This window comes from Hyla sarda, chromosome 1, assembly GCF_029499605.1.
Source record: "Hyla sarda isolate aHylSar1 chromosome 1, aHylSar1.hap1, whole genome shotgun sequence".
NCBI lineage: Eukaryota > Metazoa > Chordata > Amphibia > Anura > Hylidae > Hyla > Hyla sarda.
In genome coordinates, this window is record NC_079189.1 from 301,001,373 (window position 1) to 301,073,461 (window position 72,089).

The window sequence follows — 72,089 nt, forward strand, 5'->3', positions numbered from 1 at the left end:
CTACTGAAAGAAGAGGCGAGATGGATACATAGACTTAAAAGTATGGCCCCTTTGGGTCTAAATGAAGGGTTTTCCTTCGCCGCTTTTCTAGATCCGCAATAAGTTATAATGGTTTAAGGCAAATTTGAGATGACAATAAAACACGCCTCATGTACACTATGTCCACTCTGTTAATATGATGGAAGGTCCCATGGAAACAGGGACTTTGAATGAAGTAGGAGTTAGAACTCTACTCTAAAATTGTTTGCCACTGGTCATTTATCTCCCCAGCACTAAAATTCGATTGAACAACATAGATAATACTTACCTTTGTGTTTATGTATGGTCATCCCATCATTTTTAAGATCGCATGATGTCGTTAACTAACTATAGGATCATCACCTATTGATTGTGTAATTAACTATATATAGGAATATTCAATGCAGTTAGTGACTTAAAACACCAGTTGACCATATGGTGGTCTCATCCTGTGGGACAAATATCCTCCGGGAATATTTGATACATATGAGTCAGAGTAACTGTATATCTATGCTCCGGAACAGTAACATACATAGAAAATGAATGGACTGTAGATTTCTAAGTCCCAGCGCATGCGCTGTATCTGTCATTGAGTTACACACTGGAAGCGAGCGGAATATTTTCTAAGTCCCCGCGCCTGCGCACCAAATGGGAGGCGATGTTTAAGTCCGGGCGCATGCGCGGCAACATGACAAGCGATCAACCGATCATGTGACTACACACATGATCGGGACATCATAACAATGGCGCATCGTGATGATAGTAGTTCACGTCATCAGATACGAACAGGTAAACATCAACCTGGTTGGCCACATTCCACACAGGTAAGTGAGGTGGAAAGCACCCATTGGATATAAGGAAAAGAATCAGGGATTGGCCCGGTAGAGTGTCGGGGAGTGATGAGGTAATTAACCTAGGATATAAAAGACAGAGTGAGACACGTGGACGGGTGTTTGCCGCATATTCCTCCTGAGGACGGCGCAGGTGCGCCAAAACTAGTAGAGGAGGCAAATTTCTGATTTTAATCAATTTCACAGATTCCATTTGTTTGGGTACTGCAGACCCATAAGACAGGACACTACTGGGTTAATCCCAGAATTCATTATTTATCTGGAACTGTGAAATTTGGGGTTTTAATCACTTGTCATCATTTTATATGATAATACAATAAAAGTTATATTTTATTTTGGGGGGTTCACCCTAAAGGGATTTGTGCTCTGGGCTTAGGCCCCGGGTTTGTGTGATATATATTAGTGGGATCCCTAACCCACCCAGGGGTTCTTTTTGTGGTTGATGTGCAGGACGGAACATCATCCCGGAATTATGGGAGCATATTTATATTCTCTTTTTAGTAGGGTATTGCACGATGTCTACTTCTGGCAGAAGTGGGCGGAGCTTGCGTTTGGCGGGGTTTTTGGTATATATACCCCCCCCCCTCTGGTGTGGCTCAGTCTCCTGGAGCCATACTGTGCGGTATCAGTTGCTATACTGTGTGCTTAGTTTCTGCTTTTGAGATTGCTAAATCTAAAACTGTAGGTTTATATTTTTCAGGAAACCTTTTATTATTTTTCTGCATACTTGATATTGAATTTTTATTTTTCATTATTTTACATATAGATGTCCTCTATGGAATCTGGAGGGTCTGGAGGACGCAGAGAGCCTCATGGAAAAGCCTCTCATAAATGCAGGCATCTGGAATGTAGTTCCTGCAAAGTCCCCCCTTTCGGATGGATATGATTATCCCATATGTGTTTCCTGTCGTCCCAGATTACATTCTAGCCAGGAACCATCCATGCAGGACATGTTTATTTGGGTCAAAGATTTTGTATGTGACTCAATTAAAGAACTAAGGGATTCTCTAGCAGTAGCTCCTCCTCCCAGTAAGAAGCATAAATGTAGGCAAGATCCTATTATAGTCCATTCTGATGAAGAATATTGGGTCCTAGATGAGACTAAATCATCTAGCTCTGAAGAGGAGGAGGTGACGGGAAAGACTGATTTCCTTGCTGAGAAATTTCCGAAATGTATTCGTGTGGTGCAGACAGAGTATGCACAAACTAGTCAAAGAGAAGTTCCCTCTACTTCCAAGGGTCCAAGAATGTTTGCTGTAGATGACGCTATTACCGAGCTTATGAAAACTGAATGGGTTAACCCAGAGGACGCGCCAGTCATTAATAGGCACTTTAAGACCCTGTATCCCTTGATCCTGTATCCGTGATCTGAAGTTTTTAGCGGTACCATTTTTGTTCTGATCAGACTTTTTGATCACTTTTTATTCACTTTTTTGTGGTTTAAAAAGTGATCAAAAATGCGCTATTTTGGACTTTGGAATTTTTTTGCGCGTACGCCATTGAACATGCGGTTTAAAAAGTGGTATATTTTTATAATTCGGACATTTCCGCACGCAGCGATACCACATATGTTTATTTTTATTTACACTGTGTTTTTTTTATTCTTGGAAATGCCGGATGATTGAAACTTTTATTAGGGGAAGAGATAATTGAAAGGGTTAATGATTTTTTTTTTTACACTTTTCTTATGCAATTTAATATAGCTCCTATAGGGGGCTATAACATTGCATTAACTGATCTTTTACACTGATTGATTCATCTCCATAGGAATGGATCACAGTGTTTTCGGCGATTGAATGCTCAAGCCTGGATCTCAGGCTTGAAGCATTCATTCGGCGATCGGACAGAACAGGAGAAGGTAAGAAGACCTCGTCCTCTGCTACAGCTGTTCGGGATGCCGCGATTATACCGCGGCGATCCCGAACAGCTCCCTGAGCTAGCTGGGCACTTTTACTTTCGTTTTTAGCCACGCGGCTCAGCTTTGAGCGCGTGGCTAAAGGGTTAATAGCACGCGGCACCGCGATCAGTGCCACACGCTATTAGAGGCAGGTCCCGGCTTCACTATGACGCTGGGCCCGCCGCGATATGATGCGGGGTCACCGTGTGACCCCGCGTTATATCGCAGGACCGGGACCCAGGATGTACCCATACGTCCTGGGTCCTTAAGAGGTTAAAGGACCCAGAAGATAATATACAGCATCTTCTAGTCAGATTGCAGTAGGTAGTGCTTCCTTTGAGGTCCTCAGGGCCATGAAATCGTGGATTTCCAAAGTACAGGATGATATAGATTCCGGAGTCAGTAGACAAGATATCCTCCGTTCTTTCAAATATATAAATCAAGGTATGGATTATCTCCAGGACGCAAATTGTCAACAGATTAGGCTATCTGCCCGTAATATGGCATTAACTTCTGCTGCTAGGAGAGCATTTCGGCTGAGATCTTGGCCAGGGTATAGTCACTCAAAGTACATCCTCTGCAACCTGGAGTTTAATCCGACAAAGTTATTCGGTCCGGAATTAGATACCATCATAGAGGAACTTTCTAATAGAAAGGGAAAGAACCTGCCCTTGTCTGATCGGTCCTTTCGTGGGCGTTACAACCAGAGGGCCAGACAGGGTAGAAACTCGGCACGTGGCAGAGGTTCAGGCTCAGCAAGAAAGGGCTCTTCCAGAGCCAGAAGATCTAAGAAGCCAGAATTCTGACTTGGACAGTGTATCGGTGGGATACAGTCTTCAGTTTTTTTCTCCAGTCTTGGCAAGACTTAATAAAAGATGCTAGGGTGATAAATACTGTAAGGAGTGGTTATTTTCTCCCCCTTATCTCCCCTCCTCTAGGGAGGTTTCTAGTATCCTTCATTCTAAGCTCTACAAAACAGGAGGTTTTGGACCAAGCGATCTTGGATCTCATCGCAAATTCTGCTGTAGAACCTGTCCCTCTTCTAGAAGGAGGCAGGGGAGTGTATTCCCCAGTGTTTATTGTACCCAAGCCAGGAGGGAAATGGAGACTAATAATAGACCTCAGATACCTCAACCCGACCATAGTAAAGAAAATGTTCCGTATGGAAACTATAAAATCAGTCAAGACGATTCTACAACCAGGAGACTACATGGCATCACTAGACCTCAAGGACGCTTATTTTCATATTCCTATCTACCAAGAACACAGAAGGTTCTTACGGATCGCAGTTACCATCAAGGGAGTCATACACCATCTTCAGTTTCGAGTTCTTCCATTTGGAATATCGACGGCCCCTTTGTCTTTACAAAGGTGGTATCCTCTATGATGGCAACACTCAGAGTTCAGGGTATAAGAATTATTCCCTACCTGGACGATTGGCTTATATTAGCCAGGATACAAGAACTCTATCTTCACATCTCCATAACATTGGATCTTCTCCACAGACTAGGATGGTTGATAAATTTACAGAAGTCACATCTAATTCCAACCAACAGGATAACATTCCTAGGCTTCTGTATAGACTACCTGGAGATGAAGATATATCTATCTCCAGCAAGGAAGGACATGATATCCAGGTGATATCAATTCCTTTGTGTGCCTCGCAGAGTGCCACTGAGGACTCTAACGAGATTTCTAGGTCTCTTATATTCCTCGGCGGAGGCGGTTCCGTGGGCTAACAATACCTGGAGAGTGGGCCTTAAATCAGGATTTTTTCTCAGCTAGTAGACCTTTGGGGCCTTCCAGAAATAGATCTTATGGCTGCAAGAGCCAATCACAAACTGGAGAAGTTCTGTTCCCTATATCCAGTGGACAGGCCCTTTTGGATAGATGCCATGACAATTCCATGGAATTTCAATTTAGCTTACATCTTTCCACCCTCTCCCATGATACCCAGGGTATTGATGAAGATTAGACAGGACCAGGCCTCAGTGATCGCCATCATTCCTTTCTGGCCCAAGAGAGCCTGGTTCTCTTTCCTCATTCAGATGAGCAGAGGGGTTTACTGGAGACTCCCCCTCAAGGAGATCCTGGTGTCTCAGGGCACTCAGTTATGCCACAATCTCATTACACTCAGTCTGACTGCGTGGAGATTGATAGGTTCTTATTGAAAGCCCGAGGGTTTTCGGACCACATGCTTGAGACGCTATCTCACTCTAGAAGTGAGGCGACCAAGCCAGGATTAGAAAGGTCTTCGTCAGATGGGGTGTTTCTAAGAACGTGGATGCTTCTTCTCTACTCCTTCAATTCTGGAATTCTTACAGGACGGATTTGATAAAGGACTATCCCCAAATTTTAATAAGGTACAGCTGGAAGCACTATCTGCTTCCTTACAAAGAAGACTTACTCAAGACCCGGTGGTAAAATCTTTCATCAAAACCATCACTAAAATGTGTCCTAGATCTGTAAAACCGGTTGCTCCTTGGGATCTGGCCTTGGTCTTGCAACAACTTTGTGCTTAACCCTTTCAACCTTTAGAGGAAGTGCAACTTAGGTTCCTCACTCTTAAGACAGTTCTGTTACTGGCTGTTACTACTGCCAAAAGGGTTGGTGAGCTTATCTTCAGTTGAGCCATATATTACCTTTTTGCCTGACAAGGTCCTTTTGAGATTTTTTCCATCTTTTTTACCAAAAGTTCCTTCTTTTACGAACATTAACCAGGTAATTCCTCTTCCACAGTTTTCTCCTGAACCTGGGGCTTCTCAAAAGGACCTTGTCACTCTGGACCTGGTAAGATGTTTAAAGATTTATTTACAAAGAACTAAACCCTACAGAAAGTCAGAGAACCTTCTTATCTTACACCAGGGATCTAAGAAAGGTGCAAAGGCATCTAAACCTTCCATTTCCAGATGGATTTGGGAATGCATAGATCGGTTACACTTCCAAAGGCTTGACTCCACCAGAGTTCACTAAGGCACATTCGACAAGGTTTACCTATCTCTGCTTCTTGGGCAGAGAGTAACTCGGTTCCCTTGGAACACAACATGGAGCTCTCCATTAACGTTTCTAAAACATTATAGAGTTGACACTTTTTTGTGTAGCGAAACCAATTTCGCTAGAACTATACTAAATTCTGCAGTGCAGGAGAGCCCTCCCTAGGGGTTTTTCTTGCTAAATCCCCACATTGTGCCGCTGAGGGATGCTAGGGAAGACTAAATTTAAGTAGTTAATTTGTTTTCCCTTAGTCTCCCCAGCAACACAAGCTTCCCTCCCTTATATTTTTGTTTACTTTATAATTAACTCACTGTCCTTTGTGAGCTGGGCACCTTTATAGGCGATATGGGAGGTAGTTTTTACTTTATTTTCATTAAAAAATGCCACAGTCCTATTAGCTCACAGGGGCGGAGACACCCTACATTGTGCTGCTGAGGAGACTAAGGGAAAACAAATTAACTAGTTAAATTTAGTCATATTATCGTGCCACTGGCTCCGTGACCAGACGTCCTGGAGAGAGTGACTGGTGTAAGAGTTTACAGCTCCTAGCTCTGTCACTCTGCAGCTCTTGCAACAAAAGGTCATGATAATAAAAGTTAGGACCTTGTGTGCTAGTGTGAGTGAGCAGACAGGTCGGCGCCTACTTCTTGCCATGGGACGAGATTGCGTCGGGCAGCCAAGCACAGGCCGGGCTGCTGCTGACCCACTGGACAGTCAGCCTAACCGGAATGTTCCCAGTTTCCCAGTATGGCCCTGGACGGATCATCGGTAACCAGGATGGGTCAGGTCCTGTAGCTGCTGAGCTGGGAGGTAATGTCATCTGCCTTATTATTCCCCAATTAAAATATACCAGCGCTATGTGTCAGACTACTACTCCCGGTATACTATACCTCCGTCATACTAATACTACCGGCATTATACTATACCAGTGCTATGTGTCATAGCACTTATACAAAACAAATAGAGAAACATAGCCACACATCCACCATTTGTATTTTAATCTAATTCTCAGCATAATTTAAAAAAAACTAACAGGTTGATCAAAATGTACAAGCCCACTCGCCACGTCAAGGCCACCTAATCAGAGTGGGTCGCTAACCTAACACTGACATAGCACCGGGTGGCAACCACTGCCTCCGAGACACCATGCCAACAGGGGAAACGACCCAGTGGCCAGGCAGCCCCACTGCTACTCGACCAAGCCCCTGCTATATGTGTCGGTCATATTACTACTACCAACTACACTATACTATACTAGTGCTATATGTGTTGATCATACTACTAACACCAGTGTCCGTGGGGAGCACGCCCTATAGCTATGCAATGTTCTCCCTGGTACCTCCACACCCCCTATAGCTATGTCATGCTCTCCCTGGTACTTCCACACCCCCTATAGCTATTCCTTGTTCTCCCTGGTACCTTCACACCCCCTATAGCTAGTCCATGCTCTCCCTGGTACCTCCGCACCCCCTATAGCTAGTCCATGCTCTTCCTGGTACCTCCGCACCCCCTATAGCTATTCCATGTTCTCCCTGGTACCTTTGCACCCCCTATAGCTATTCCATGCTCTCCCTGGTACCTTTGCACCCCATATAGCTATTCCATGTTCTCCCTGGTACCTTTGCACCCCCTATAGCTATTCCATGCTCTCCCTGGTACCTTCGCACCCCATATAGCTATTCCATGCTCTCCCTGGTACCTCCGCACCCCTATAGCTATTCCATGTTCTCCCTGGTACCTTCGCACCCCATATAGCTATGCCATGTTCTCCCTCGTACCTCCACATCCCCTATAGTAATGCCATTTTCTCTCTGGTACCTCCACACCCCCTATAGCTATGCCATGTTCTCCCTCGTACCTCCACATCCCCTAAAGCTATGCCATGTTCTCCCTGGTACCTCCACACGCCCTATAGCTATGCCATGTTCTCCATGGTACCTCCACACCCCCTATATAGCTATGCCATGTTCTCCATGGTACCTCCACACCCCCTATATAGCTATGCCATGTTCTCCATGGTACCTCCACACACCCTATATAGCTATGCCATGTTCTCCCTCGTACCTTTGCACCCCCTATAGCTATGCCATGTTCTCCCTGGTACCTCTGCACCCCCCATAGCTATGCCATGTTCTCCCTGGTACCTCCACACCCCTATAGCTATGCCATGTTCTCCCTGGTACCTCTGCACCCCCCATAGCTATGCCATGTTCTCCCTGGTACCTCCACACCCCCTATAGCTATGCCATGTTCTCCCTGGTACCTCCGCAACCCCTATAGCTATGCCATGTTCTCCCTGGTATCTCACCACCCCCTATAGCTATGCCATGTTCTCCATGGTACCTCCGCACCCCCTATAGCTATGCCATGTTCTCCCTGGTACCTTCACACCCCCCATAGCTATGCCATGTTCTCCCTGGTACCTCCACACCCCCTATAGCTATGCCATGTTCTCCCTGGTACCTCCACACCCCCTATAGCTATGCCATGTTCTCCCTCGTACCTCTGCACCCCCTATAGCTATGCCATGTTCTCTCTGGTACCTCCACGCCCACTATAGCTATGCCATGTTCTCCCTGGTACCTCTGCATCCCCCATAGCTATGCCATGTTCTTCCTGGTACCTCCACCCACACCCCTATAGCTATGCCATGTTCTCCCTGGTACCTCTGCACCCCCCATAGCTATGCCATGTTCTCCCTGGTACCTCCACACCCCCTATAGCTATGCCATGTTCTCCCTGGTACCTCCGCAACCCCTAAAGCTATGCCATGTTCTCCCTGGTATCTCTCCACCCCCTATAGTTATGCCATGTTCTCCATGGTACCTTCGCACCCCCTATAGCTATGCCATGTTCTCCCTGGTACCTTCACACCCCCCATAGCTATGCCATGTTCTCCCTGGTACCTCCACACCCCCTATAGCTATGCCATGTTCTCCCTGGTATCTCACAACCCCCTATAGCTATGTCATGTTCTCCCTGGTACCTTCACACCCCCTATAGCCTATGCCATGTTCTCTCTGGTACCTCCACACCCCCTATAGCTATGCCATGTTCTCTCTGGTACCTCCACACCCCCTATAGCTATGCCATGTTCTCTCTGGTACCTCCACACCCCCTATAGCTATGCCATGTTCTCCCTGGTATCTCACCACCCCCTATAGCTATGCCATGCTCTCCCTGGTATCTCACCACCCCCTATAGCCTATGCCATGTTCTCCCTGGTATCTCACAACCCCCTATAGCTATGCCATGTTCTCCCTGGTACCTTCACACCCCCTATAGCCTATGCCATGTTCTCCCTGGTACCTTCACACCCCCTATAGCTATGCCATGTTCTCCCTGGTACCTTCACACCCCCTATAGCCTATGCCATGTTCTCTCTGGTACCTCCACACCCCCTATAGCTATGCCATGTTCTCTCTGGTACCTCCACACCCCCTATAGCTATGCCATGTTCTCTCTGGTACCTCCACACCCCCTATAGCTATGCCATGTTCTCCCTGGTATCTCACCACCCCCTATAGCTATGCCATGCTCTCCCTGGTATCTCACCACCCCCTATAGCCTATGCCATGTTCTCCCTGGTATCTCACAACCCCCTATAGCTATGCCATGTTCTCCCTGGTACCTTCACACCCCCTATAGCCTATGCCATGTTCTCCCTGGTACCTTCACACCCCCTATAGCTATGCCATGTTCTCCCTGGTACCTTCACACCCCCTATAGCCTATGCCATGTTCTCTCTGGTACCTCCACACCCCCTATAGCTATGCCATGTTCTCTCTGGTACCTCCACACCCCCTATAGCTATGCCATGTTCTCTCTGGTACCTCCACACCCCCTATAGCTATGCCATGTTCTCCCTGGTATCTCACCACCCCCTATAGTTAAGCCATGTTCTCCATGGTACCTCCGCACCCCCTATAGCTATGCCATGTTCTCCCTGGTATCTCACAACCCCCTATAGCTATGCCATGTTCTCTCTGGTACCTCCACACCCCCTATAGCTATGCCATGTTCTCTCCGGTACCTCCACACCCCCTATAGCTATGCCATGTTCTCTCTGGTACCTCCACACCCCCTATAGCTATGCCATGTTCTCTCTGGTACCTCCACACCCCCTATAGCTATGCCATGTTCTCTCTGGTACCTCCACACCCCCTATAGCTATGCCATGTTCTCCCTGGTATCTCACAACCCCCTATAGCTATGCCATGTTCTCTCTGGTACCTCCACACCCCCTATAGCTATGCCATGTTCTCCCTGGTATCTCACCACCCCCTATAGCTATGCCATGTTCTCCCCGGTATCTCACCACCCCACTCCACTTCACACAATGACTCATTAAGTACCCTCCGGTGTGAGGTACCAGGCACCTGTGACCTCCCGCCCGCCTTTCCCCCGCTAGCGCCCCCTCCTCCGGATGCCGGATCCCTCCTCTGCCCAGGACCCTCCCCTCGGGTGTCACATGGTAGGAGGGGCCCCCAACTCCCCGCCCTACCCGCTCCCATCGGCCGCACTCCGGACCGGGCACCGGGCATGGGGCGGACAGAGAGGCACTTGGCCGGGTACCTGCACCCCGCAGGGGGTCTCACACACTCCTGATTCGGCTCGGAGACCTTTTCTTGTCCCACAAGGCGCGGTAGGACCCCGCTCACACCTCCGGCTCGGCCACTGCCCGCAGCGCCCAACTCGCTCTGTACCCCGCACATTGTTGTCCCCCAGCGCCTAGGACAAGCTGGGCACACTCCACCAAACTTCTCCTCAGTGACTGTTCACACGGCGCTCATCTTTCCCTGACTCGCCATAGCACTGTGGTGCGGCAGCAGCTGTGTCATATCCCTCAGGGCAGCTGTATTCCATTCCATTTTGTTAGCTTCCACACAACCGGTCTGTCCTGTTCTGTCTCCCAGGCAGTCCAAACAAGGAGGGCACCGAGTGACCTCCAGCACCACTCTCCTGCTGTCAGCCTGGCATTTCACACTTGGCTCTGTGTATGCCATTATGCTTAGGACTGGCTAGGACCTCTGCCAACCTTTCTCTTCTGGTCTTTTCAGAACTTTAGTTGCTTTTGGTGCTGTTATGGCCATGGTGTCTGGGGGCTGGGGAGACCCCAATGGAGACACTAATGGGATGGGGAAAGGTTACCCCCGAAATTCAGAGGAGGATGAGGCCTCACCCCCTGGAGGTATGAGTGACCCCGAGCAGGGTGATGAGGAGCGACCTGGGATCCAGGTGGATTGTGTGGTGTGTGGGGACAAATCCAGTGGCAAGCACTATGGCGTCTTCACCTGCGAGGGCTGCAAGAGCTTCTTCAAGAGGAGCATTCGCAGAAATCTTAGTTACACATGCAGGTGAGTTGGCGATCACCGAGACATGATTGACCTGTTCACATTGGATTGTATGTCTGTGGAATGTGTGTATCCAGAATAACTTCCGGAAATAACAGCGTAGTATGATGGGTAATGCCCCTATCTCTATAATGGATGCGAAAGTGTTGTGAGAAAAGTGAAGGATCAGTATGGTCACTAATCTACTATATCTGTCTCTGCTGTTGATCGATGTATATATTACACAATAACCTATAAAACTGTGAACTGACTATACCACGTCTCGGAGTTTAGAGAGAACACGTTCACGTGTGTATTTTGCTGCAGTTTTTCTGTCGCTGAATTTCTTACTCATTAAAGTCCATGGCTAGTAAAATCAGCAGAAGATACAGTGTGAATGTACCCTCAAGCATTGGGATATGACGCAGTCAGAAGTGACAGTAGGTGTAGAAGCTGAATGCATTTGATTAAGAGCCAATAGGTTGACATGTGCTCCACTGTAGTATCAAAAGGAACAAAGCTTGACAAATTTCAGGCACCAAGGTGACTTAGAATTTCTTAATTTTTTTAATTTAAAAAAAAAATAAAAAGTTTCTTCCCCCTACGTTTCAGAGTTGCCCACCATTCTGACTTCGGCTCTCTGTGTTATGTCAGGTGACTGCTGCAGCCAATGAGCGTCCTCTGTGGTCCTACTCAGGAATACAGAGCATCAAATCACGGCTAGGCTGCTGATTGGCTTTAGCAGTCATGTGACATCCGAGCGCCAACCAATACATGAGATGAAAGCAGACTGAGTATTTGCTTTGGTTTTTCTCTTAAAATATGACAGGGACCCAGATTTATCAAAACCTGTCCAGAGGGAAAAGTTGCTGAGTTGCCCATAGCAACCAATCAGATAGCTTCTTTAATTTTGCAGAGGCCTTGTTAAAAATGAAAAGTGATCTGATTGGTTGCTATGAGCAACTTTCCCTCTGGACAGGTTTTTATAAATCTCCCCCAATGTTTTTACAAAATGCTGTGTGTGACAGCTCAAAGGATTAAGGTCCATAGAATGTTTACACAGGTACTGAGAGTAGACTGGTGTCAATATTAAGGCACCAAGAAAGTGTCCCGTTGGCATAGATTCAGATGCGTGACATTCTGAATTTCAATACAAAAGGGAGATGGGGTGTATAGTTTAAAAATCAAGTTTTAGTTATGTTAAACATTTTCAGATTTGCTCCTCTATCAAATACGTGCATGATGAATGGTGATGACTTTGATATGATTCTCTCGCTATATTGTGTCCAAATGTGAAAGCAAAAGTTAAATAGATTTTAGGGTTGTCCGGCAGCATGATGTGTTTATCTACGTTCCACTAATGCCCATTTATGTATGTCGGAGAAGATGGGCATCTAATGAATAAGGTAAGGTTGTTATTACTCTGCTATCCTGGCTAAAAACTTTCGACATGTTATACAGACTTGACAAAAGTTTTTTGATCGGCCAGAGAACACCATGATTTCTAAATATAGTTGGGAGAAGTGAAGAGTCCCCAACAGATTCAGCTGGAAGCCACTTCAAAAACAGAGTCTTTAACATTTTCAAATAGTGTAGTTTACTATGTATTTACATCAGAAAGCTAACCGAGTATAATTTGTAACAATAGAAGAGATTTGTCCTAGATATACAACACTATTGCAAATAAAAAGGCCCAAATACAGTACGATCACTTACAACAATGAATGATTCTAGGAAGGTATCATTGATGAAATGTGTGATGTACATTGTTTGATAGTTGTAATGGTCCTCTGCAGTGAGTAAAGCAAATATGTGTCTATTCACACATGTATCAGATGTCTTTTCCATCTCACAGAGGTGAGGGATAAAAAAAAACCAAGGCCCAGATTTATCAATGTACGTGAGAAAACTGGAGAGATTTGTCCTCAGTGACCAAACACAGCTCCGCTTTCCCTTTATCAGAGTTTGTGAAGATATGAGAGGTGAGCTGTAATTGGGAAAATCTCTCCAGTTTTTCTCACACAGATTTACTTAAATGGGCACTGTCAGATTCAAAAAATATTTGTATGTTTTACATCTTGCCAAAACATTACCTTACCAATATATTAACCTATTAATATACTTCATAAGAAAATGTTATTTCCTTTTTATAGAAATCATGGCTTTGTCCAAGCTGAAGCGCAGGCATGGACAAAGTCCAGTAAGTGAGGGTGGGCTAGTACTCCTGCTCTCTCCTGTCTGATAGTACAGGAGAGAGCCCAGAGGAGTTCCGTCTGTTAGTACAGGAGAGAGCCCAGAGGAGTTCCGTCTGTTAGTACAGGAGAGAGCCCAGAGGAGTGCCGTCTGATAGGACAGGAGAGAGCCCAGAGGAGTGCCGTCTGATAGGACAGGAGAGAGCCCAGAGGAGTGCCGTCTGATAGGACAGGAGAGAGCCCAGAGGAATGCCGTCTGATAGGACAGGAGAGAGCCCAGAGGAGTGCCGTCTGATAGGACAGGAGAGAGCCCAGAGGAGTGCCGTCTGATAGTACAGGAGAGAGCCCAGAGGAGTGCCGTCTGATAGTACAGGAGAGAGCCCAGAGGAGTGCCGTCAGACAGGGGAGAGAGCCCAGAGGAGTGCCGTCTGATAGTACAGGAGAGAGCCCAGAGTAGTGCCGTCAGACAGGGGAGAGAGCTCAGAGGAGTGCCGTCTGATAGTACAGGAGAGAGCCCAGAGGAGTGCCGTCTGATAGTACAGGAGAGAGCCCAGAGGAGTGCCGTCAGACAGGGGAAAGAGCCCAGAGGAGTGCCATATGATAGTACAGGAGAGAGCCCAGAGGAGTGCCGTCTGATAGTACAGGAGAGAGCCCAGAGGAGTGCCGTCAGACAGGGGAGAGAGCCCAGAGGAGTGCCGTCTGATAGGACAGGAGCGAGCCCAGAGGAGTGCTGTCTGATAGGACAGGAGAGAGCCCAGAGGAGTGCCGTCTGATAGGACAGGAGAGAGCCCAGAGGAGTGCCGTCTGATAGGACAGGAGAGAGCCCAGAGGAGTGCCGTCTGATAGTACAGGAGAGAGCCCAGAGGAGTGCCGTCAGACAGGGGAGAGAGCCCAGAGGAGTGCTAGTCCACCCTCACTTACTGGACTTACTGGACACATGCCTGTGCTTCAGCTTGGAGAAAGGCATGATTTCTATAAAAAAATTAAAAAATGTTCTTATGAGGTATATTAGAAAGCTTAATTATTTGCATAGATGTACAACATATAAAATATTTGTATCTAACAGTGCCCATTGAACCACTCTCGCCCCCGCCAACATTCTCTCTGAGCCTGTCCCATTGCACGGTGTCCCACATTAGTTGCTGATTGGCTGAACAGGCAGTACATGCACTGACCTCAAACACAGCAAACTCTGTGTAACCGGACCGGCTCTAGTCACAAATATTCTTCATAGACAGTCATGGATTATTATTTTTTTTATCATATTGATATTTGGTTGATTGTTCGTAAAGCTGTTTCCAGAAAAGTGATACTATACTTTTTAGCAGCTTTACTGGATTATACTAAACTAAATTCCCATGAGCTCCTAATTCTGTTACAGAAAAATGATGCAGCTGTTCTGACTACCTCCCCCCACAATTCACTGCTGAATTGTAAGCCAACTAAGTAGGAGGTGTCCAGTTCAAACTTCTGGCTCAGGAACGCTGTGTGTAGGACATACAGATCGATCATCCTGTTCACCCTAAGTTGTAACAAAGTAGATGGCACTGATCAGCCAATGTTACATGGTTTATACTGTTAAAAACTTGAGTCCATCAAGTTCAACCTATAACTCTACTGTGTTAATTCAGAGAAAGGCAAGAAAAAACACAAAACCCTTACGGAGGCTGAAAGCCAATTGCTCCATACTAGTGGAAAAATTCCATCTCCATTATGGAAATCAGAATTAATCACTGGATCAACGTCCTATGCCCATAAATCTACTAACCATAGCTTGTAATATTATCCAGGCCCCTCGTGAGTTCCATAGTCTCTGCTCTTAAAGTAAAGAATCCTCGTCAATGATGATGCTGAAACCTTCTTTCCTCTAGACATAGAGGATGCCCCCCTGTCTGGGTCACCAGCCAAGGGCAAAGAAATCACAGCAAATATGTCTGAACTGGCCATTTATATTTGTACGTACAGTATGTACATACAGTATCTTATGTAGGTAAGTACACTTCACATATGTAAGATTATATTTTTTCCATGTGATATAACAATGAATTGACATGAAATGACACTCTATGTAAAGTAGTGAGTGCAAAGCCAGAGTTTAACCATTTAATGACCATGGACGTAAATGTACGTCCCGCTGCGGAAGTACTTTGTGCACCAGGACGTACATTTATGTCCTGTGTATGACCGCAAGCATCGGAGCGGTGTTCGCGTCATACACTGCAGGTCCCAGCTGTAATGGCCGACATCCGCGACCCCACGGATGTCCGCCATTAACCCCTTAGATGCCGTGATCAATACAGATCACGGCATCTGCTGCAATGCGCATGTTAACACAGATGATCAGATCGCCCGCAGCGCTGCCGCGGGGATCCGATCATCAGTAATGGCGGCCGGAGATCCCCTCGCCAAGTTACTGTCCATAATGTCCTGTGCTAAAAGAGGCCTGTAGTGTAGATGCTGCAGGTTCTTGCAGGTGTGTAGACCTTGAGCAATAGCTGTACACTGGTATATACACAAACAAGAGGGGTTTTCTTACTTTATACTAATTGATGACCTATTCATTTAGTTCAATAGGAGTTGAACTGCAGGAGTTGAACACGACACCACCAATATACAATGAACAACGCATGGCTTCCGGCCCTGTTTATGGTGTATGGGGTGCCGATCAGCAACTGATGGCCTATTTTGTAGAAAGGCCATCAATCATATATAAGCCCTGAAAACCCCTTTTAACAATGGTATCCTTCATCCACACACTAATATGAGATCTGCTTTATGGATTCATGGTGAGCTTTTTCGTGCCTATGGGTGATTGGATGTCACTGTTAAGCTTCCATGTAACACATCCATCACCCATGGGCTATAATGGCATCAGTTTTGTGGATGCATGAAAAAAAAAAAAAAAAAAAAGCTCATGTATCTGTTGAGCAGATACCTTTTTGTTTCCAGTATTCTGCTCACATTATATTTTGTTTCTCTTGGAGATCTACATCAGGAGTAATTCCTAAAGTATATCTCTTGCAAAAGCCTTCTACCTATGCCACTTGTAGACTTTTAGTGGCATATGTTGGTCATTGACTCAATAACATACTACTTGAGATTTAACCTTTAAAAAAAAATAAATAAAAAAAATTGTGCCCTCTGCATAGAAAAGTTCAGTAGTCTTTGCTATCAGATACAGTGAAATTGAAGGAAACCCTTTTTTGCCAGCTCTGGGCGCATGGGTGCCAGTGGACACATACAACATGTTATATAAATAACTTAATAATATAATATAAAAGAACTTGTATTCCTCCTTCCTTCTGGATCCACTTCTGACTTTGGCTTAAAAACTGCAGTGGCAGTTTTCCAAAAAAATGCCAGAGAAAAACCTGTGTGGAAACCTAACCTTAAGGGAGCACTGATACATTGTAAAAAAAAACCTATGTATGCTGGCAGCTGAATGAAACTTCGGGTGTCTTAGTTCACTGACCTTAGAAAATGAGCGGATAAATACCTATAGTACACTGCTCAAAAAAATAAAAGGGAACACTAAGATAACACCTCCTAGATCTGAATGAATGAATCTTTACATAGTTGAATGTGCTGACAACAAAATCACAGAAAAATTATCAACGGAAATCAAATTTATCAACCCATGGAGATCTGAATATGGAGTCACACTCAAAATCAAAATGGAAAACCACACTACAGGCTGATCCAACTTTGATGTAATGTCCTTAAAACAAGTCAAAATGAGGCTCAGTAGTGTGTGGCCTCCACGCCCGTATGACCTCCGTACAACGCCTGGGCATGCTCCTGATGAGGTGGTAGATGGTCTCCTGAGGGATGTTCTCCCAGACCTGCACTAAAGCATCCACCAACTCCTGGACAATCTGTGGTGCAACGTGGCATTGGTGGATGGAGAGAGACATAATGTTCCAGATGTGCTCAATCGGATTCAGGTCTGGGGAACGGGCGGGCCAGTCCATAGCATCAATGTCTTCCTCTTGCAGAAACTGCTGACACACTCCAGCCACATGAGGTCTAGCATTGTCTTGCATCAGGAGGAACCCAGGGCCAATCGCACCTATTGGCAGTCAGGCTACCTCTGGCAAGCACATGGAGGGCTGTGTGGCCCCCCCAAAGAAATGTCACCCCAAACCATTACTGACCCACCGCCAAACCGGTCATGCTGGAGGATGTTGCAGGCAGCAGAACATTCTCCACGGCGTCTCCAGACTGACACTGAACCTGCTTTCATCTGTGAAGAGCACAGGGCGCCAGTGGTGAATTTGCCAATCTTTGTGTTCTCTGAAAAATGCCAAATGTTTGGCTGTAAGCACAACCCCCACCTATGGACATCTGGCCCACATACCACCCTCATGGAGTCTGTTTCTGACCGTTTTAGTGGACACATGCACATTTGTGGCCTGCGCGAGGTCATTTTGCAGGGCTCTGGCAGTGCTCCTCCTTGCACAAATGCGGAGGTAACGGTCCTGCTGCTGGGTTGTTGGCCTCCTCCACATCTTCTGATGTACTGGCCTGTCTCCTGGTAGCGCCTCCATGCTCTGGACACTATGCTGACAGACACAGCAAACTTTCTTGCCACAGCTCGCATTGATGTGCCATACTGGATGAGATGCACTACCTTGTGGGGTAGTCACTTGTGGGGGTTGTAGACTGTCTCATGCTACCACTAGAGTGAAAGCACCACTAGCATTCAAAAGTGAATAAAATAGCCAGGAAGCATATGAACTGAGAAGTGGTCTGTGGTCACCACCTGCATAACCACTCCTTTATTGGGGGTGTCTTGCTAATTGCCTATAATTTCCACCTGTTGTCTGTTCCATTTGCACAACAGCATGTGAAATTGATTGTCAATCAGTGTTGCTTCCTGAGTGGACAGTGTGATTTCACAGAAGTGTCATTGACTTGGAGGTACATTGTGTTTTTTTTTGTTCCCTTTATTTTTTTGAGCAGTGTATATTAGTATTCTGTGTGCCAGATTTTCACAGTATTCCATGTTCTAAAATGTTATGTAGACAGGGTAATATCATGGCATATTCTGTATCCCTGTATTCGGCACAGTATATATGGAGACAAGATTTTTTTTTTTTCTTTGGATGCCATAGTATGATATTCTCCCTTTTTAGCTATTACCGTATATACTCGAGTATAAGCCGAGACCCCTAATTTCAACCCAAAATCCCAGGAAAAGTTATTGACTCGAGTATAAGCCTAGGGTGGGAAATACCTCATCCCCCCCTGTCATCATCCAGACCCGTCATTAACATCCTCATCATCATCCCCTTGTCATCATCCCACACATCCCCCCTTCATCATCCCCTTATCATCCCACACATCCCCCTTCATCATCCCCTTGTCATCATCCCACACATCCCCCCTTCGTCATCCCCTTATCATCCCGCACATCCCCCCTTCATCATCCCCTTATCATCCCACACATCCCCCCTTCATCATCCCCTTATCATCCCACACATCCCCCCTTCATCATCCCCTTATCATCCCGCACATCCCCCCTTCATCATCCCCTTATCATCCCACACATCCCCCCTTCATCATCCCCTTGTAATCATCCCACACCCCCCCCCTTCATCATCCCCACACCCCCCTTCATCATCCTCTTCTCATCATTCGCCCTCAGTGGTCTTCAACCTGCGGACCTCCAGAGGTTTCAAAACTACAACTCCCAGCAAGCCCGGGCAGCCATCGGCTGTCCGGGCTTGCTGGGAGTTGTAGTTTTGAAACCTCCGGAGGTCCGCAGGTTGAAGACCACTGCGGCCTTCAACATCATCCAGCCCCCTCTCACCCCCTTTAGTTCTGAGTACTCACCTCCGCTCGGCGCTGGTCCGGTCCTGCAGGGCTGTCCGGTGAGGAGGTGGTCCGGTGAGGAGGTGGTCCGGGCTGCTATCTTCACCGGGGGCACCTCTTCTCCGCGCTTCCGGCCCGGAATAGAGGCGTTGCCTTGACAATGACGCAGAAGTACGTTGGCAATGAACGCACCTCTGCGTCGTTGTCACGGCAACGTGACTATTCTGAGGCAGGGCCCGAAGCGCTTAGAAGAGGCCTCCCCGGTGAAGATAGCAGCCCGGAACCACTATCCCACCGGACCACCTCCTCACCGGACAGTCCTGCAGGACCCGACCAGCGCCGAGCGGAGGTGAGTACTCAGAACTAAAGGGGGTGAGAGGGGGCTGGATGATGTTGAAGGCCGCAGTGGTCTTCAACCTGCGGACCTCCGGAGGTTTCAAAACTACAACTCCCAGCAAGCCCGGACAGCCGATGGCTGCCTGGGCTTGCTGGGAGTTGTAGTTTTGAAACCTCTGGAGGTCCGCAGGTTGAAGACCACTGCGGGTGGGGGAGTTCACTCGAGTATAAGCCGAGGGGGGTGTTTTCAGCACGAAAAATCGTGCTGAAAAACTCGGCTTATACTCGAGTATATACGGTACTTCTAGTATGGAATAACTTGTTAATACATTGCTGTATGGAGGCGCCATAGTGCAGACAGCTGTAATGAATGGCTCACCAAGTTGCCATATGTGTTTGGATAAATATTATGAGAGAAATTAGCCACTTCTAGGCTCCTTTGTTGTCACCTTATCTTCTAGGGGCAAAAGGTTTGGGCATTTTTAATTGTGTCATGCATTATCCTTTCTCTGACACTAGCTGAGGTCTTATGTATACAGTCAGTCTTACAGATGATGGGTAAGATATGTGATGGAGGTTTTTTTATTTTTTATAACAACTTTCTAACCACTGAATTTGTGGTGTAATGGTAAGATGCTGATGAGGTTCACAGTGTAAGAGAACTGATATATATATTAAGTTATAAAGTAATATTTTTACCTTAATTAATGTCCCTTTTGCATGAGGATTTTCACATAAACCCAACAGTTATCTGGTCGCCGCTAAGAGCAGCATTATTACTCTTGACCTTTGCAGTGTTTACTTAAGACATTACCCAGCCCTTCTTCCCTTTTACAGTTCTGTTTACCTTTACCCATATAGAAGAATGGATTAACCCCATCATGATGAGGCTGGAAAAATGGCTTAAACAAAACAAAAAACGCTCACCCGTGTGATGCTGCTCTGCCATTTTTTCGCCTGTTGCAAAGTCAAGCACATTGCATTACTTGTCCCATTGGTCACATGCCATAGATGCAGGAAGAGACAGCGGGGGCCAGCTACAGCATCATATGAGCCCTGGCTCAGAAAGGCATACCAAATAAGTCTTGTAATTACAGCCCAGTAATGTCTTTCTTGTTCTGTTGTTTTTAACCCCTTAAACGACCACGGATGTAAATGTACGTCCTAATGTGGCGGTACTTCGCCCACCAGGACGCACATTTACGTCCTATACATGACCTCGAGCATCGGAGCAATGCTCCGGTCATGTGCGGTAGATCCCGGCTGCTGATAGCAGCCAGGGACCCACCGGTAATGGCAGACATCCACGATCGTGCGGATGTCCACCCTTAACCCCTCAGATGCCGTGATCAATACAGATAACGGCATCTGCAGCAGTGCAGCTACAATTTTGGCTGATCTGATCGCCCTCGGCACTGCCGCGGGGATCAGACCAGCTAACATGGCGGGTGGAGGACCCCTCACCTGCCTTTACCGCCTTCCCAGCATCTTCTGCACTGATCTGCCTTCCAGCAGACCAGAGCAGAAGATAGCCGATTATACTGATCAGTGCTATGCCCTATGCATAGCACTGAATTTTATTAGTAATCAAGTGCTTGCTATAAATAGTCCCTTATAGGGACATTAAGTGTTAAAAAAAAAAAAGGGAAAAAAGTTTAAAAAAGAAGAGAAAAAAAGAGAAAACCCCTCCCCCAATGAAATGTAAATTGTCCCTTTTTCCCCATTTTACCAAAAAGTGTAAAAAATAAAATAAAAAATTAAAATGTATAAACATATTTGGTATCGCCGCGTGCGTAAATGCCCAAACTATTTAAAATATGTTAATGATCCCCTACGGTGAACATAAAAAAAAAATTAGCTTTTGTCACATTTTACTTCCACCCCCTCCCCCCCAAAAAAATGTAAATGTTTTATATACAGAAATGTGGTATCAAAAAAAAGTACAGATCACGGCGCAAAAAATAAGCCCTCCTATTACCGCTTTTATGGAAAAAATTTAAGTTATAGGTCGTCAAAATAGAGGGATTTTAAATGTACTAATTTGGTCAAAGTTTTTACCCAAATATCCTTGGTAAAATTAGGGTGCATGTTATAGGCCGGTGCGTGGTATACCCCGATAAATACGGTATGTAATCATGGGTATCCTTTTAATCGTATTGACCCACAGAATAAAGAAAACCATTTTTACCATAAATTGTACGGAGTGAAAACTAAACCTTCCCAAATACATTTTATGATATAATGAGTGATGTCATTGCAAAGGACAACTGGTCGTGCAAAAAAACAAGCCCTCATACTAGTCTGTGGATGAAAATATAAAAGTTATGATTTTTAGAAGATGAGGAGAAAAAAAACGCAAAAATAAAATTGAACTGGTCCTTAACCCCTTAAGGACCCAGCCATTTTACACCTTAGGACCCGGACATTTTTTGCACATCTGACCACTGTCACTTTAAACTTTAATAACTCTGGAATGCTTTTACTTATCATTCTGATTCCGAGATTGTTTTTTCGTGACATATTCTACTTTAACATAGTGGTAAAATTTTGTCGATACTTGCATCCTTTCTTGGTGAAAAATCCCAAAATTTGATGAAAATTTTGAAAATTTTGCATTTTTCTAACTTTGAAGCTCTCTGCTTGTAAGGAAAATGGATATTCCAAATAATTCTTTTTTTTTATTCACATATACAATATGTCCACTTTATGTTTGCATCATAAAATTGACATGTTTTTACTTTTAGAAGACACCAGAGGGCTTCAAAGCTCAGCAGAAATTTTCCAATTTTTCACAAAATTTCCAAACTCACAATTTTTCAGGGACCAGTTCAGGTTTGAAGTGGATTTGAAGGGTCTTCATATTAGAAATACCCCACAAATGACCCCATTATAAAAACTGCACCCCCCCAAAGTATTCAAAATGCCATTCAGTAAGTGTTTTAACCCTTTAGGTGTTTCACAGGAATAGCAGCAAAGTGAAGGAGAAAATTCACAATCTTCATTTTTTACACTCGCATGTTCTTGTAGACCCAATTTTTGAATTTTTACAAGGGGTAAAAGGAGAAAATGTATACTTATATTTGTAGCCCAATTTCTCTCGAGTAAGCACATACCTCATATGTCTATGTAAAGTGTTCGGCGGGCTCAGAAGCGAAGGAGCGACAAGGGGATTTTGGAGAGTACGTTTTTCTGAAATGTTTTTTTGGAGGCATGTTGCATTTAGGAACCCCTATGGTGCCAGAACAGCAAAAAAAAAACACATGGCATACCATTTTGGAAACTAGACCCCTTGAGGAACGTAACAAGGAATAAAGTGAGCCTTAATACCCCACAGGTGTTTCACGACTTTTGCATATGTAAAAAAAAAAAAGTCACTAAAATGTGTTTCCCCCCCAAATTTCACATTTTTGCAAGGGTTAATAGCAGAAAATACCCCCCAAAATTTGTAACCCCATCTCTTCTGAGTATGGAGGTACCCCATTATTTGACCTGAAGAGCACTACGGGCGAACTACAATGCTCAGAAGAGAAGGAGTCATATTTGGCTTTTTGAGAGCAAATTTTGCTCGGGGGGCATGTCGCATTTAGGAAACCCCTATGGTGCCAGGACAGCAAAAAATACCCACATGGTATACCATTTTGGAAACTAGACCCCTTGAGGAATGTAACAAGGAATAAAGTGAGCCTTAATACCCCACAGGGGTTTCACGACTTTTGCATTCATAAAAAAAAAATAAAAAATTCACTAAAATGTGTTTTCCCCCCCAAATTTCACATTTTTGCAAGGGTTAATAGCAGAAAATACCCCCCAAAATTTGTAACCCCATCTATTCTGAGGATGGAGGTACCCCATAAGTTGACCTGAAGTGCACTACGGGCGAACTACAATGCTCAGAAAAGGAGGAGTCATATTTGGCTTTTTGAGAGCAAATTTTGCTCGGGGGCATGTCGCATTTAGGAAGCCCCTATGGTGCCAGGACAGCAAAATTACATTCCGTGAGGGGTGTTGTTTCCGAAATGGGGTCACATGTGGGGTTTTGTTTTTTTTGCGTTTGTCAAAACCGCTGTAACAATCAGCCACCCCTGTGCAAATCACCTCAAATGTACATGGTGCACTCTCCCTTCTGGGCCTTGTTGTGCGCCCCCAGAGCACTTTGCGCCCACATATGGGGTATCTCCGTAGTCGGGAGAAATTGCATTACAAATTTTGGGGGGCTTTTTTCCCTTTTACCTCTTGTCAAAATGAAAAGTATAGGGCAACACCAGCATGTTAGTGTAAAAAATGTATTTTTTTTACACTAACATGCTGGTGTAGACCCCAACTCTACCTTTTCATAAGGGGTTAAAGGAGAAAAAGACCCCCAAAATTTGTTAGGCAATTTCTCCCGAGTACGGCGATACGCCATATGTGGCCCTAAACTGTTGCCTTGAAATACGACAGGGCTCCAAATTGAGAGCGCCATGCGCATTTGAGGCCTGAATTAGGTATTTGCATAGGGGTGGACATAGGGGTATTCTACGCCAGTGATTCCCAAACAGGGTGCCTCCAGCTGTTGCAAAACTCCCAGCCTGCTTGGACAGTCAACTGCTGTCCGGCAATACTGGGAGTTGTTGTTTTGCAACAGCTGGAGGCTCCATTTTGGAAACAGTGGCGTACCAGACGTTTTTTATTGGGGAGGGGAGGGGGGCTGTGTAGGGGTATGTGTATATGTAGTGTTTTTTACTTTTTATTTTGTGGTAGTGTAGTGTTTTTTTTTTTTTTTTAAGGGTACAGTCACACGGGCGGGGGATTACAGCAAGTTTCCCGCTGCGAGTTTGAGCTGCCGCGCAAAATTTGATGCATTGCAAACTTGCAGCCTGATACTGACTGTAAGCCCCCGCCCATGTGAATGTACCCTGTACATTCACAGGGGGGGGACCTCCAGCTGCTGCAAAACTACAACTCCCAGCATGCACAGTCTATCAGTGCATGCTGGTAGTTATAGTTTTTCAACAGCTGGAGGCACACGGGTTGGGAAACACCGAGTTAGGAAACAGACAATGTTTCCCAACCAGTGTGCCTCCAGTTGTTGCAAAACCACAACTCCCAAACAATGTCAGGCATGCTGGAAGTAGTAGTTCGGCAACATCTTTAGATCCAGATGTTGCCGAACTACAACTCCCAGCATGCTTGGAGTTGTAGATTTGCAACATCTGGAGGACTACAGTTTGCAGACCACTAATACAGTGGTTCCCAATCTGTGCCCTTCCAGATGTTGGAAAACTAAAACTCCCAGTATGCCAAAACTGTCCAGGCATGCTGGGAGTTGTAGTTCTGCAACATCTGAAGGGCCAGATGTTACAGAACTACAACTCTCAGCATGCCTGGACAGTAAGGGCATGCTGAGGATGTGTAGTTTTGCAATATCTGGAAGGGCACAGTGGTCCCAAAACTGTGGACCTCCAGATGTTGCAAAACTGCAACTCCCAGCATGCTCAGACGCCAAGGGCTGTCTGGGCATGCTGGGAGTTGTAGTATACAGGGTCCCATTGCAGCACTGCATGTCGCTTTACGGCGACGTGCATGGCTGTAAAGGGCCCGACCGCGGCTGAAGATCTACTCGCCTGTCGCCGCTGCCGTCTTCATCGCCGGGATCCGGGTCTTCAGGGACGAGGTAAGTACCAGGGCCGGGCCCCAGTGCTCCCCGTCCCCCGCCGCGTCCACCGGTCTTCCTCCCGTCCTCTCCGGACTTCCAGGGGCAGGGCGGGAGGAAGTAACTGCCCCCCCCGAAGAATCGCAGGGGATAGGAGGAGGTGGCAGGCTTGCCACCTCACTCCTATACGTTAGCATGGTCCTGGCTGTCTGTGACAGCCGGGATCATGCTAAATTACCGGACGGTCGGGTCCCAGAGACCCGATCAGCACGGCGATCGCTGACATGGGGGGCCTACATGGCCCCCCTCTGTGTTTGCCCTGGATGCCTGCTGAAGGATTTCAGCAGGCATCCGGTTCCGATCTCTGCTCGGCGCGCGGCAGGGACCGGAAAACTCCAGGACGTACGGGGACATCCTGGGTCCTTAAAGCCCAGGGTGCGGGGACGTTCCCGTATGTCCTGGGTCCTTAAGGGGTTAAGGTCAAAATGGGCTTCGTCCTTTAAGGGGTTAGGGCAGGTTTCAGCATATGGGGAAAAGTGAGGTTTGGTTACATATCATGCTTTTATCACAGTGAGACCAAATAGGAGCATTATTCTTTTTATTTGCAGGTCGTAGATCCCATGTGTAAGGCCATTTTTACTTGAACATGCTAAGGTGGCATTCACACCACGATTCCAGCCTGCGGTTGCCGGATCAGTCTGGGGGAGGGGAAAACCGGGCACTCCCGTACCAATCGATTCACTTTAATCAGCCGACTGGAGTCAAACAGTGACTCTGGTCGGCTCATTTCTGCCCCGTATAAATTTTTTTTGACTAGACCTAAAACTGTAGACGGTTTTAGGTCCGGTTAAAAAACTGGATACGGGGCAGAAATGAGCCGACCGGAGTCACTGTTTGACTCCGGTCGGCTGATTAAAGTGAATGGATTTCAGCGCCGGTCCGTCTGGGGTACGGGAGCGCCTGGTTTTCCCCTCCCCCAGTCTGATCCAGCAACCGTAGGCTGCAATCATGGTGTGAATGCAGCCTTAGCCAGGTTTAGTTTGGTTAATAGAACCAGCTACCTAAAGAACTCTGTTTTACCGTTTGTTTTTTCACCAGAGGTCATTGTGTCAATCAGTGCCTGCTTTTTTAATCCACCCACATGGGAACCCTCGGTACTTTTCCCTTCTAGTACAGTTTCACAAACTGAGCCTAAAGTGTGCCATACACTATTTCAGATATCTGCTTTCTAAAATGTTATGGTGTCGTTGTCCAGGATGAGCTTCACAGCAAAATAAGTTGAAACAGTAATTCTCTGACAATTGGCAGCTCTGTCTCTCATTTAGTCTGTGACCTGGGTGGGCTAGGCTTCTATTGATTGGGTGAAATTCTGCCTTTTGACATAAAAGACAAAGTACTGACAATTAGGGCTAAAACAACGAATCAGTAATAATCAATATAGAAATTGTCATCAACGATTTTCATTAGATTAGTCTATCAATTAGTTGGCCATTAACCACACAACTTATTTTCCTTAATGGATCTCAAGGGCATATGTGAACTTATTTGTAGGCCTACTGGCCAGAATAGAAACTGCAACATTCCACCGGAGTACCCCTTTAAATCATGAATTCTTTTAAATCTAAGGGCTTTGTATGGGTGACCTCCTTTGTATGTGTGCTGTGAATGTCTGACCTAGTGTGAGATGGGAAGATTTTTATACACGCATTACCTATGAAATTTTAATAAGCTACAAACTAATTTATTTATCTCCCAACAGCTGGGGAAAGTCTGTATGTTAAAGACCTGTGTGGCTTTATTTCCCTCTTATGAGTTTGCTTTTAGATATTATAGAGTCTACCTTTTGTATTTAAGAGATTTTTTAAGGTTGTGGACATATATATTGTTTCCTACACTTGATTTACCTTCCTTTTATATATGTCTCTAGGTCAAATCGGGACTGCCAAATAGACCAACATCACCGCAACCAATGTCAGTACTGCCGACTAAAGAAATGCTTTCGCGTGGGCATGAGGAAAGAAGGTACTGTATTTGTACCCTTCGCTCAAGGTTATTTTTTCTACATTTTACTCTGCCAGCTGTGAACTATTACCCATTGTACCAGCCATTCATGCATTCAGTTAAAGCGTTGTCACTATATGTAACTTACAGAGTTTGCTGTAGCCAGTCTGGAGGGCATAATCTCAGCTTTGTTGTATTATTTAAAAACACAAATGTTGTTAAAGTGCAATGATTTGGAGCCCTCTACTTGGTCTTCAGGAGTTCAGGGTTTAGATTTAGCAGTATAGGGAAATAAAAGATACCTTGCAATTCTGATGTTCTAGATGTTTTCAGTCTGTATAATCTATGGAATCTATGTTTCAAGGGCCACCAATTCTTGGGCAAGTGCTAAACTAAGTTTAAGAAAAGTAAGCAAGGTTGTCACGCTGTGTTATTTTTGGGCCCGTTTCATTACAGTGAATATTGAGGATTGTATGTCTCTGGTAGCATTTCACTTCTTTGGTGGGTAAACAGAACAATTGTTTTATTACTCTGTACCCTTGTTTCTTAACCTTTTATGTGTACCCCAGGGGAGTACATGCCAGGACTCGGAGGTAACTGCACAGTGCAGATGCCTTTTATTAGGCAGCACAATGTATGATCATGACCTTGGGAATTGGTAACCTTTGAGAGACACTGCTCTGTACATCCCAAAAATCACGTTCCTATGATACTTCTGCAGGGTTTCTTCATTAGAAACCAAAAACATCATGTTAAAAAAAAATTATGCAGTGCTGGTCACATTCCAGGTCCACCTTGTTTTTTCTCATTGCACAATATAAATATTCTTGTTTATGTATCAACATGGCTTCGGGTGTTTTAAGTTTTCTCTTTTTCTAAGTAAAATAGTTACTCACGTAGTGGAAGGGGAAGGGTGTGTTATTAAAGGGCAGGTGATAACCGGGAACTGCACCTTATCATGTGACCACACGACCTCGCTCCAGGTAAAGGTCATGGCAGTGATGCACACGTGAATGCTGTGCATGTGACTAGCCTCGCTGACAGTGAAGTAAGGAACAGTGTAACTGAATTTCTGAAGAACAAAAAGGCATAACATGCTATCATTGTGATTTGCTTATACCAGACATATCCATAGAACCCCATTCTGTCATGTGATCTCTTTCCTTAGCCATTGCCTCCATTCTCTTCTGGATTGTGCTGTTACCCCACACTGACTTTTTCCAGTATTGCCCCACACCAGTCACTATGTCTTAAAACATTTTAGCCTAATTTCGTCAGTTTGCGCTCATTAACCCCAGACTGTGTCCCCTCTACTTCTCTCTTTGTGCCCTTCTTTTGATGAGCTTAAAGCTCTGTGCCCTTTCCCTGCTTGAGTGACTCCTAAGCGCCCATTCAGGCATCAGAAAGTAAATAAAAGCTCATTCTTTCCCCCTCGCCTCCCTCATTGCGCTGCCACTTCCTCACTTCAGCACATTCCTCACAGGGCTCAGCAAACATGGCGTGAACCAAGTGCAGAGCTGGGGGGAAGATACAGAAAAGACACAGCTGCAGAGATGGGATGCCTGGATGTGTGCAGATGACCTAACGCATCCGTAATACACAAATATTGCAGACAGAAAGGTCATTGTGCCCACATCCCAGACAACTGTACTATATGTGCATGCTGTGCCACATGACAATTGTGTTAATACTGCAGAGATATTTCTAGAAGGATTGACTATGGTGCAAGCAACACATTTTTATATACAATATGTATATGCTTATTTTATTTACAGATCTTTATATTTTCGTGTTGGCACAGTATATATTTTCTATTTGTATAATTCAGTCCTCTTTGGAGAATACAAATAGATCATGCTAGCTGCTACATGATCCAATATACTGTACAGTAGTGGGTGGACCCCGTCATCTGTGCTAAGAGAGTGTTACTGTGAGCAGCATCATGGTTGACTCCGCGCCCTGTAGAATTGCTGGAGGTTGATACTGTGCAGGGAGAGAAAGAGGTCAGGGCTGCTTTTATCAGCACAGAGGAGTATAGAAGGGGTCAGCGTTGTTTGTGTACAGAGAGGAGGGGGGAATGAGCCCTGCCTGTGTGTGTGAAGAGGGGAGTGGTCAGCGTTACTTAACTCTGCATAGAATGGAAAAAAGCCTCCGCACTGTTTGCATGTGTTTATGGAAGAGGCCTGAAGCCCTATTGAACAGGCTCATTGTATCTATTCAGGGAAGGCTTCCATAACTGTATGGAGACTGTTAGCTTTTATACTGTTCATAATATGGTGGGAAAGAACTACTTCTGTAACCATGGGAAAGAATGGGAGCTGTTTGCATCTGCCCAGAGACAAGGGGGTGGAAGGTCATCTTAGCGAACAGTAGATTAGAGGGGGTGAAGGTCACAGCTGCTCTTATAATGGTTGTTGCCTGCACTCTGAAAGTAAATATAAAGTACATGTTATTGTCCTTTTTATTTTCTCTGTAATAAAGCAGTCCTGAGCAGCATTTATATTATGTACTAAGTGAAGAATTGCCAAGAATATATCTTGTTCCACAAATCTTGGCATGTTTCACAAATCTTGCTAAAGTGAAGCCCAAATTTTTTTTTTTAATGTAAACTTTAGGGGGTTGCCTTTCTACGCAGTGCACATTTCTGTAAAAATGACATTATCTTCTGTAGGTCCATACGATTAAAACGATACCCAATTTATATAGGTTTTGTTTTCTTTTGCTAGTGAAAAAAAATATATATAACTTTTTATGAAAATTAGTATGCTCAAAATTTTTCTGCGTATGGGACTGTATGAGGGCTCATTTTTTGCACCATAATCTGTAGTTTTTAACGGTAGCATTTGTTTTTAATGGACTTCTTGATTACTTTTAATTTTTCTTCCTGATATATGAAGTGCCCAATAATGCGCAATTCTGGACTCAGGTATTTTTTTTTCAATTTTACGCCATTGACCATTAACATTATATTTCAGACATTTACACATTATTTTATTTATACAATAGGAAAAGGGGGGGTGATTCAAACTTTTATTGGGGAGGGGTTAAACACTTACCGTATTTTCTGGCGTATAAGACTACTTTTTAACCCTGTAAAATGTTATCAAAAGTCGGGGGTCGTCTTATACGCCGGGTCCTGCAGTCGGCTGGAACGCCCTGGGTATGGACTATCCATACCCCGGACGTCACAGCCGAGATTAACTTCCCCCGTCGCATTCGGGACATCCCTGTGTCCCGAAAGATCTTTTCGGTACACAACGATGTCCCGGTTACCTTTCTGGTTCCCCGCATTAACTTTAAAAACGCAAGGGCCCCCAGGAGGTAGCGCACACAGGGACGTCGCTCACGTGCGTGCACTCACGTGCATACTGACAGCCTAATGTGGGGGGGGGGGGGACTATACTGACAACCTAATGTGGGGGGGGGGGGGGGGGGGGGAACTATACTGACAACCTAATGTGGGGGGGAACTATACTGACAACCTAATGTGGGGTGGGAACTATACTGACAACCTAATGTGGGGCGGGGGGGAACTATACTGACATCCTAGTGTGGGGGAACAATGGTAAGGTACCGTATCACGGCAGAGGGGTAGTCTTATACGGTGAGTATATCCCAAACTCTATATTTTAACTTTAAAAGTTGGGGGTCGTCTTATACACCCAGTCATCTTATACGCCGGAAAATACGGTATTACTTACTTATTTATTTATTTTTTTATTTGTTTTTTAAAGTCCCCATAGGGGACTATAACATGGAATCTTTCCATTCCTATTACACAGCATTGATCAATGTTATCTACTATCTGTTGCTCTAGCCTGCCATAGCAGAATGAAGATTGGACGGCATGAAGGCAGGGTAGGGATCCTCAGCCGTCTTTTAAGGTGATCAAACGATTGCCCCGCGGTGGTCCTGATCACCCTTAGCAGCCAACCGGCCCATGATCATCTTTTGATTGCGGGATCTAGAGGGGTAGTAGCCTCACAGCGGCGATCGCCACCGCAGGCTGTTAGATGCGGCCTCTGGCTGTTGATTCCATCTGGGGGCTGCGCAGTATGGAGCGGGATGATGTCACAATCCCGCTCCGTAGCTGCTACACCCCCCCCCCCCAGTGGGGATCAAAAGTTTGGGCACCCCATGTAAAAAATGTTATTTATGTGCATAAAGAAGCCAAGGAAAGATGGAAAAATCGCCAAAAGGCATCAAATTACAGATTGGATGTTCTTATAATATGTCAACAAAAGTTAGATTTTATTTCCATCATTTACACTTTCAAAATAACAGAAACCAAAAAAATGGCGTCTGCAAAAGTATGGACATCCTGCAGAGTTGAAGGGGTTATCCAGGAAAAACTTTTTTTTATATATCAACTGGCTCCAGAAAGTTTAACAGATTTGTAAATTACTTCTATTAAAAAATCTTAATCCTTTCAGTACTTATGAGCTTCTGAAGTTTAGGTTGTTCTTTTCTGTTTAAGTAATCTCTGATGACACGTGTCTCGGGAACCGCCCAGTTTAGAAGAGGTTTGCTATGGGAATTTGCTTCTAAACTGGGCGTTTCCCAAGACACGTGTCATCAGAGATTACTTAGACAGAAAAGAACAACCTTAACTTCAGAAGCTCATAAGTACTGAAAGGATTAAGATTTTTTAATAGAAGCAATTTACAAATCTGTTTAACTTTCTGGAACCAGTTGATATATAAAAAAAAGTTTTTTCCTGGAATACCCCTTTAATATCTTGTACTGCCCCCTTTGGCAAGTATCACAGCTTCTAAACGCTTTTTGTAGCCAGCCAAGAGTCTTTCAATTCTTGCTTGAGGTATCTTTGCCCATTCTTCCTTACAAAAGTCTTCCAGTTCTTTGAGATTTCTGGGCTGTCTGTCACACACTGCTCTTTTAAGGACTATGCATAGATTTTCAATTATGTTGAGGTCAGAAGATTGTGAAGGCCATGGTAAAACCTTCAGTTTACGCCTCTTGATGTAATCCCCCGTGGATTTCGAGGTGTGTTTAGGATCATTATCCATTTGCAGAAGCCATCCTCTCTTTAACTTCAGCTTTTTCACAGATGGCATCAAGTTAGCATCCAAAATTTGCTGAAATTTTATTGAATCCATTTTTCCTTCTACTCATGAGATGTTCCCTGTGCCACTGGCTGCAAAACAACCCCAAAGCATGATTGATCCACCCCCATGCTTAAAGCAGAACTCCAGAATATAAAAATTGTCCCCCATACTGCAGTAAAAAAAATTAAGATGTACATACCTTCCTCCGCTCCCCCGAGGCCTCCGGTAACCAGCTATAGGCTGAGCGGCAGTGTGACGTTTTCGGCAGCAGGTGCCGGTGTAGTGAAGAATTTTGTGTCCTGAAGCGTTCTCATACTGCCGCTCAGCCTATCGCTGGCCGAGTTGGGACTTCACTGCGGCCGGTGATTGGCTGAGTGCAGTATGACTCGCCGACCACCAGCAACCAGGAAGAGGATTGTTACCGGAGGCCTCGGGGGAGCAGAGGAAGGTATGTACATCTTAATTTATTTTTACTGCTGGCAGTATGGGGGCCAATTTTTATATTCTGGAGTTCTCCTTTAACAGTTGGACAGAAGTTCTTTTCATTAAATTCTGTTCCCCTTCTTCTCCAAACGTACCTTTGCTCACTCCAGCCAAAAAGTTCAATTTTAACCTCATCGGTCCACAGAACTTGTTTCTAAAATGCATAAGGCTTGTCTATATGTTCATTTGCAAAGTTCAAACACTGATTTTTGTGGTGAGGACGTAGGAGAGGTTTTCTTCTGTTGACTCTTCCATGAAGACCATATTTGTAGAAGTATCTCTTTATAGTGGAATAGTGTACTCCAGTGTCTGGCAGATCTTTCTGGAGGGATTGTGCAGTCAAACGTGGGTTTTAAATTGTTTTTCTCACAATCCTGTCTGATATTTTCTTGGTCTTCCAGATCTTGCTTTAACTTCCACTGTTCCTGATGAATGCCATTTCTTAATTACATTCTGAACAGAGGATATTGACATCTGAAAACGTTTTGCTATCTTCTTCAGCCTTATCCAGCTTTGTGAGCGTCAACTATTTTCAGTTTCAGATTTCTAGACAACTGCTTAGAAGAACCCATGGTGCTGATTGTTGGGGCAAGGTCAGATGAGTCAGGGCATTTAAAACCTTTGAGATTGACATCACCTGGTCTTCCCAGATGATGATTGAGAACAATCCATGACACTGGCAGGTCTCAGCTTTGCAAAGGGGGCAGTGCATGCTATAAATTCTGCAGGGTGCCCAAACTTTTACAGACACCATTTTTTTGTTTTCTGTTATTTTGAAAGTGTAAATGATGGAAATAAAATCTAACTTTTGTTGACATATTATAAGAATGTCTAATCAGTAATTTGATGCCCTTTGGAGATTCTTCCATCTTTCCTTGGCTTCTTTATGCACATTAATAAATTTTTTTGCCTGGGGTGCCCAAACTTTTGATTCCCACTGTACACATGTCCTGGGGAGGGAAGGGGTTAAAGGGGTTATCCAGGAATAGAAAAACACTGCTAATTTCTTTCAAAAACAGCTCCACGTCTATCTCCCGGTGGAATGTTGTTTTACAACTTGGCTCCATTCACTTTAAAGGGGTTCTCCACTGCCCTGCATTTCGGAGCTTCGCTCACAGCGTCCGGAAGTTTATTACTCAGAATGCTGTGTGCGAGCTTCCGTGTTCGAGGCCGCCTCCTCGTGATGTCACGCCCTCCCGCTTGTGAAGTCACACCCACCCCCTCAAAGAAAGTCTATGAGAAGGGGGCGCGACTGCTGTCATGCCCCTTTCCCATAGACGTTCGTTGAGGGGGTGGGCGTGACGTCACGAGGGGGCGGGCGTGACATCGCGAGGGGGTGGCCTCGAACACGGAAGCGGAGTAATAAACTTCCGGACGCTGGGAGCGGAGCTCCGGAATGCAGGGCAGTGGAGAACCCCTTTTAATGAAACTGAGCAACAGAACCACACCCAACCTGGAGACAGACAGGGAGTGGTTTTTGAAAGATAGTAGCTCTGTTTTTCTGTTCATGGATAACCCCTTTTAAGAAATAAAGTATTGGACACATATTTATCAGTGAGGGTTTAGATATAATTTGTTAAAAGTTGCAGTAGTATTATATCTTTAAATTTTTGTTCACTGCTCACAGATTTCAACCTGCTCAGAGTGCTGTTGTTGTTGTTTGTAACCATAATCCTCTTACTTCTATCAAAATCCTTCTGCCAGTCTTATTCATTGGTAATAATCCTCTCACAATGCTAAAGTTTCTGCCTGTGGACCATTAATAAGGGCCTGTGTTTGGTGTCATTGATGTGTGGCATAACATTAATGGGAACATGGGCTTGTTCATTTAGATTAGGATCAGGTAAAATGGACAGATGCAGACCAGGGTTCCTTTCTGCTTTGTAAAGACCTACAACAATGGGTGTTTTACCCCTTTTTAATAATGCCATTATCTCAAGAAAGACCATTTTTATTCAACTCTTTCTTACAACTGCTTCTCCTCGGCTTATGTAACCTCTTTGTCTTTAATCTAAAGATGAAGCCCCACTTTAAGTACGTCCACATGGGATAGAAAAAACGATTGCAAATTTCCCAACAAATGCGACTGTCAATCCACGATGAAATCTGCATTGTTTACATGTGGAGTTTATGCAATTCAAAGAGTGAAATAGGCAGATCCACAATGTAAGCTGACATGCTGGAGACTTAATATCTGGACCACAGGTCAATTCTTACATTGTATTTTTCCCACAGTGTGTGTATGTCATCCACTTTGCCGCCACTGTAATATGCAGAGAATTTTTGCTCCTGGAAATTTCAATTATAAATATTTTGTACTAGATTTTTTTGGTGTCTCTTATTTTTGAATGCTTGCAGCATGGAAAGCTTCCTTCTATACTTCCTGAAGATGAAAATCTGTCTGATGAAGAGGTTGTTATAGTTTGTCAAAATAAATTGTGCGCACATGATCAAGTTTCCCAGTCTAAAAGTAACTGTAAAATCTCTCCTTGCAATAACGGAATAAGACAAACAGATGTTGCTACATAGATTATGCTGCTCCTTTTATGACCTTTAGCCATTGAGGTAACTTAAAGCAACCTCAGAAAAGGTTTACCTGCCACTGTAATATTGCTTCATTATAAATTAAAAAAGGAGTGTTCTCATCTCAGTAAGGGTGGGTTCACACCACGTTTTTGCAATACAGTTCCCGTATACGGTTTGAGCGTCAAAACCGTATGGAACCGTATTGCAAACCGTACTCATTGACTTTGTATTGCAAACCGTATGTTAACCGTATCATGCGGTTGCATACGTTTTGTATCCGTTACGGTTAAAAGCGTTTAATTTCCCGTACTTCAAACCGTAGTCTACTACGGTTTGAAGTCCGTTTGAAAAACCGTATTTAAACCGTATCCCTTTTTTTATATAATGGTGGTCTATGAGAACCGTATTCAACTGGATACACTTACGGTTACATCCGGTTTTCACAATACGGTTTACGAATCTGCACATGCGCAGTTGGTTCCGAAAGTTCCACCAGCTTCTAGAATCTTCTATCTGGGAGTGTTTTTAGTGTAAAACCGTATGCAACCGTATATACGTTTTTTATTACAATGCGGTTTTTAACTGGAATCCGGCATGTACGGTTTTTAGTGATACGTTTCCTTCAAAAAAAATGTGACACGGGAACTGGATTGCAAAAACGTGGTGTGAACCCACCCTAAGAGGGATTTCTGGACCCCTTCCTACTGTTTGCACCTGATGGGGGTGGTAAAGAACCTGAAAACAGCCAGAACAGCTGTTTTATGCAATTTTTTAAACTTCTATTATGTAGAGCTAAGCTGTTTACATAACTCAGGGAGTGACCTAAGGGGGCCAGAAAGCCCTTTCCTGAGTTGGAAATAACCTTTTTTAAAGGGAATGTGTCATTGGAAAATGACCTATTGTTTAAGTCAAGTTTTTATGTTATGCATTTTTAAATTGTTTTTTTTGTTTGCTATTTATATTTAAAAATACAGTTCAAAAATTAACAGACCGGAGTCACTATCTGACCCAGTCTGGCTCATTTAAATGAATGGGGTGCGGCAGGTATATGGCAGCGGACGTTATTTTTTAATTCTGTCGATCCACCACTGTATCCCCAAAACTTGTAATGAATGCACCCTAAAATTAAGCTGAGACTTCCTGTTCTGTACAAATCATTTTCCAGCAGTGCCCTCCCTTATCATAGCAGTGAAGGGTGACACCAATGTATAGATAGCAACAGCTACTGTGTGTATCTCTGTTATCACAGCTCAGCCTCCCCCTCTCTCTGTAGAATGACCTCTGCGAAATTCACAGAGCATGTCCAGATACCTTTCCGACTCATGGAACAACTTCAGTCTGTTGTCCAGGCAGTGTACAAAAAATGTAAATAAAAAATTACAATCAGAAAATAGAAACAGATTATATAAAAGGGGTACTCCACTGGAAAACATTTATTTTTTAATTCAACTGGTGCCAGAAAGTTAAACAGATTTGTAAATTACCTCTATAAAAAAATCTTAATCCTTCAAGTACTTCAGCTGCTGTATGATCCATAGGAAGTTCTTTTCTTTAATTTCCTTTCTGCCTGACCACAGTGCTCTCTGCTGACACCTCTGTCCATTTTAGGAACTGTCCAGAGTAGGAGCAAATCCCCATAACAAACCTCTCCTGCTCTGTACAGTTCCTGACATGGACAGAGGTGTCAGCAGAGAGCACTGTGGTCAGACAGAAAGGAAATTGAAAAAGTAAAGAACTTCCTGCGAATCATACAGCAGCTGAAAAGTACTGGAAGGATTAAAGGGGTACTCCGATGAAAAACATTTTTTTTTTTTTTTTTAAATCAACTGGTGCCAGAAAGTTAAACAGATTTGTAAATTACTTCTATTAAAAAATCTTAATGCTTCCTGTACTTATTAGATGCTGAATACTACAGCGGAAATTATTTTCTTTTTGAAACACAGAGCTCTCTGCTGACATCATGAGCACAGTGCTCTCTGCTGACATCTCTGTCCATTTTAGGAACTGTCCAGAACAGCATATGTTTGCTATGGGGATTTCCTTTTACTCTGGACAGTTCCTAAAACGGACAGAGATGTCAGCAGAGAGCACTGTGCTCATGATGTCAGCAGAGAGCTCTGTGTTTCAAACGGAAATTTGAATTTCCACTGTAGTATTCAGCAGCTAATAAGTACAGGAAGGATTAAGATTTTTTAATAGAAGTAATTTACAAATCTGTTTAACTTTCTGGCAACAGTTGATTTAAAAAAAAAAAAATAATAATTCTCCAGTGGAGTACCCCTTTTAAGAAACATAACAATCACAAAAAAATCTAGGTGACCCATTCACTTTTATAACCTTTTAAACCTTTCACCTTTTATAACTGGTGGCAACATATAGGGTAAAATTAGTTTTTTTTTTCACAGGCCTGGATGTCCTCCTGAACATCCATGGTACTGCAGAAAATGGGTTTTAAAAGTGTCTGGCACCGTATACTAATGAGCCTCAACTTGTCGTCAGGGCATGCGCCATCGTTAAGTAGTCATGGCATTTCAGGCTGTAATCACACCTACTCAGGCATAATTGACAGCTCAGATATGGTGATGTTACAGCATTTCACTGTAATCTTGTGCAAGCCCAGAAGCAGCGATATCCCTCGATATAAAGGAGCAGAGGGATACCCAGGCTGTCAATGATGCCTGAGTAGGTGTGATTATATCCGGGGACGCCCTGACTGCTTCAGGATGCCGCACGCCCCAATGACTACTTGACGGTCATTAGCAAATTACTTTGGACACTTAAGACTTTTTTCTGCAGTATCACGTATGCGCAGGAGGATATCTGGGCCTGGTAAGAAACCTTGATTTAATATGCTGCCACCATATAGGAATTAACCTGGTGACCGGTTCTCTTTTAAGTAAAGTGGTTCCTAGTAAAATGAAAAAGGTGTAAGATTTTGTTTTACTTATTGATTTGAATTTATAAAACATTTCCATTTTATATTTTTATTCGTAGCTGTCCAGAGAGGACGGATTCCTCCTGCTCACTCCAGTGCAAGCCCCACTACTGCACCTGGTGGTGCTGAATATTTCAATGGACAGCCAGTTTCTGAACTCATCTCTCAGCTTCTTCGAGCAGAGCCTTACCCAACATCACGTTACGGTTCACAGTATGCTCAGCAGGGAAGTGTTATGGGCATTGACAACATCTGTGAGCTGGCTGCCAGGCTTCTTTTTAGCACCGTGGAGTGGTCACGAAACATACCTTACTTTCCAGAGCTTGCCGTGCCAGACCAAGTTTCTTTGCTGAGATTGAGTTGGAGTGAACTGTTTGTGCTAAATGCAGCGCAGTCAGCCCTTCCACTACACATGGCACCGCTGCTCGCTGCTGCTGGATTTCATGCTTCTCCTATGTCTGCTGACAGGGTTGTGTCCTTTATGGACCAGATACGTGTTTTTCAGGACCAGGTAGAAAAGCTAAATCGTCTCCAAGTGGACTCAGCGGAGTATGCCTGTTTGAAAGCCATTGCACTCTTCACGTCTGGTAATGTAGTTTTTTATGAAAATATAGTCTTGTTTATTATACCTTAAAGGGGAACTCCAGTGTAAAACTTTTTTTTTTTTAATCAACTGGTGCCAGAAAGTTAAAACAGATTTATAAATTACTTCTATTAAAACATTTTTACCCTTCCAGTACTTTTTAGCAGTTGTATGCTACGGAGGAAATTTTTTCTTTTTTGTCTTGTCCACAGTGCTCTCTGCTAACGCCTGATGCCCGTATCTGGAACTGTCCAGAGCAGGAGAAAATTCAGATAGCAAACCTATGCTGCTCTGGACAGTTCCTGACACCAACAGAGGTGTCACCAGAGAGCACTGTGGACAAGACAAAAGTACTGGAAGGGTAAAGATTTTTTAATTTAAGTCATTTACAAATCTGTTTAACTGTCTGGCACCAGTTGATTTAAAAAAAAAAAAAAATTCCACCGGAGTGCCCCTTTAACCCCTTAACGACGCAGAACGTATATGGGACCTATAACACTGCAAAAAAAATGTTTAAAAAAAGTGTTAATAAAGGTCATTTAACCCCTTCCCTAATAAAAGTTTGAATCACCCCCCTTTTCCCAGAAAAAAAATAAAAATAAACATATGTGGTATCGCCGCGTGCGTAAATGTCCGAACTATAAAAATATATCATTAATTAAACCGCACGGTCAATAGCGTACGCGCAAAAAAATTCCAAAGTCCAAAAAAGCGTATTTTGGTCACTTTTTATACAATTAAAAAATGAATAAAAAGTGATCAAAAAGTCCGATCAAAACAAAAATGATACCGATAAAAACTTCAGATCACGGCGCAAAAATGAGCCCTCATACCGCCCTGTACATGGAAAAATAAAAAAGTTATAGGGGTCAGAAGATTACATTTTTAAACGTATACATTTTCCTGCATGTAGTTATGATTTTTTCCAGAAGTGCGACAAAATCAAACCTATATAAGTTGGGTATCATTTTAACCGTATGGACCTACAGAATAATGATAAGGTGTAATTTTTATCGAAATATGCGCTGCGTAGAAACGTAAGCCCCCAAAAGTTACAAAATGGCGTTTTTTCTTCGATTTTGTCGCACAATGATTTTTTTTTCCATTTCGCCGTGCATTTTTGGGTAAAATGATTAATGTCACTGCAAAGTAGAATTGGTGACGCAAAAAATAAGCCATAATATGGATTTTTAGGTGGAAAATTGAAAGGGTTATGATTTTTAAAAGGTGATGAGGAAAAAACGAAAGTGCAAAAACGGAAAAACCCTGAGTCCTTAAGGGGTTAAGGACCAGGGGGTTTTCCGTTTTTGCACTTTCGTTTTTTCCTCCTTACCTTTAAAAAATCATAATCCTTTCAATTTTGCACCTAAAAATCCATATGAAGGCTTATTTTTTGCGCCACCAATTCTACTTTGTAATGACATCAGTCATTTTACCCATAAATCTACAGCGAAACTGAAAAAAAAATCATTGTGAGAAAAAATTTAAGAAAAAAAAACCGCCATTTCGTAACTTTTGGGGGCTTCTGTTTCTACGCAGTAAATTTTTCGGTTAAAATGATACCTAATCTTTATTCTGTAGGTCGATACGATTAAAATGATACCCTACTTATATAGGTTTGATTTTGTATCACTTCTGAAAAAAATCATAACTACATGCAGGAAAATGTATACGTTTAAAATTGTCATCTTCTGACCCCTAGAACTTTATTTTACCGCGTATGGGTCGGTATGAGGGCTCATTTTTTGCGCCGTTATCTGAGGATTTTATCGGTACCATTTTTGTATTGATTGGACTTGTTGATCACTTTTTATTCATTTTTTCATGATATAAAAAGTGACCAAAAATTCACAATTTTGGACTTTAGAATTTTTGGGCGCATACGCCATTTTCCGTGCGGTTTAATTAACAATATATTTTTAGAATTCGGACATTTCCGCACTCAGCGATACCACGTTTATTTTTATTTTCACTTTTTTTTTTTTTTTTTTTTAAATGGGAAAAGGGGGGTGATTCAAACTTTTAATAGGGGAGGGGTTAAATGATCTTTATTCACTTTTTTTTTGCAGTGTTATAGCTCCCATAGGGGGTAATAACACTGCACACATTGATCTTTCACATTGATCAGTGGTTTCTCATAAGAAACCAGTGATCGATGATTCTGCCGCTTGACTGCTCATGCCTGGATCTCAGGAGGCAAGGTAGTGACCCTCCTCGTGTCCTACAGCTGTTCGGGACGCCGCGATTTCGCTGCAGCTATCTCGAACAGCTCCCTGAGCTAACCGGCATGGTTTCACTTTAGACGCAGCGTTCAACTTTGAACGCCGCATCTAAATGGTTAATTGCGCGCGGCACCACGATCACTGCTGCGCGCTATTAGCCACGGTCACGGACGTTTTTAGAGGCCGGGCCCGACCCACTATGACGCGTGGCCCCGCGTTATAGAAAGGTGAAAGGACTCAGGACGTACCAGTACGTCCTTGGTCCTTAAGGGTGTATTCACACGTACAGTATCCTGTACATATTTGATGATGCAGATTTCAATGGAAACTGACTGAACACAGCTTCAAATCTTCAACATTGAATATGTGCAGGATACTGTGCAGCAAAAAAAGAAAAAACCTCTGTATCCCCTATCCACAGAGGTTGGTCCAGCTGTGTTCAGACACTTATCCCATATCCTGTGGACACTTTTTTTCTGCAATACCCCTTTAATTGTTTTGTCTTGTTGAAGCTCTTTTTACCTTTTATGTTTAAAATTTTCCCTAATTAACTATGTTTTTTCCCCTTTACCCCAGATGCCTGTGGTCTTACTGATCCTGCTCATGTGGAGAGTTTACAAGAAAAAGCTCAAGTGGCTCTGACAGAGTATGTCCGTGCTCAGTACCCTTCCCAACCTCAGCGTTTTGGAAGGCTTCTTCTGCGCTTGCCTGCCCTCAGAGCTGTACCTGCATCCCTTATTTCTCAGCTGTTTTTTATGAGGCTTGTTGGCAAAACTCCCATAGAGACACTTATCCGGGACATGCTTCTTTCTGGAAGTAGTTTTAATTGGCCCTATTCTTCTGGTCAGTAGCAGCAGCTGTCATTTGGTTGGTTCTTAAGTTGGTCAAATCTTCTACACTACATGAAGACAGCTCACTACAGTTTGCTCTGAATGAAGTTCTTCTCCAAATTACCAAGGCACTTCCAGAAAAAAATAAGAAACTTGCGTTTTTCCAGAAACATTTCTTATTAATAAATATTAAAAAAAATATATATATGCTGTTGGTTACTACCATGTACGAGGAACTATTTCGTAAGCCATTATGTCGAGGCTGATTGTTTTGATAAAAAAGCACTAAAAAGGCCTCTAGCATTTGCAGGTGGCACCCTAAAAAACATACATTTAACTGTTTCAATAAAAACCGTAGGTGTTTTACTTAGTTTCGAGTATATAGCTCAGTCGACATCCTCTACCTCCTGAATGTCTACATTTATTGTCCAAGTAGAAGGCAGCACCAAAAATGGGGAAAAAACTTTTTACTGACATTTTAAGCATTTCTCAACAGCTACTCATTGGAACAGAGTATTTCACAGACTAGAATAAGACCCTGCCTGTTAAGGACAGGACTATATAATACTCAGAGCGGTTAAAGATATGTCCATTTGGTTCCTTGGCTGTATAACTTGGTTGTCGCAGCTTTTTAATATTTTCCTTTCTTAATAATTTTCTCCACTTCCTTTTCATGTCACAGGATTTGATTAACCAGTCAACAGCCCAAACAATAACTTCAGTGACCTTCCTTCTTTCTAAATACATTGAAAGTTATGTATGATTGAGTCTTTAATTCTTTAATCTTTTTATTTTTTACATATTAAGAAAAATATGGAAACTAAAAAAGTTGGATTTCCTAATCAGTCTGTTCTTTGTATGATGGTGATGGACAGAGTAAGAATATTGCCTAGAAGGTTGTGACTAGGAAGTACCAATGATATAATAATAATTTTTAAATGTTATTTTGTGTTTGGCAGAAATACAGATGTGGGGAAACTAAGGTTTCATATAACAGTTTTGCTTATGTCAACTTTTTGAGATATCATTTAATTGCCAAAATGCACTAGAGGGTTTTCCCTACATTGTAACTCATGGCATACCACTATTATATGGCTATATCTTACTGACTGGAGGGGTCTTAAAAAAAATAACTCTTGTTTGACTCTGTGCTGGAACTACAGTTTGCTGCTATTCACATAGATGATGAAATTAGGCCATGTTGCATATATAAGAAGATGAACAGTTGAAGGCAAAACTGTTCAGACAAGAATCATGTCTTCTCTGTGTCAATGGAGGTCCAACAGGTGGACCATTCACTGTTAGGCCATAAGTTACTATAGTGCAAAAATCTCTTTATGGGTATTGTAAGGGATTAGGTAAAGGGGATGTTGTCTGCTGGGTAGACAGGCACACCATAGATATTGCAGTCCAAACAGCAAGGAATTTGTTTAACTGACCTCAGCCAGTTTTATTGCCAGGTTGGGGTACAGAACATAAAATATAACAAATAAAAATCCTAAGCCTGTCCTGGTCTAACTAAACAGCAGGAAACCTCCCTGACCAAGTGCTGGCCTAATACTGGACACCAAACAAAATAGCAAAGTCTATACTTCTTGAAGTGCTCTCACAGGCTCTGTGCAGATAACTTGTTCCCAGGCTGATGTCTGCTTATATCAGGCTAGCACACCTGAGGAGTGATTACCTGACAGCCCAAAACCCGGACTGTTGGGATGGAGTGGGAGCCAACCCTTCTCTCCCCACTCCAGAAACACAGGCCCTTAAAAAAAGGGTTTTATACAAACCCGAATTGCATAGATGTCTGCATAGACCTCTGCTAGACATTTCCCTGGTTGCTTTTAAATGACAGAATTGAGGAACCTTGGGCGCACATAGACCCCGTCCACTACTTCTCCAGACACACTGTCACAGTATGTTCACACAGGCGGAACTTTTCCACATGGAAAATTCTGCATGGACATTACGCTGCAGCAGAGTCCCATTGATTTTAATGGGATTCTCCTGCACAGTTTGCTCAGCAGTATTTCCGCACCAGATGTTTCCAAATTCTAATTCCAGCATCGACAGAAAGAAAAGTCATGTCTATTCTTCCTGCAGAGTCCGCAAGGAAATGCATGCACATTTCCGAGTGGTCCTAGCGCTCACCGGATTGGGAACATGTGTGGAACGTCCACACGTTTTCTGTGCGGACATTCCGCACATTTTCCTAATGTATGAACCGTGCCTAAGGCAGTGTTTTCATCACAGTGTATGTCCAGCTGTTGCCCAGACAGTCTTTTGCTGTCCAGGCATGCTAAAAATTGTGGTTGGGCAACAGTTGGGCATACTGTTTGGAAAACACTGCTTTAGGGTGTATTCACACGTACAGTGTCCTGCACTTATTTGATGCAGAGGATTTTATGCTGCAGATTTCAATGTAAACTAAATGACTTAACACAGCTTAAAATCCTGTGCATCAAGTATGTGCAGGATACTGTACGTGTGAGCAGACCCTGAAAGGGTCATCATGAATTTTAGATTTTGCGCTTGGCTCACTAACAGGAATATTACATGTTTAAAGTTAGGTTTTTTTAAAAGGGGATAAGTGGAGTGTTCACCAAAGCATTTTTGGGCCTCTGCGCTTCACTAAAATACTTGACCCATTTTACTTCTGGGTTAATTGATCCGTCTTCTGTTTCACCTGCAGTGTAGCTAAATAAAATGAATTCCCCGCAACTTCCAAAACATATTTGCTTTTACCGACATATGTAGAATAACTTGAACGCACAATGCTAGAGTGAAGAACAAGCATGGGTCACACAGTATACTAGTGTATACTGATACAAGTGGCAAAAACGAATTACGTTTTATTCTACAGTAATAATAATAAAGCTAATAAGGTGCATCCAAAGTGTGCCATGTTTTTATGATTTCAATGAAGAAAAAATTTACATACTGTATGCGTATTTTATAGTAAACCTCACGTTGTGCAAAATGTGTCTGACTCACTCTCCACGGTTTATAGATTTTAAAAGAAAACAAAAACATGCTGCTATGAAAAATAAAAATGGTGAATAAACCCTAAAAAAGTAACAACATTTAGTTTTACTACTCTTCTGCCAAATGCTCATATGGTACTCTCGATGCATCCTGTTCAATGACCACTATTACTTGTTTAATTGTTTTGAGACAGTTTATTTTTCTATTCATTTATAACCCTTTCACTATGTATATTTTAAAAAAATACAATCCTGTCTTGTGTATTATTCTTGAACTAAAGCTTCAGTTTGCCGTTTCGGCACCAAAGATTCAGAATGCAAAATAATAAACAATGTTTTTATTGACTCCAGTTTTTCTCTGGCAGGCAAAAAAGGTTATTGTATTTGTGCAATGCCTATGTTCAATGTGTGTTCCTACTCTATAAAATTTGTGTGTATAAACATTCTGCTAATGCCAAAAATGGGTGGAAGGGAATATTGCCAAAGAAGGAATGTCAGATCAAAAAACAAATAATAATAATAAAAAAAACGTACACAGAAATCCAAAGTATTTTTTTTCTTTTTGCTTCTTTGTGCATATTCTGGTTGTATCGATATTTTCCTTTTTAGGATATGACTTAGGAGGGAGACTACAAAAAAGACACAGATAATACAGTAGCAGTCTTTTTGGATATAGAATGCTTACCAATGTATCTTGTTAATAAATCACAATTAGAAAAATTAAATCAAGTTAAAGAGGGGTCCCTCAAGTTACAAGGTGGGCGATTTATCAAAACCTGTGTAGAGGAAAAATGGAGCAGTTGCCCATAGCAACCAATCGGATTCCTTCTTTCATTTTTACAAAGACCTCTGCAAAAAATGAAGAAACAATCTGCTTGCTATGGGCAACTGCTCTATATTATTTTAGTTATTTTTTTATTTTAAAAAATAAAGAGGGGTGATACATATTTATTTTAGGGAGGGACATTGATATTTTAACTCCTAGGCTACACAGGGCATTCATTTATGCCTGGTACTTAATGACACAAGGTGTATATGTATGACCTGCAGTGTATTCTGTCTATGAAGCTGCATAGGCGGTGAGTGATGGTTGCTGTCAGTAGTTTATATTCGCTGCTAATGACTGATATTAGCGATTTCCATATGGTGATCAATGCTGATCACTGCATTTAAATGGGCACTCGCAGATCCAAAAACTTTTATATGTTGTTACTGATAACATTAAAGACCTTTTTGTATTATGGTTGTTTAAATCATTTTCAATATTTAATAAAGAAAACAGCTCCTAAAATTCCCACCAGTGGGGTTCCCCATACCTACTGGGACACTTACCAGTCCTGCAGCAGCGTCATGCTTGTCCATGACATTCCCCCTTTCCCCGAGAGGATTTCTTAAGACTATGAGCTAATGAAAAGAAGCATTTTTATAATAAATGCATGTGTTCTCAGAATGTATCTAAGCCTGTTTTGAAGCCTCACCTGTTCTTGCTGTGACCAGTTTTCTGACGCAGACTGTTCCATAAATTCACAGGGGAAGTTTCATCAAAACTTTTGCAGATAAAAAGTTGACCAGTTTCCCATAGCAACCAATTTATTTTTTATTTTTGAAAAGGCCTCTGAAAAATGAAACAAGCCATCTAATTGGTTCCTGTGGGCAACTGGTCAACTTTTCCTCAACACAGGTCTTGATGAATCTCCCCCACAGTTTTTATAGTGAAGAAGGCTTGTCATCCCTGAAACCTAAGCCATTTTCTACGGTCCATTTATGTACTTTGAAAAAAATATTAAAAGGGTAGAGGAGTGGCACCACACATGTCAAAACTGCCAGGTAGACACTGTCTTATGGATTGTTGGAGGTGGAGATGGCTAATCGACACACTGTACAGGCATATGCAGAGGTGCACGGTAAGGGTGCAGATAATGGTGAATATGCACTACAGAGAACTAGCATACCCGCACTGACCGCTTGTTAGGCAGTTTGGTTCTCCTTACTAATATAGGTGAGTTTACATGGAGTTCTTGATGGACATCACGGGGTGCTCAAAGGCAACAGCCGGCAGTTTTGCATGTAGAGACTTCTTCCGGCCTCGATCATCAGAAACTCACCTAGGTGCGAATTCACCTAGATAAGCAGAAGGTATTCTGTTTCTCTGTTGTTCATATATACCTAAATAAGTTGATCATATCCCCCTAAAACATCTCTTCTCAAGGCTAAACATATGTACACTGCTAAATAAATAAAGGGAACACTAATAACATATCCTAGAATTTTTATTTATTTTATTTATATAGCTCCTACAGATTCCGCAGCGCTTACAATTATGGGGTACAAACAAAGACAAGTATAAGACATAATATTACATGTGAATGAACTAATGGTATGAAATACTTTCATCTTTACATAGTTGAATGTGCTGACAACAAAGTCACACAAAAATTATCAATGGAAATCAAATTTATCAACCCATGGAGGTCTGGTTATGGAGTCAAAATCAAAGTGGAAAACCACACTACAGGCTGATCCAACTTTGATGTTATGTCCTTAAAACAAGTCAAAATGAGGCTCAGTAGTGTGTGTGTGACCTCCACGTGCCCGTATGACCTCCCTACAAGGCCTGGGCATGCTCCTGATGATGTGGCGGATGGTCTACTGAGGGATGTCCTCCCAGACCTGGACTAAAGCATCTGCCAACTCCTGGACAGTCTGTGGTGCAATGTGGTGTTGGTGGATGGAGCGAGACATGATGGCCCAGATGTGCTCAATCGGATTCAGGTCTGGGGAACGGGCGGGCCAGTCCATAGCATCAATGCCTTCCTCTTGCAGGAACTGCTGACACACTCCAGCTACATGAGATCTAGCATTGTCTTGCATTAGGAGGAACCCAGGGCCAACCACACGAGCATATGGTCTCACAAGGGGTCTGAGGATCTCATCTCGGTACCTAATGGCAGCCAGGCTACCTCTGGCAAGCACATGGAGGGCTGTGCGGCCCCCATAGAAATGCCATCCCACACCATTACTGACCCAATGCCAAACTGGTCATGCTGGAGGATGTTGCAGGCAGCAGAACATTCTCCACGGTGTTACCAGACTGTGACATCTGTCACATGTTCTCAGTGTTAACCTGCTTTAACCCCTTAAGGACCCTGGCTTTTTCCGTTTTTTTCATTTTCAATTTTTCCTCCTTAACTTAAAAAAAATCATAACTCTTAAAAATTTTCACCTAAAATTATATATAATGGCTTAATTTTTGCGTCACTAATTCTACTTTAAAAAGCGGTATATTTTTATAATTCGGACATTTCCGCACGCGGCGATACCACATATGTTTATTTTTATTATTATTTACATAATGTTTTTTTTATTTTTGGAAATGCCGGGTGATTCAAACTTTTATTAGGGGAAGGGATAATTGAAAGGGTTAATGATTTTTTTACACTTTTCTTATGCAATATTATAGCTCCTATAGGGGGCTATAATATTGCATTAACTGATCTTTTACACTGATTGATCCATCTCTATAAGAATGGATCAATCAGGGTTTTCGGCGATTGAATGCTCAAGCCTGGATCTCAGGCTTGAAGCATTCATTCGGCGATCGGACAGCACAGGAGAAGGTAAGAAGACCTCCTCCTGTACTACAGCTGTTCGGGATGCTGCGATTATACCGCGGCGATCCCGAACAGCTCCCTGAGCTAGCCGGGCACTTTTACTTTCGTTTTTAGCCACGCGGCTCAGCTTTGAGCGCGCGGCTAAAGGGTTAATAGCGCGCGGCACAGCGATCAGTGCTGCACGCTATTAGAGGCGGGTCCCGGCTTCACTATGACGCCGGGCCCGCCGCGATATGATGCGGGGTCACCGTGTGACCCCGCGTTATATCGCAGGACCGGGACTCATGACGTACGCATACGTCATGGGTCCTTAAGAGGTTAATATGTGAAGAGCACAGGGTGCCAGTGGCGTATTTGCCAATCTTGGTGTTCTCTGGCAAATGCCAAACGTCCTGCACTGTGTTGGGCTGTAAGCACAACCTCCACCTGTGGACGTCAGGCCCTCATACCACCCTCATGGAGTCTGTTTCTGACCATTTGAGTGGACACATGCACATTTGTGGCCTGCTGGAGGTCATTTTGCAGGGCTCTGGCAGTGCTCCTCCTTTCACAAAGGTGGAGGTAGCGGTCCTGCTGCTGGGTTGTTGCCCTCCTACGGCCTCCTCCACATCTCATGATGTACTGGCCTGTCTCCTGGTAGCGCCTCCATGCTCTGGACACTACGCTGACGGACACAACAAACCTTCTTGCCACAGCTCGCATTGATGTGCCATCCTGGATGAGCTGCACTACCTGAGCCACTTGTGTGGGTTGTAGACTCTGTCTCATGCTGCCACTAGAGTGAAAGAGCCGCCAGCATTCAAAAGTGACCAAAACATCAGCCAGAAATCATAGAGACTGAGAAGTGGTCTGTGGTCACCACCTGCAGAACCACTCCTTTATTGTGGGTGTCTTGCTAATTGCCTATAATTTCCACCTGTTGTCTGTTCCATTTGCACAACAGCATGTGAAATTGATTGTCAATCAGTGTTGCTTCCTGAGTGGACAGTGTGATTTCACAGAAGTGTGATTGATTTGGAGTTACATTATGTTTTTTAAGTGTTCCCTTTATTTTTTTTGAGCAGTGTAATTCTTTAAATCTTTTTTCATAGCTAAATTTGTTACATGCCTATTATTAGTTTAGTTGCGCGCCTCTGTACCCTATCCAGCTCTGTAACTTCTCTTTTACGAACCAGTGCCCAAAAATAAGGAGGTGAGGCCGTGTCAATGCTCCCTGTCTTGCAAGTCCATGCCTTTTATGATGCATGACAAGATCCTGCTGGCCTTAGAAGCAACTGCTTGACATTACTTGCTGTTCTGTAGTCTATGATCTATAAGTACACCCAGATCCTTCTCTAGCAGGGACTTTCCCAGTTTTCAACCCCCCCCCCCCCCCCATATCTTTACATGTAACCTAATTTGCCAAGTGGATGCTCAGCCATTGTCTGTCCAAGTCAGCTTGTAACCTGGCTTGCATGTCTTCCAAAGTCAGGTCCATAAATATTGGGACATCGACACAATTCTAACATTTTTGGCTCTATACACCACTACAATGGATTTGAAATGAAACAAACAAACAAGATGGGTTTCCTCCCTGGTGATGCTCTGCCAGGCCTCTACTGCAACTGTCTTCAGTTCCTGCTTGTTCTTGGGGCATTTTCCCTTCAGTTTTGTCTTCAGAAAGTGAAATGCATGCTCAATCGGATTCAGGTCAGGGGACTAACTTGGCCATTGCATAACATTCCACTTATTTCCCTCAAAAACTCTTTGGTTACTTTTGCAGTATGCTTTGGGTCATTGTCCATCTGCACTGTGAAGCGCCATCCAATTAGTTCTGAAGCATTTTGCAGAATATGAGCATATACTATTGCCCGAAATACTTCAGAATTCATCCTGCTGCTTTTGTCAGCAGTCACATCATGAATAAATACAAGAGAAGCAGTTCCATTGGCAGCCATACATGCCCACTATGCCATGACACTACCACCACCATGTTCACTGATGAGGTGGTATGCTTAGAATCATGTTCCTTTCCTTCTCCATACTCTTCTCTTTCCATCACTCTGGTACAAGTTGATCTTGTTCTCATCTGTCCATAGGATGTTGTTCCAGAACTGTGAAGACTTTTTTAGATGTCGTTTGGCAAACTCTAATCTGGCCTTCCTGTTTTTGAGGCTCCCCAATGGTTTCCATCTTGTGGGGAACCCTCTGTATTCACTCTGGTGAAGTCTTCTCTTGATTGTTGACTTTGACACACATACGCCTCCCTCCTGGAGAGTGTTCTTGATCTGGCCAACTGTTGTGAAGGTGGTTTTCTTCACCAGGGAAAAAATTATTTGGTCATCCTCCACAGTTGTTTTCCTTGGTCTTCCAGGTCTTTTGGTGTTGCTGAGCTCACCAGTGCGTTCCTTCTTTTTAAGAATGTTCCAGACAGTTGTTTTGGTCACGCCTAATGTTTTGGCTATCTCTCTGATGGGTTTGTTTTGTTTTTTCAGCCTAATGATTGCTTGCTTCACTGATAGTGACAGCTCTTTGGATCTCATGGAGAGTTGACAGCAACAGATTCCAAATGCAAATAGCACACTTGAAATGAACTCTGGACCTTTTAACTGCTCATTGTAATTGGGATAATGAGGGAATAACACATACCTGGCCATGGAACAACTGAGAAGCCAATAGTCCCATTACTTTTGGTCCCTTAACAAGCAGGGGGCACATATGCAAACTTTTGTAATTCTTACACCGTTCACCTGATTTGTATGTAAAAACCCTCAAATTAAAGCTGACAGTCTGCAGTTAAAGCACATCTTGTTAGTTTCATGTCAAATATATTGTGGTTGTGTATAGAGCCAAACATTTTAGAATTGTGTCCATGTCCCAATATTTATGGACCTGACTGTATAGACTGTGCCATGCTACAAAGCTTGGAGTCATCTGCGCAGATTCTGTATATTATTAATAAGTTAAACAAAAGCAGGCCCAGTACTGATTCCTAGGGTACACTAATGCTAATAACCAAGGACCGATCAAAGTACAAATCATCGATCACCACTCTTTGGGTTAGGTCCTTAAAGGGGTACTCTGCCTCTGTATATATTATCCCCTATCCAAAGGTATAGGGGATAACATAACCAATCTGATCATGAGGGGTTCGGCCGCAGGAACCCCCGTGATCTCTGGCCCGGCGCTGCGGCATTATGGTCATGGAAGCCAAGGACTTCCGTGATCATTATGTCCGCCATGCCCCCTCCATTCATGTCTATGGGAGGGAGCATGATGGCTAGTATACAGCTGTCACATCACCTCCCATAGACATGAATGGAGGGGGCGTGGTGACTGAATTCACTCCGTGCACCGGATGACTGTGGTGCTGCGGAAGAGATTGCGGGGGAAGAGATTGCCTGACCCCCGCGATCAGACATCTTATCCCCGATACTTTTCATAGGGGATAACATGTCCAGCAGGGGAGTACCCCTTTAAGCTAGTTCAGTCCAGTTACAAACAATCAGATGTGACTGTGCACTAAATGTATTCATTGGTGCAGGGCATGTGATAAACTTCAGTACACCACTTTGTATGATTCCTCCTCTGTAACTTTTTTGAGACTTTAACCTGTTGCGCAAAAAAACTGCAGCTTTTTTTTAATGTATTGCAATTGGTGCTTTGCAACAAATGTACGACTTTTTGAGAAAAGCCGCACTTTATAAATCAGTAACCACTGCAAAGTGGAAAAACTTAGTGTACATGTCGTTGGCAAAAACTTTTTATTTAATGTAGATAATACAATTATATGTATATTTGTAATATACAGTAGTCTCTCAAGTTACAATATTAATTGGTTCCGGGACGACCATTGTATGTTGAAACCCATTGTATGTTGAGACCATAACTCTATGGAAACCTAGTAATTGGTTCTGAAGCCACCAAAATGTCATCCAAAAATAGGAAAAAGTGAGGATTAAAGATAAATAAGTAGATAACTAATACAGATAAAGCAAGTCCTTACATGTAAAAGTAAGAAAGATCTGATGGAAGCTGTAAATCACTGTCTATGTAGAGGACAGAAGCTTCCTCAGGGTCCTGTACAGTACATGCAATGTCCTAAAAAAGTAACATGGAACCGCCCTTACCTGGTGTCCAAAGGAGCAGCCAACTGTGGCACTGGTAAAGAGTAGTACAAGACATGTAATACCTCTCTGTACTGTAGGGGGCACTACCAGACAGGAATGTTGTTCATATGCTTCAGTAATACAGGTGTTTACCAGTAAAATGCCCATCCTGATTGGTCAGATCTTCCGGCCATTGACACGTTTCACAGATCTGAACTGTCCATAGCATTATATGTTGAGTCTGGTTTCAAGTTACAATGGTCCAGAAAGGACCATTTTATGTTGAAACTATTGTATGTTGAGGCCATTGTAAGTTGAGGGATCACTGTACGTTGGTTAAAAAATGTTTATATTTTTGTCCCTGCAGCTATTGCCTGTGTGTCTCTATGAGGAGTCCAAATATGCAGGCTCCTGGTTTGTCAACCATCCTGCTGTGTGAGCCGGGGGCATGTCAGTGCACAGAGCCCTGCTTGTCTACCCGCACTTCCTGTATTTGGACTCCTCTCAGAGACAAGCAGGCAAGAGCTGCAGGGACAAAAATACACAAATTTTTTAACCAATGTATATTACAAATATACATATAATGGTATTATCTACATTATATAAAAAGTTTTTGCTAATGACAGGTACACTTTAACCCCTTAAGGACCAAGGGCGTACAGGTACGCCTTTGCTCCCTGGTACTTAAGGACCAAGGGCGTACCTGTATGCCCATGGGAATTTCGGTCCCCGCCGCGTGCCGGGCGGGGATCGGGCCGGGGTGACTGCTCATTAGACCCCCCCATGTCGGTGATCGGCGCAAATCGCAAGTGAATTCACACTTGCGATTTGCGCCGATTCCGGGTCATTACGGGTCTATGGTGACCCGGTGACCCGGAATAGAAGGGGGATCGCGGATGTCCTAGACACCCACGATCCCCCTGTAGCGATAGGAGTGAGGTGGCAGAGGTGCCAGAGGTGCCACCCCTCCTATCTCTGCTATTGGTGGTCTAGACGTGACCACCAATAGCAGATCGGGGGGCGGAGGGGTTTACTTTTGGTTTCCCCGTTCTGCCCACTCACAATAGGCGGGGCAGGACGGGGAAACCGACAGGGATCGGCGCCGAAGATCCACTTATCCATCGGGGACGGCAGCGGGCGACGATCAGCTGCGGCAGCGGGCGTCGATCGGCGGAAGAAGAGGACGGCGTCGCAGCTTCCTGGATCCAACAGAAGCCGGTGAGTTACTTAGCAACATCTGGAGGGCTACAGTCTGAGACCACTATAGTGGTCTCTAAACTGTAACCCTCCAGATGTTGCAAAACTACAACTCCCAGCATGCCCAGAGAGCTGTTTAGGCTTGCTGGGAGTTGCAGTTTTGCAACAGCTGGAGGTCTACAGTTTGAGACCACTGCAAAGTGATCTCTATACTGTGCACCTCCAGATCTTGCAAAACTACAACTCCCAGCATGCCCACACAGCAGTTTGCTGTCTGGGCATGCTGGAAGTTGTAGTTTTGCAACATCTGGAGGTCCACAGTTTGGAGACCACTATGCAGTGGTCTCTAAACTATAGCTCTCCAGATGTTGCAAAACTGCAACTCCCAGCATGCCTAAACAGCAAACAGCTGTCTCTGCATGCTGGGAGTTGTAGTTGTGATCCCTCCAGCTGTTGCATAACTACATCTCCCAGCATGCCTTTCGGCGATCAGTACATGCTGAGAGTTGAAGTTTTGCAACAGCTGGAGGCACACTGGTTGGAAAATACTGAGTTAGGCAACAGAACCTAACTGAAGTTTTTCCAACCAGTGTGCCTCCAGCTGTTGCAAAAGTACAACTCCCAGCATGCACGGTCTGTCAGTACATGCTGGGAGTTGTAGTTTTGAAACAGCTGGAGGTTTGCCCCCCCCCCCCCCATGTGAACGTACAGGGTACATTCACACTGGCGGGTTTACAGTAAGTTTTCTGCTTCAAGTATGAGCTGCAGCAAATTTTTCGCCGCAGCGCAAACTCCTAGCGGTAAATTCACTGTAAACCTCCGCCAGTGTGAACGTACCCTAAAAACACTACACTACACTTACACATAATAAAGGATAAAACACTACATATACACCCCATTACACTATCCCCCCAATAAAAATAAAAAACGTATTGTACGGCAGTGTTTCCAAAACAGAGCCTCCAGCTGTTGCAAAACAACAACTCACAGCATTTCCGGACAGCCACTGACTGCCCAGGCATGCTGGGAGTTTAGCAACAGCTGGAGGCACCCTGTTTGGGAATCACTGGCGTAGAATACCCCTATGTCCACCCCTGTGCAATCCCTAATTTAGTCCTCAAATGCGCATGGCGCTCTCTCACTTCAAAGCCCTGTCGTATTTCAAGGAAACAGTTTAGGGCCACATATGGGGTATCTCCGTACTCGGGAGAAATTGCACTACTAATTTTGGGGGCTTTTTTTTCCTTTTACCCCTTATGAAAAAGAAAAGTTGGGGTCTACACGTGCATGTTAGTGTAAAAAAAAATTTTTTTTTTACACTAACATGCTGGTGTTGTCCTTTACTTTTTATTTTCACGGGAGGTAAAAGGAAAAAAAGACCCCCAAAATTTGTAACGCAATTTCTCCTGAGTACGGAAATACCCCATATGTGGGCTTAAAATGCTCTGCGGACGCACAACAAGGCTCAGGAGTTAGAGCGCACCATGTACATTTGAGGCCTAAATTGGTGATTTGCACAGGGGTGGCTGATTTTACAGCGGTTTTGACATAAACCCAAAAAAATAAATACCCACATGTGACCCCATTTTGGAAACGACACCCCTCACGGAACGTAACAAGGAGTATAGTGAGCCTGAACACCCCACAGGTGTTTGACAAATTTTCGTTAAAGTTGGATGGGAAAAGGAAAAAAAAAAATTTTTCACTAAAATGCTGGTGTCACCCTAAATTTTTCATTTTCATAAGGGAAAGTAAAAAAAAGCCCCCCAAAATTTGTAACCCAATTTCTTCTGAGTAAGAACATACCCCATATGTGGATGTAACATGCTCTATGGGTGCACTACAATGCTCAGAAGAGAAGGAGCGCCATTGGGATTTTGAAGAGAAAATTTGTCCGGAATTGAAGGCCACTTGTGTTTACAAAGCCCCCATGGTACCAGAACAATGGACCCCCCCCCCATATGTGACCCCATTTTGGAAACTACACCCCTCATGTAATGTAATAAGGAGTACAGTGAGCATTTATGCCCCACAGGTGTCTGACAGATTGTTGGAACAGTGATCCGTGAAAATGAAAAATTAAATTTTCCATTTGCACAGCCCACTGTTCCAAAGATCTGTCAAACGCCAGTGGGGTGTAAATACTCACTGCACCACTTATTAAATTCTGTGAGGGGTGTAGTTTCCAAAATAGGGTCACATGTGGGGGGGTCCACTGTTCTGGCACCACGGGGGGGCTTTGTAAATGCACATGGCCCCTGACTAGCATTCCAAACGAATTCTCTTTCCAAAAGCTCAATGGTGCTCCTCCTCTTCTGAGCATTGTAGTTCGCCCGTAGTGCACTTCAGGTCAACTTATGGGGTATCTCCATACTCAGAAGAGATGGGGTTACAAATTTTGGGGGGTATTTTCTGCTATTAACCCTTGCAAAAATGTGAAATTTGGGGGGAAACACACATTTTAGTGAATTTTTTTTTTTTTTTTTTTACATATGCAAAAGTCGTGAAACCCCTGTGGGGTATTAAGGCTCACTTTATTCCTTTTTACGTTCCTCAAGGGGTCTAGTTTCCAAAATGGTACGAAATGTTTTTTTTTTGCTGTTCTGGCACCATAGGGGCTTCCTAAATGCGACATGCCCCCCCGAGCAAAATTTGCTCTCAAAAAGCTAAATATCACTCCTTCTCTTCTGAGCATTGTAGTTCGCCCGTAGTGCACTTCAGGCCAACTTATGGGGTACCTCCATACTCAGAAGAGATGGGGTTACAAATTTTGGGGGGTATTGTCTGCTATTAACCCTTGCAAAAATGTGAAATTTGGGGGGAAACACACATTTTAGTGAAAATATATATATTTTTTTACATATGCAAAAGTTGTGAAACACCTGTGGGGTATTAAGGCTCACTTTATTCCTTGTTACATTCCCCTAGGGGTCTAGTTTTCAAAATGGTATGCCATGTGTTTTTTTTTGCTGTTTGGGCACCATAGGGGCTTCCTAAATGAAACATGCCCCCCAAAAACCATTTCTGAAAAACGTATTCTCCAAAATCCCCTTGTCGTTCCTTCGCTTCTGAGCCCTCTACTGCGTTAGATTTACATAGACATATGAGGTATGTCCTTACTCATAAGAAATTGGGCTACAAACATAAGTATACATTTTCTCCTTTTACCCCTTGTAAAAATTCAAAAATTGGGTTTACAAGAACATGCGAGTGTAAAAAATGAAGATTGTGAATTTTCTCCTTCACTTTGCTGCTATTCCTGTGAAACACCTAAAGGGTTAAAACACTTACTGATTGTCATTTTGAATACTTTGGGGGGTGTCGTTTTTATAATGGGGTCATTTGTGGGGTATTTCTAATATGACCCTTCAAATCCACTTCAAACCTGAACTGGTCCCTGAAAAAAAGCGAGGTTCAAAATTTTGTGAAAAATTGAAAAATTGCTGCTGAACTTTGAAGCCCTCTGGTGTCTTCCAAAAGAAAAAACACGTAAATTTTATGATGCAAACATAAAGTAGACATATTGGAAATGTGAATAAAAAATTATTTCTTTGAATATCCATTTTCCTTACAAGCAGAAAGCTTAACCTCTTCAGGACATAGGGCGTATGGATACGCCCTGCATCCCGAGTCCTTAAGGACCGAGGGCGTATCCATATGCCCGTGGGAATTCCGGCCCCCACCGCTAGCCGGTTGGGGACCGGAGCCGGATGCCTGCTGAAATCGTTCAGCAGGCATCTCGGCATATCGCCCAGGGGGGTCATTATGCCCCCCCATATCGGCAATTCAGTCCAGCGATCTACGGCGATTCCGGGTCAATCGGGTCTCCAGTGACCTGATGACCCGGAATTACTGGCTGTTCGGGGCCGTCTCTGACGGCCCCGAACAGCCAGAGCCTGCAGGGGTGAGGTGGCACTGGTGCCACCTCACGATCGCCCTGATTCGTCGGCTGGATTACCGGCCGACCAATCAGGGCGCCTGCTGCGGGTGTCACTCCCGCACCCGCTCCGCCCCTCTTCTGGAGGACGTGAGCGGGTGCGGGACGTGCACCCCGGGTGCTGGGGACCCCGATCCCCGGCGCCCCTGTTGGGATCGGGGCCCCAGGAGCAGCTGCGGCGGCGGGACTGACCTGCAGCGTCTGGATCGTTGGAGGTGAGTGACAGCCTCCTGCTGTTGCTTAGCAACAGCTCCCAGCATGCAAAAAGGGCATGCTGGGAGCTGTAGTTATGCAACAGCAGGAGGCAGACCACCACAACTCCCAGCATTCCCTTATGGGCATGCTGGGACTTATGGTTTTGCAACAGCTGGAGGCACATTCTTTCTATGGAAAAGTGTACCTTCAGCTGTTGTATAACTACAACTCCCAGCTTGCACAAACAGCTAAAGTGCATGCTGGGAGTTGTAGTGGTGCATCTGCTGGTTGCATAACTACAACTCCCAGCATGCCCGTTGGCTGTCGGTGACTGCTGAGAGTTGTAGTTTTGCAACAGCTGAAGGCACACTGGTTGTGAAACTCATTTTTTTTTTACCTAACTCAGTGTTTCACGACCTGTGTGCCTCCAGCTGTTGCAAACTACAACTCTCAGCAGTCACCGTACACCATGCACCGTACATGCTGGGAGTTGTAGTTTTGCAACAACTGGAGGCACACTGGTTGTGAAACACTGAGTTAGGTCACAAACTCAGTGATACATAACCAGTGTGCCTACAGTTGTTGCAAAACTGCAACTCTCAGCAGTCACCGACAGCCAACGGGCATGCTGGGAGTTGTAGTTATGCAACAGCTGGATGTCCCCCCCAATGTGAACGTACAGGGTACACTCACATGGGCGGAGGATTACAGTAAGTATCGGGCTGCAAATTTGAGCTGCCGCAAACTTTCTGCTGCAGCTCAAATTGCCAGCGAGAAACTACTGTGAACCCCCGCCCGTGCGACTGTACCCTAAAAACACTACACTACACTAACACAAAATAAAATAAAAAGTAAAAAACACTACATATACACATACCCCTATACAACCCCCCTCCCCTCCCCAATAAAAAATGAAAAACGTCTGGTACGCCACTGTTTCCAGAACGGAGCCTCCAGCTGTTGCAAAACAACTCCCAGTATTGTCGGACAGCCGTTGACTGTCTAGGCATGCTGGGAGTTTTGCAACAGCTGGAGGCACCCTGTTTGGGATTCACTGGCGTAGAATACCCCTATGTCCACCCCTATGCAATCCCTAATTTAGGCCTCAAATGCGCATGGCGCTCTCACTTTGGAGCCCTGTCGTATTTCAAGGCAACAGTTTAGGGTCACATATGGGGTATCGCTGTACTCGGGAGAAATTGTGTTACAAATTTTGGGGGGTATTTTCTGCTTTTACCCTTTTTAAAAATGTAAAATTTTTGGGAAAACAAGCATTTTAGGTAAAAAAAAATTTTTTTTTTTACATATGCAAAAGTCGTGAAACACCTGTGGGGTATAAAGGTTCACTTAACCCCTTGTTACGTTCCCCGAGGGGTCTAGTTTCCAAAATGGTATGCCATGTGTTTTTTTTTTGCTGTCCTGGCACCATAGGGGTTTCCTAAATGCGGCATGCCCCCAGAGAAAAATTTGCGTTCAAAAAGCCAAATGTGACTCCTTCTCTTCCGAGACCTGTAGTGCGCCAGCAGAGCACTTATCACCCCCATATGGGGTGTTTTCTGAATCGGGAGAAATTGGGCTTCAAATTTTTAGGGGTATTTTCTGCTATTACCCTTTTTAAAAATAAAAATTTTGGGGGAAAACAAGCATTTTAGGTAAAAAATTTTTTTTTTTTACATTTGCAAAAGTCGTCAAACACCTGTGGGGTATTAAGGTTCACTTTATCCCATGTTACATTCCCCAAGGGGTCTAGTTTCCAAAATGGTATGCCATGTGTTTTTTTTTTGCTGTTCTGGCACCATAAGGGCTTCCTAAAGGTAACATGCCCCCCAAAAACCATTTCAGAAAAACGTACTCTCCAAAATCCCCTTATCGCTCCTTCCCTTCTGAGCCCTCTACTGCGCCCGCCGAACACTTTACTTAGACATATGAGGTATGTCCTTACTCGAGAGAAATTGGGCTACAAATACAAGTAAAAATTTTGTCCTTTTACCCCTTGTAAAAATTCAAAAATTGGGTCTACAAGAACATGTGAGTGTAAAAAAATGAAGATTGTGAATTTTCTCCTTCACTTTGCTGCTATTCGTGTGAAACACCTAAAGGGTTAAAATGCTGACTGAATGTCATTTTGAATACTTTGGGGGGTGTAGTTTTTATAATGGGGTCATTTATGGGGTATTTCTAATATGAAGACCCTTCAAATCCACTTCAAACCTGAACTGGTCCCTGAAAAATACTGAGTTTGAAAATTTTGTGAAAAATCGGAAAATTGCTGCTGACCGTTGAAGCCCTCTGGTGTCTTCCAAAAGCAAAAACACGTCAATTTTATGATGCAAACATAAAGTAGACATATTGTATATGTGAACCAAAAAAAAATGTATTCGTAATAGCCATTTTCCTTACAAGCAGAGAGCTTCAAAGTTAGAAAAATGCAAAATTTTCAAATTTTTCATCAAATTTACGGATTTTTCACCAAGAAAGGATGCAAGTATCGACAAAAATTTACCACTATGTTAAAGTAGAATATGTCACGAAAAAACAGTCTCGGAATCAGAATGATAACTAAAAGCATTCCAGAGTTATTAATGTTTAAAGTGACAGTGGTCAGAATTGCAAAAAACGCTCCGGTCCTTAAGGCCAAAATGGGCTCCGTCCTGAAGGGGTTAAAAGTTAGAAAAATGCTACATTTTCAAATTTTTCATCAAATTTTGGGATTTTTCACCAAGAAAGGATGCAAGTTACCACAAAGTTTTACCACTATGTTAAAGTAGAATATGTCACAAAAAAAACACTCTCGGAATCAGAATGATAACTAAAAGCATTCCAGAGTTATTAATGTTTAAAGTGACAGTGGTCAGATGTGCAAAAAACGCTCTGGTCCTAAGGTGTAAAATGGCCTGGTCCTTAAGGGGTTAAACCATGTACTACAACAGTTATTCTACAAATCCCACAGGGTGCTTCACACTTGCTCCATGATTTGTGGTATTTATCGTTACAATTTTTGTTTTGATGAAACTTTTTGATCGCTGTTTCTAAAAAAAATGTTTTATTTTTTTTACATTTAGGGTATGTTCACACTGAGGAATTGGAGAGGAATTTCCACATGTAATTCTGCTCGCTTTTTCCTCTCCAAATCATTCAGCAGTGAAATCCCCATAGAGCTGTGCACAATTTCTGCCCCTCAGTTCACACTGAGGAATTTCCTCAAGCAGAATTCTGACGAGGAAGTCTGTTTCGCTTGAAGAAAGAACATGTTCTTTCTTTCAGGGAGAATCAGCGTCGTTCTCCCATAGAGATCAATGTTATAATTCCAACCTGCATTTTCGCGCGGAATTCCGGAAATCGCTACTAATTCTGAGCGGAAACTGTATTTTGGGGTGGAAATCTTCAGCATGATTTCCGCCCCAATTCCTCAGTGTGAACATACCCTTACACCACTCACCATGTGGGATCATAAGCATAATATTAGATCAGACATTTTTGCAGACAGTGATACTAGACGTTGTGTTTTTGATTCCCCTAAATCATGGTAAAAATGGAGATTGTACTGCAGTTGTGCAAAATAGGGTGAAGTTTTTCTTTATAAAAACACCTCAATTGTGATTATTGGTCAAATCTATTTTTTGTAAAATTTCTGTAAAAAATTCTCTTTTAGTAAGAAATAGCATCAAAAATGCACAGTGTGAACTTTCACCAACCCACTTCAACCTCTTAAGGACGCAGGGTTTTTGCATTTTAATTTTTTCCTCATCGCCTTCTAAAAATCATAACGCTTTAAATTTTGCACCTAAAATTCCATATTATGGCTTATTTTTTGCGCCACCAATTCTAATTTGCAGTGACAGCCATTTTACAAAAAAATCCATGGCGAAATGGAAAAAAAATTGTGCAACAAAATTGCAGAAAAAAATGCCGTTTTGTAAATTTTGGGGGCTTCCATTTCTACGCATTGCATTTTTGGGTAAAAATGACACCTTATCTTTATTCTGTAGGTCCATACGGTTAAAATGATATCCTACTTATATAGGTTTGATTTTGTATTACTTCTGAAAAAAATCATAACCACATGCAGGAAAATGAATTTTTTTGGGCTAGAAAAAGTGACCAAAAACTTTGGAATTTTTTGGGCGTGCACGCCATTGACCATGCGGTTTAATTAATGATATATTTTTATAGTTCGGACATTTTTGCACATGGCAATACCACATATTTTTATTTACACAGTTTTGGTTGGAAAATGGGAAAAGGGGGGTGATTCTTACTTTTATTAGGGAAGGGGGTTAAATGGGTACTCCGGTGGAAAACTTTTTCTTTTTTTTTTTTTAAATCAACTGGTGCAAGAAAGTTAAACAGATTTGTAAATTAATTTCATAAAAAAAATCTTACTCATTCCAGTACTTATTAGCTGCTGAATACTACAGAGGAAATTATTTTCTTTTTGGAACACAGTGCTCTCTGCTGACATCATGACCACAGGGCTCTCTGCTGACATCTCTGTCCATTTTAGGAACTGTCCAGAGCAGCATATGTTTTCTATGAGGATTTTCTCCTACTCTGGACAGTTCATAAAATGGGCAGAGGTGTCAGCAAAGAACACTGTGCTCGTGATGTCAGCAGAGAGCTCTGTGTTCCAAAAAGAAAATAACTTCATCTGTAGTATTCAGTAGCTAATAAGTACTGGAAGGATTAAGATTTTTTAATAGAAGTAACGTACAAATCTGTTTAACTTTCTGGCACCAGTTGATAAAAAAAAGTTTTCCACCGGAGTACCCCTTTAATTCATCATTAGTAACTTTTTTTTTTGCTATGTTATAGTGTTATAGGGGCAATATTATGAATTACATTGATTTCTAACACTGTTCATCAGCATAGAAATATATGACGATGATCAGTGTTATCGGGGCTTGACTTCTACTCCCTAGATCTAAGACATGGAGAAGTCAATCGCCGATCGGACATGCCGGAGGTAGGTAACGGATCCTCTGCTCGTGTCCTAGCTGATCAGGACATCGCGATTTCACTGCGATGGTCCCGATCAGACCGACTGAGCTGCCGGGATGCAATTTTTTCAACTTTAGATGCGGCGATCAACTTTGATCGCCACGTCTAAAGGGTTAATAGCTATTAGACCAGGGTCCTGGCTTTCATTAGCTGCTAGGATTGACCTGCGGCTAATTAAATTTGTGTGTGATATTGCAGCTCAGTTCCTTTGAAGTGAATGGAGCCAAGTTGTAATATCACACACCACCTGTGCACAGGTGGTGCTGTTTTTGGAAGAAGTTAGCTTTGTTTTTCGCAGGCTACACTGTTTGCACAACTTCCATTAAAGTCCAACTCACCTGCTGCAGTTGCTTTTGGTTTCCTTACTACCTCTGGGGGCTGCAAACAGGACTTAGGGGATGGGAAAGGCCAAAACCTGAGAGAGGAGATTACCCCATTAATTTCTGCCATTTGATTTGCACAACCTGCACATAGTTTTTTTTTCATGGATGCCTGACAAATGAAATACCTGGCTTTCATTCATACAAAAAAAAATTACACCTCTGTGGCCCCATATAGTAGTTAGGCCCCCTTTGTACCCCATATAGTGGATAGGTCACCCTATAGTAGTCTGTATAGTGTATATATAGTATTACCACAGGGCAGATGCCTTTCCAAAATTTTCATGATATTCTGGTAGGCCAGTCCGGCCCTGCTCACCTCCCATTAAAGGGTAGCTCCCACCATCCTATTTATTTATTTTTTGCTAGCCCGTTCCCCCCCCCCCCCGGCCCGCATACCCCGTTCCCTCATTACACTTGCAGTTACTGCAGAGTCCGGCAGCGGGCATGGAGGGACAGCGGCGGCGACGACATGTGCGGGAGGAGTGGCCTCCCAGTCAGTCGCCGGGAAGCCAATGCGCTCGCTCATGTCTGTCTGATTGACAGGCAGGGAGCGAGTGCAGCCTAACTGAAAAAGGACTTTTTCATTGGCCGGTTTTTAAATGTAAATTAAACCTTTTTAATGAAAAAAATAAAAATAAAAGTATATTAGAGATATGTTGTAGTACATAAGTACTACAACATATCAAAAATAAAGTTGGTGACAGTGCCCATTTAAGCACTGAAGGAGGTTTAAGAAATAGGGATGCACTAGAGTTGAGGCCACCTACCGTAATTTACAGCTGCAGCTGCCAGAAGGTTTGTCAGTTTAGACTTCAACTGAGACATCCTCAGGGAGTTAAATAACCATGTGCATTTATCTAGTTATCTTTTTAAAATCTGCTATCTGGTTTATTATCTAAAGTGTCATGTAATCCAGCTAATCTGCAGAGTGGTTGAGCAGCTGCGGTATGCTCAAATGCTGTCAGCAGATCAGAATTTGATAGGTCAGAGGTTGGCAGCAGTCAATTGTAGTCTGTTATTTCTCACCTCAGACAACCTGTGTGTTTTTTTTTTTAACCTTTAAAGAGTACCTCTCATTAACTTGATAAATGTTATAATCCTTCCAGTTCACTGTCCCCATCATGATAATTCACCTTTATCGTTATTATTTTTCAATTTTCTACCTTGATATTGTTCTGTATTTTTTTCTCAGCCTCAGGTTCAGGTTCACAGACTGGGAAGGGGCGTTACCCAGCAGGTGTGACATCATCTGAAGCCATACAGGGGAGAACTTCCTCCCTCACTCTGCAACCAGCAAACGGCAGTTAAGTGTGAGAGGCGCTATGATTGGATAAGGCTGGACTGCACTTCCTGTGTTTGGACTTCTACCAGTCCAGCAGGAGTCCAAAGTCTGTGCAAATTATGGGGAGGGGGGGGGGATGTGCTCTGGACAAGTAGGGAGACACCTGGTGGCAGCTTTTTTAAACACAAAAAAAAAAAAATAGAAAACTTCATTTTTTTTAAAACAAAGTATATTAGAAAGATTTTTTATTTACCATAAGGAGTGCAATAGCAAATATTAGTTTTAATGAGAGTGCCCATTTAAGGCCAGGGCTACACTGCAACTTGTTGTAGCACTACTAATTGATTTTAACTATTGAACGACAGCTGTATTCCTCAAGATATAACTCAATTGGGGGAATAAATGAAAAGTCTGCTTGTGTTTTCTTCTGTTCCTGGCAGCATGATTTTTAAAAGTGGCACACACCATAGTGGCAGATCATGCAGCCGCTATGGGGCCCTTGGAGAGAGGGGGGCAGCTCCTGGTTGGTCCCATTCATTTTTTCTATTGGTAAGTGCAAAATTACTCTCTCTAGAGAACTGTACTGTCAGCAAACTGATGGGGGTGGGGGGAGATATTGACCAATAATCACGTAAAGCATTATTCTAGGATTTTTTTATTTGACTATGTAAAGTTAGTGTAGTTCATAATGTAGTGTCTGTACCTGTGTTTGATGGTGGTCTTGCAATCTGATCCAATGTTTGTTTTTAATAGCATATAAAATGTCATCTCAGGTTTTCCCAGGTTGCAGTGCAGCCCGAGACATTACATCACTAGTCAGGAGCCTGTCTGCTTCAATGAGCGTAGCAACAGCTGGGTAGGGGAGAGGTCATTCTCCACAGCTCTGCAGGGAATTGTAACTCAGGTGTGCTGCAAAGGGCAGGGTGATTGATGTGTGGGAGGGATATATGTGACCTCACACTTACAAACAAGGAATCCTGGGACTTGTACTTGGAGGGAGGGAACTACAATAGGAAATAGCCATTTCAGCAGTGTCTTACAGGTAACTATTAAAGACACCTTATGGGGGATATCCCCTGAGGCAAGTGAGGCCTGCAATTGTTTAGATGCTGTTGTGGGTACTTTGTGACCTCTTGGATGACTCTTCACTGTGCTCTTATGGTTATTTTGGTAATCTGACCACCCCTAAGAAATGTTTACTACTGTCTATTTGTGGATAACAGCTCTCAAAACGTTTCGCTGGAGTCCAAAAGATTTAGAAATGGCTTTGTAACCCCTTCCAGAATGATAGATGTCAATTACTTTGTTTCGCATCTGTTCTTGAATTTCTTTTGATTGCGGCATGATGTTGTGCTATTCTACTTCACTTTGTTATCCAGTATTTATTTAAAGTGTAGCTCTCACCATCCTATTTTTTTTCTGTCCCTGCCTATTGCTAATCTATCCCTAACCCCCTCCTAAAAAAAATTATTTTTATTATGTTAAAAATAACTTTTTGTCTGCCTGGTAGTGTGCTCGCTACCAGGCAGACTTCCCTAGCAGGCACCACATCACTGATGCCTGCTGGGGACAACACTTCCGCCCTTAGTTTATCTACACAGGGTGCCTCCAGCTGTTTCACCACTACAACTCCCAGCTTGCCTTGACATCTATTGGCTGTCAGGGCATGCTGGGAGTTGTAGTAGTGAAAAAGCTGGAGGCACCCTGTGTAAATAAACTATAAGTTAGTGCCATGCGGCGCTACGGCACTAGCCCGTTCCCTCCTTCAAACCCCCATACCCTGTTCCCTCCATCACCCCGTTCCCTCCATCACAAACCCCCCGCCCGCCCGCCCGCAAATCCCGTTCCCTCCATCACAAACCCCCCCACGCCGCATACCCCGTTCCCTCCGTTCTGATACCTGCAGAGTCCGGCAGCGGGCGTGCAGGGACAGCGGTGGCGACGACATGTGCGGGAGGAGTGGCCTCCCAGCCAGTGGCCGGGGAGCCAATGCGCTCGCTCCCGCCTGTCTGATTGACAGGCAGGGAGCGAGAGCAGCCTAAATGAAAAAGGACTGATTGCCAGGCCAAAATCAGTCCTTTTTCAGGCGTGACATCACGCCAGGCTGCAGCCGGCCACTAGGAGGGTGACCCCTAGTGGCCGGTTTTTAAACGTAAATTTCACCCTGATAATAAAAAAAAAATAATGACAATATATTAGAGATATGTTGTAGTACATAAGTTAGTGACAGTGTCCATTTAAGTCATCAGCAATCAGGCTTTGGTTGGGCTAGTGAAATTGTACTTCACTTTCCAAACAATGTGATTAATCAAAGCAAATTCATGATCTAATAAGGGGGAAGGGGGCACTTACTTTTTTTTTACTAAGGGCCATGAAGGTTCGGATTTTTTCCAATAATGAATTAAATGATCACTTGAAAATGCCATTTTGTGTTTACCGTGTTTCCCCAAAAATAAGACACTGTCCTATATTTATTCTTCCTCAAAAAGACACACCATAGCTTATTTTCAGAGGATGTCTTATATGTCCATTCCCCCCCCCCTCCTTATTTTATGTTCACTGTTACGTATGAAACGGAGAGAAATTAACTGAATTTCTCCTCCATTTCATGAACCATATCTGGCCTCTCCTTCCCATGCGGATGCACTATAGAGTACTGGGAGAATGTGGCTTTAACTTCCTCCCAGTGCTAAGCAACTGCAGGGAGTTGGGAGCTGCTGCATCCCCACGCTGATCAGCTGGGACACACCGCCGCCGCAATGAAGCCGCTTCTGCACAGGACCCTACCTGTCAGCTGCCGTCCCCACTCTCATCAGCTGGGACACGGGACCCGCCGCAGCTGCCACACAGAAGCCGCCTCTGCACAGAATCGGGACATCCCTACGGTACTTAGGGAAGATGAGTAGGAGTGGTCATCTTTATTAACTTCAATAAGCCACACCCACCACTATGGCTTATTTTCGGTGGTATGGCTTATATTGATCAAAGACGTAGAACTCCTGGCATGGTTTATTTTATGGCTATGTCTTATTTTCAGGAAAACACTGTAGTTGGGTTACCTCTCTGTAATATTAACATTTATTTGATGATTTAAAACATTTTAGTATGACAAATTTTCAAAAAAAATAATAAGAAGAAAAGGGCAAATACTTTATTTATTTATTTTTTTACAGCACTGTGTATACTGAGCTGTTTATGGGTCAAAACATGTGCCAATGGAAAGCAGTATAAAGTAAAAAGTCTAGCTTTTGGGTTGTTTTTTTTTTTACTTAAAGGAGTACTTAACTGGAAAACATTTTTTTTAATCAACTGGTGCCAGAAAGTTAAACAGATTTGTAAATTACTTCCATTTAAAAATCCTTTAATTAACCCTTCCAGTACTTATCAGCTGTTGTATGTTTCACAGGAAGTTCTTTTTTAATTTCCTTTCTGTCTGATCACACTGTTCTCTGCTGACACCTTTGTCCATGTCAGTAACTGTCCAGAGTAGGAGCAAATCCCCATAGCAAACCTCTCCTGCTCTGGACAGTTCATGACATGGACAGAGGTGTCAGCAGAGAGCACTGTGGTTAGACAGAGAGGAAATTCAAAAATAAAAGAACTTCCTCTGTAGTATACAGCAGCTGATAAGTACTGGAAGGATTAGGATTTTTTAAATAGAAGTCATTTACAAACCTGCTTAACTTTCTGGCAACAGTTGATTTAAAAAAAAAAACTAAAATGTTTTCCAGCAGAGTACCCCTTTAAAAAACAGGCCAGGTATTTTACGCACGTGCATTTTTCAGTGCTAGCAAAGTTTATAGGTATTTATAGAGATGCTGGTATTGTACACCATGATGATTTTCTTTTTGTTGTCTCTACTAATTCAAATACTTTAATATTTTGGGATCCCTTTAGCCAAAGAAAGAACAGTATTTCTGGGTACTTACTATCGATTTGCCCAGCATTAAACTTTAGATGCCAGAGGATAAATTGTTCAATATATTAAATGTATTGGCCAAATGTCTGTAGTCAAGAAAAAACACTCCTAGTCTATGTTCCCACACAATTTTTTGTCATTATTTCCAGCAGTTTTTAGCATTAGGAAATGTTCCCATGCAGGTTTTTTTCATCCATTTCATTCTCTTACATATTTTATGTATGAGGGAGTCTGGCTGGATATATTTACTGTCCAGGATGTGGTAAATATACCTCATATAATGTTATGTACTGCTATTGCTTCTATATGATAGTCTGTAACACTGAATGCACTATAACACTGTGTGAGAAGTTGAAGAGAAGATAACTTTACCATTATGTAGATTAGATTCTCTATAGGTCGCTTACACTATGGGAAATTGAGTTCAAATCATGTGACAGTCAGAAGCTCCGCCCACTACACAGATTTTCAAATATGAAAATGGGAAAGGATATTAAATCAGGCAGACAAGGAAATAAGGTCATGTCTGCATTTCATTTCATTCATCCTAACAAAATATTAAGTTTGCTGTGGAAAAGCCTATTTAACCCCTTAAGGACTCGGCCCATTTTGGCCTTAAGGACCCGGCCAATTTCGTTTTTGCACTTTTGTTTTTTCCTCCTCCCCTTCTAAAAATCATAACACTTTCAATTTTGCACCTACAGACCCATATCAGGGCTTGTTTTTTGCATCACCAACTGTTCTTTGTAATGACATTGCTTATTTTAGAACATAATCTGAAGCGAAACAAAAACATATTTGTGGGGGGAAATATAAAAAAGTACGCCATTTTGTAACTTTTAGGGGCTTTCACTTCTACGCTATGCACTTTTCAGTAAAAATGACACCTTATCTTTATTCTGTAGGTCCATACGGGTACAAGGATACCCAATTTGTATAGGTTTTATTTTATTTTGCTACTTTTAAAAAAATTATGACTACATGCACCAAAATTAGTACGTGTAAAATTGTCATGTTCTGACCCCTATAACTTTTTTATTTTTCCACATACGGGGCGATATGAGGGCTCATTTTTTGTGGTCTGTAGCTTTTATCGGTACCATTTTTGTTTTGATGGGACTTTTTGATCGCTATATATAATTTTTTTCATGGTTTACAAAGTGATGACCAAAAATGCACAATTTTGTATTTTGGAAATTTTTTTTACGTGTACGCCATCGACCGTGTGGTTAACCCCTTCACGACGAGCGACGTACATGTACGGCGCCGTGAAGTGTCACTTGGAGCGGGGCGATGTACATGTACGTCGAGGGGTTCCGGGAGCGCCGCGTCACCGGTAGCGGTGATCGGGCCGGGATGACTGCTGTTATCTAACAGCGGGCATCCAGGCACATCACCGAGGGGCGTCCTGAGACGTCCCCCATGACCACGATGGGCGCAAATCGCAGGTCAATTCAGACCTGCGATCTGCACGATTCCGGGTCATACGGGTCACTGGTGACCCGGAAAATAAGGGGGATCGCAGTTGTCCAAGACACCCACGATCCCCCTGAAGGCATAGGAGTGAGGTGGCAGGGGTGCCACCCCTCCTATCTCTGCTATTGGAGCGACCGACCGAGAGCAGACCGGGGGAGGGGGGGTTAAAGTTCGGTTCCCCCGCTTTGCCCACCTATCGGTGTCCGGGCAAAACGGGCGAACTGTCCAGGGACCGGCGTCAAAGGTCCCTTACCTGGATCCCGGATCCCGGAGCACGATCCTCCATGCGGGGATCCCCCACGTGCGGCGGCAGCAATTCATCCGAGTCCTGCCAGGTGAGTTGTTGCCTAGCAACATCCGGAGGGCCACAGTTTACAGTGGTCTCTAAACCGTGGCCCTCTAGATGTTGGAAAACTACAACTCCCAGCATGCCCAGGCAGCTGTTTGCTGTGTGGGCATGCTGGGACTTGTAGTTTTGCAATATTTAGAGGGGTTCAGGTTGTAGATCACTATGCAGTGGTCTCAAACTGTAGCCCTCCAGATGTTGCAAAACTACAACTCTCAGCATGCCCAGACAGCAGTTTGCTGTCTGGGCATGCTGCAAGTTGTAGTTTTGCAACATCTGGAGGGCCACAGTTTAGAGACCATTGGACAGTGATTTACAACCTGAACCCCTCTAAATCTTGCAAAACTACAACTCCCAGCATTCAGGAACAGCATAAGGCTGTCTTTGCATGCTGAGAGTTGTACTTGCGTGCCTCCAGCCGTTGCATAACTACATCTCCCAGCATGCCCTTCCGCAATCAGTACATCCTGGGAGTTGTAGTTTTGCAACAGCTGGAGGCACACTGGTTGGAAAATACTGAGTTAGGTCATAGAACCTAACTCAAGGTTTTCCAACCAGTGTGCTTCCAGCTGTTGGAAAACTACAACTCCCAGCATGCATGGTCTGTCAGTGCATGCTGGGAGTTGTAGTTTTGACCCCCCTCCCATGGGAATGTACAGGCTACATTCACACTGGTGGCAGATTACAGTGAGTTCCCCGCTTCAAGTTTGAGCTGCAGCAAATTTTCCGCCGCAGCTCAAACTCCTAGCGGAGACTCAGTGTAATCTGCCTCCAGTGTGAATGTAACTGTTACGCCGAGCGCTCCGGGTCCCTGCTCCTTCCCGGAGCGCTCGCGGCGTTCCTCTCTCTGCAGCGCCCGCTGACCGGGAGAGCTGCACTGACACTGCCGGCGGGGATGCGATTCGCATAGTGGGACGCGCCCGCTCGCGAATCGCATCCCAAGTCACTCACCTGTCCCGGCCCCCGGCTGTCATGTCCTGGCGCGCGGCTCCGCTCCTTAGGGCGCGCGCGCGCCAGCTCTCTAAGATTTAAAGGGCCAGTGCACCAATGATTGGTGCCTGGCCCAATCAGCCTAATTAGCTTCCACCTGCTCCCTGGCTATATTACCTCACTTCCCCTGCACTTCCCTGCCGGATCTTGTTGCCTTGTGCCAGTGAAAGCGTTTAGTGTTGTCCAAAGCCTGTGTTCCAGATTTTCTGCTATCCACATTGACTACGAACCTTGCCGCCTGCCCCGACCTTCTGCTACGTCTGACCTTGCCTCTGCCTAGTCCTTCTGTCCCACGCCTTCTCAGCAGTCAGCGAGGTTGAGCCGTTGCCGGTGGATACGACCTGGTTGCTACCGCCGCAGCAAGACCATCCCGCTCTGGTGAATACCGGTAGCATCTTAGAACCGGTCCACCGACACGGTCCACGCCAATCCCTCGCTGACACAGAGGATCCACATCCAGCTAGCCGAATCGTGACAGTAGATCCGGCCATGGATCCTGCTGAGGTGCCGCTGCCAAGTCTCGCTGACCTACCCACGGTGGTCGCCCAGCAATCGTAGCAAATTGCCCAACAAGGACAACAGCTGTCGCAGTTGACCGCCACGTTACAGCAACTTCTGCCACTGCTACAGCAGCAACCATCTCCTCCGCCAGCTCCTGCACCTCCTCCGCAGCGACTGGCCGCTCCTAGCCCACGCTTGACCCTGCCGGACAAATTTGATGGGGACTCTAGACTCTGCCGTGGCTTCTTGTCTCAATGTTCCCTACATATGGAGATGTTGTCGGACCAATTTCCTACAGAACGGTCTAAGGTGGCGTTCGTAGTGAGTCTTCTTTCTGGAAAGGCCTTGTCTTGGGCCACACCGCTCTGGGACCGCAATGATCCTGCCACAGCCACAGTCCAGTCCTTCTTCGCTGAAGTCCGTAGTGTCTTCGAAGAACCAGCCCGAGCTTCTTCTGCCGAGACTGCCCTGCTGA

General features: G+C 43.7%; 1 protein-coding gene across 3 annotated transcripts; it reads left to right on the forward strand.

The window, feature by feature from the left end:
• The first annotated feature begins 10,168 nt into the window (after positions 1-10,168).
• NR2F6 (nuclear receptor subfamily 2 group F member 6) lies at positions 10,169-45,232 on the forward strand. 3 transcript variants are annotated; one of them, XM_056518114.1, is made up of 5 exons: positions 11,861-11,887; positions 15,157-15,275; positions 26,995-27,116; positions 38,138-38,665; positions 41,460-45,232. In XM_056518114.1, exons 2-5 carry the CDS (start codon positions 15,166-15,168, stop codon positions 41,732-41,734), a joined length of 1,035 nt encoding a protein of 344 aa, XP_056374089.1. In that variant the 5' UTR covers positions 11,861-11,887; positions 15,157-15,165; the 3' UTR covers positions 41,735-45,232. The 3 variants fall into 3 exon arrangements, with proteins under 3 accessions (XP_056374087.1, XP_056374088.1, XP_056374089.1); XM_056518112.1 differs by lacking the exons at positions 11,861-11,887; positions 15,157-15,275 and adding an exon at positions 10,169-11,117; XM_056518113.1 differs by lacking the exons at positions 11,861-11,887; positions 15,157-15,275 and adding an exon at positions 10,179-11,117 and having other exon boundaries at positions 26,995-27,089.
• The last annotated feature ends 26,857 nt before the right edge of the window (positions 45,233-72,089 follow it).

Excerpts from the sequence above, each read along its gene's own strand:
- NR2F6 (XM_056518112.1), top strand. The coding sequence starts at position 10,846 with ATGGCCATGGTGTCTGGGGGCTGGGGAGACCCCAATGGAGACACTAAT. Across the intron at positions 27,117-38,137 it reads ATTTGTACCCTTCGCTCAAG|CTGTCCAGAGAGGACGGATT; the intron begins GTTATTTTTTCT and ends TTTTATTCGTAG. Across the intron at positions 38,666-41,459 it reads CATTGCACTCTTCACGTCTG|ATGCCTGTGGTCTTACTGAT; the intron begins GTAATGTAGTTT and ends CCTTTACCCCAG.